Below are 72,089 nucleotides of genomic sequence, written 5' to 3' on the forward strand. Positions count from 1 at the left end.
TCTCTCTCTCTCTCTCTCTCTCCTTTTTCTCTCAATGTCCTATTGGTTTGCTACAATGTGCGAGTCAGAGATAGAGAAGGCAGCTTCATCTCGCTCAGCACACACTGGTTCTCCTTTTCTTCTTATTTACTCAACTCCTGTTTAATATATCTGTGTGTGTATATGTATGTGACTTGGATTTAACCCTATATGTATGAATGTAAGCTAGCTTTAATTTTGTGTGTATGTGTATGTAACTTAGATTCAACTCTCTCTCTCTCTCTCTCTCTCTCTCTCTCTCTCTCTCTCTGTGTGTGTGTGTGTGTGTGTTTATGTAACTATTGTTAAAAAATCATGTTTTAAGCAACAACCACATGGCTCTCCTTCATCTTAGCTGGTGACCTCATCATGATGTAGACAGTCATGTGGCTGGCAGCCATCTATTACTAAGGTTTATTAAGGTTAAAGACCTCTCTATTCATTTTATCTTCTTTTGTATTTGCTTTAACTCTAGTTTATAATATACTCTACATGAAAATAGAAATTTAAAATTATAAAGCTCTATTCAGATTAACAAATGCTAACTTAGAGATTTACACCTATGTCTTTGCCAATTGTTCAACACCGAGCTTCTAGAGAATTTAAATAAATGATGGTATATGTTTAATAAATAAGATATTTGGTAAACAAGTTATATATTCTATAATAGAGTTTCTGGTCCCCCCAAAGGATCCTTTTCTCAGAGTTGGGCCACACCCCAACTCAAATGTCCCCTATTTTCTGTTCCCGTTTGGCACTGATGACCTTTCCCCTGTCACTTTTCCTTGCCTTCTCAGGGGACAGCTTTACCAGTTTGGTAAAACTTGTTCTGTTTTTACCCATGAAGGGCTATTTTGGTATCTTTATTCAAAATCATATTGGTAAGGCTAAACCTGACAGAAATGGAATGTAAGTCCTAGTCTTATGAAAGCTGCTAGCATATTGAAGACTGTTAGGGAACACAAGTTGATAGTCAGTCATTCATACCTAGTAGACAGACAATCCCCAAATGCGCAGAGATCTGCAGAATATGGCATCTAAAAATGTTTAATTAAAAAGCTTTTTGTGATAGAGAGACATGCCAGCTCCTGGCAGCACCCTTATTTCCTCCAAAGAAGATGTATGGGCACAGAAGAACCTTCACCTGGAGCTTGCTCTAGAATGGCAACTCCAGACACTGAGCAAAACTGCCTTTTGCCTTGACTGCTGCCAGGGCCTTCTTCAGACCATGGACAACAGGACTTTGGGGAATCCATTGCCTTACTTTTGCTTAGATAAGGTAGGCTGGTCCTCCCTACAGCTTCCTACCCCACAACTGTTGGGTATTCTGAGGCCTGGCAGCCAAAGACTGACAGGTTGCCCTGAGACCTCTGCCCACAATGACCATGGAGGACGGGGGTGGCTGTCTAGGTAGCCAGCAAGTAAGTCTCTGTCACCTTAAATCACCAACTCAGGTAAAAAATGTATCCTCTTCAGAGCTCTGATGCTGTTCCAAGGCTTCAGCTGCCTTCTCAGTTCTCTGTGTAAAATCCACAGGCCTCATTCTCTTAGAGCTAATACTAAGTCTAGACATGGTTCACCTTACTACCAGACTCAAAAAAGAGATATGACCGCTCTCAGTGGGTCAGCCACCTGTGTCCCCTGGTAAATTAGATTAAAAAAAAAAGGTGCTTTAAGGTTTGTTTATGTAAAGATGGGAAAGCTGTCTTTCTTCTGCTCATTTACTTATCCTTCTCAGCTCTGACGATGTTTGATGACCAGGGACCTTTAGATACTAATAGATTTGCCATTTAACTGCTCTCCCTCTACTCCCCCAACATTAGAGAGTATATGGAAACCTCCCAGCCTTTGGCTATGATACCAAGATATAAATCTGGTCCAGTTGTTTCACAGACACTTGCAGGTTCCTATACAGGTCCACCCCTCCTGCCAGACTCATGCCAAGATAAATCCACAGGGGGCCCTCCAGATACACCATTCCCTGTACCAGCTCCAACGATGTCAACCAGGTGAGCACTGACAGGTTGACTTCCCCCACATGCCTGCTCATAAAAAGGCTCTGTATCTCTTAATCCTTATTGACACCTTTACAGGATGGATGCATTTCTAACCTCCAGGGAAACAGCAGATGTGATGGCTCAGGTACTCCTGAAGAACACATTATCCCTCAGTTTGGCATGCCATCTCCCCAAGCTCCTGGGACTTCACTGCCGGTACCACCTCTCCAGGCTCAAGCAGACACCTACCCAGCAACTGGAACCTGGTTTTCCAAGATGTCCCAATGAAGGGCCTATCTGCTCTCATGACTCACTCATTCATCTTTGACTCTTCTGTACAACCAGGGCACTTCTCGGTTCCATTCTTTCCAGCAGTTATCACTCTTCCTGTGACTAGCCCCACTCATGGGACTGATGATAACAATCTATTTTTTCTCCTAGTAACCTGCCTTTTCAGCTCCCTCAAGAAACAGATGCCTGAGGTCTCCACAATGACAGCTAAGTGAATGCTCCTTCACTCACACTTCCCACTGTGTGTGACCCTGACTCCCAACTTCCCCCTCCCCACTTTGTCCCAGATCAGCAGGAAGCAGTCTCAAGAATTTGGCACCTCTCATGCTCATCCCACTTGCCATCCATAACTCATCCTTTTTGTAATGACCAAAAGGGAGGAATGGTAGCATTCAGACCCACCCCTTGGGGACCTGGTCAATATGCAGGCAATAGCTGGCCTGCTCAAGGCCCTGACAACATCATAAGCTCATTGTTACATGGTCTCTCTGAGCATGTGTGAAGTTCCCTCATAAAATGTGGGGCCCTGCCCACCTCTCTCTTCTTCTTTCCTCAGGCCCCACTGTGGGAGCCCGTTCTCGGGTTCCTCTTGGCTTTACCCAGCAGGTCGGCATAGAGGATGATTAGGACCACGGGCCTGAGTGCAGGTGTCTGAGATGGTCTGCACTTGGCTGTGCTGGGGGAGGAGGTCTTTTGCTCCACCCCTTGGCGTCTCTATAGAAACCCTGGGGCAGAGACAGTTGGGGCCCCTTGGAATAGGTTCCAGGCCCTCTCGAGGCTATCCTTTATTTTCTATCTGTTCATCTCCATGATATTCTCTGCAATAAATCCTTCTATCTAATATTTCCTGCTGCTCGCACTCAAGAAAACTCTGGGGAACTGTGGGGGTGGTTGGGTAAACGCCCCACAGAATGGTGCCATGAACAGGGACTAAAGAAAAAAGAAAAAAAAAAGGGACTAAAAAAAGGGGGGACTAAAGACAAATGAACAGGGACTAAAGATAAAGGAAAATAATAGTTTTATTACAGAGTTTTTGGTGAAAATGCTGAGTTCAGCCCTGCCAGTGGATGAGGCATGCCGGTGTTATGGAAAATATATATTTTTTATATATATTGAGAGGCAGGGGGATTTATCCTCGAGAGAAAAGGAAAGCGGACTGGAAGGATGTCCGATGCTGCAGCGAAATTCTCTTCTGTCGAAATTTTCTATCTTGTATCCCTTTCTCAATTTCTATCTGTGAAAAATAAGTATAGTAATATAGTGTAGGAAAAACTTAGAAGTGTAAGATTGTGTAGGAAAAAATAAGTAAGGCAACTAGACAGAAAAACTCTTCAATTTTCTAACTTTGGGGGCTCTGAATGCAAACTGGGGAAAAAAAAAATCTTTCTTTGGGCTCTTCGAGTAGTAAAAAAGCTCTTTTGAGCTTATGGGGAAGAGAAAGTTTCCTATGGAAGCTTTTGTCCTGGGGACAGCTGAAATGCTAAGTCCAAGCAGCAGGAGAAAGTGATTTCTTCCTGAGGCAAAATTGGGGTTGTAAAAAGCCAAAGTTTAAAGTTCAGAAGTTTTGGGGAAAGTTGGTCTTTCTCTCTTGGGGGGAAAGTCTTTCTCAAACTAAAAGCTTTTCTTGGAAAATTTGGGAAAAAAATCTCTAAAAAGCCTTCATCTTTCTCAAAAGCTCTCTTAAATTTAAAAACTAAAGCCCTTAACTTTCTCAAAAGGACAAAAATTAAAATCGCCTGGAGATATTAGTATGGGGACCACCTGTGATCAGCTCTAAGGGAAAACAACAAACCTCTTAAGACAGCAAAACCTCTAAGTTCTTTCAAGCTTTAAAAAATCCTCCCTGCAATGCAGGAGGCAGGGACAAGTTCCTAAAAACCTCTTCTAAGCTCTGTCTCTTCAAGCTAGTAAAAGACAGTGGGTCAGAGTACCCTGAGGGAAACGCTTGGGAGAGTGTGGGTAAAGAGCTACAGAGAGCCCAAAAGGGCAGGAAACTTTACTGGGAAAAGCAAAAAAGCCAAGCTTTTCAGTTATAGCACAGCTGAGGCATCAAGGGGTTTGTTTCTGAGTGAACGTCTTTGAAAAGGTGCTCCTAATCGTCCTAATGCAAAGATCCCCTGAAGCAATGCAAACTGTTAGCATTGTATCCTCGCTTCTGACCAAAAACCCAGAGGCGACTGGCTAGTGTCTCTGAGTTGGGTTGCATTTCAGGGATACTAGGGTTCCTGCAGTTGTAAACTTCCTGGAGCACAGAGCTGAGGCAGGAAGGTGCAGGACCCAGGGGAAGATTGCTAATGAACAACCAAAGCTAAAGCCAGTGGGAACAGCACAGTTGTGTGCTTTCCTACAAGTCCACAGCTTGTAGGAAAAGGATAGGTCCACAGCTGCAAAAAGAAATCTGAGAAAAAAGCTTTCCTATCAGAGAAAGGACCTTTCTGGGAAAACAGTAAAGCTGAACTGTGTCTGAAGCAGTTGTGCTGCTGAGTCAGAACGCTGTCTGGGGAAAGAGCCCAGCCAGGGCAGAACAGAACTATCCAGGAGTAAAGCTTTCTTTTTTGTCAGAGAAAGCACCTCTTTGAGAAAAGCTTTGTTTCCACTGACTCCCTGAGAGGGGGAGTGTAGCCCTGAGGGGTGATTGCCTCTGGCATAAGCTCTGTCCTTGAGCACCCAGACAAGCAAATGCAACCCACTGGGGGACTGGGCCAGGTGAAGGCCTGATGAGGCAAAAAACCTATCCTAATGGGAGTTTAGAAAAGGCAAAAACCTCCCTTGTTAGATTTTCAGTCTGTACGCAAACCACACAGACCCCGAAAACAAACGGACAAAAAGCCCTACCTTCAGTAGCAGGGAAAGCCGCCACTGTAGTGTCGGAAACTGTTTCTGGGGTAGAGGGGATAAACTGAGACCAAACTGGGAACTGTCTGGGAGAAAGACTCTGAAGAAACAGAAGGGACATAATCCTCCCCAGAAAATGCATGACCTGTGAAAGCTGCTAAGAGTTTGAGGCAGATTGTGGGGGGGAAAGCCCCTACCTCCAAAGGCAGCTAGCAGAGGAACAGAGCAGCCTGAGATACCTGAAGCTCTGTATCTGGGGGGAAAGGAACAAGCAAAACGAGATAGATCAGTGGGAGAAAGTCTCTTCTGAAGGAGCTATGGAAAAGCTGTTGTAAATGATCACTGACTGGCTGAGGCAAACACAAGCCCCAAGGAAAGTTGCTATCAGAAATTGCCCACCTCAATGCGCGCTAACGAGGCAGGTGCAGTTCTGATTTGGGGGCCCGTGTCAAATGAAGGAGAGACACCTGTTAAAGCCAGCTGAGGAGAGACCAGAAACCTCCTAATGTCCCATAATTGAAAATGTAAAATGCTTGTTCAAATCTCCTGTTGCAAAAGCAAAAAACTTTGTTCAAACCTCCCAGGCAAGAATTTGTAAGCAAGTCTGGTAAAAAAGAATTTAGAAGTTGACTCTCAAACCCAAAAAGATCTATGGAAAATGAAGTCCAAAAGCTAGCTTGCAATAAGGGACTGATATAAGGGACTGATATAAGGGACTGATATAAGGGACTGATATTACTATGGACTGATATAAGGGAAATGCATTCTGGGAAAGGTAGTTTTTCCACTAAAGATGGCAACATTGCCCTGAAGCACGTTTGTCAGCTTGAAAATACGTTCATGGTAAATTTAAAATACAGCTTTTAAAAGAATAAAGAGGAAAATCGTCTAAGAGTTTAAGTGTCAGTTCCAATGAAAAATTGAAAGGATATGGAACTAGGTGCTTTGCGGTTTGTGGCTCCTTTGGTAAAATGCCTTATTTACCCTAATAGCTGTGCAAAGTTTTTACGGTAGTTGGAAGACAAAAAGCTACCTTTAAGAGCAAACAAGCCACTTTAAAATCCTTAAGAAAGCAAGAGAAAGCAGTTTATACACTGAACGTTGTCTTAGATATGAAGAAACTTATGTGAAATTAAAAATTCTTTACGTCTTGAACAAACAGCCTGCAATGAGTGATTCCTTTGCAAATCTAATTAAGGGGATAAGAAACAGGCATTCAAAAAGAAATGACTGCTTTATAGATGGAAAACAAATTTCAGAAAATCTAGCTGTTTTACAAAAGAGTTGCTTCACCTGAAAGTTCCTTATAAAAAAAATCAATGCTAAATATTACAGCTGCTAATAACATCAGGAGTTAAAGCTAATGAAGTGAAAATACTAAATACAGTTCGGAGCTGTGCCGCTTGTGGCTTTACTAGCTCCTTTAGAAAAATGCTTTAAGAAAAATCACCTAATAGCTGTGCAGTATTTGGCGAAGAGCTTTACAGCAGCTAAATACGGTAATTTCACCCTCAGTGTGAAGTGAAATTTTTCGGTAGAACAAACCAAAAATACTGCTGTAATAGAAACGTTTGTCTGAATTGAAGCATTTAGGGGGACTATTATGAATTTGAGTGAAGGGACAGCCTCTAGTTAAAAACTGTCTATCGCTGACAATGCATCTCTGCCGGTTCCGGAACGGCTGAGAGAACTGGCAACTTTGGGGTGTGGCATCATCCTGGGAAGGTTATAGTCCCCTAGCAACAACTATCACAATTCTATAACAACACTCACTAAATCCCAGTGCTTTCTAACAAAGCTGACTATAAACTCCAAACTTTAGAAATGATGTATGTACTTCCTGTCTAGTTAAGAGAATCTAATAGTAATGATAATTAAGAGTAAGAAATAGAAAAAGATGAAAATAAGATATGTGAGTTTGTAGAAATTATTCTCTTGTTAGATTTGTGTTAAGAAATCTTTAGGTGTTTGCTAAGTTAAATATATGCTAATGGTAGCCCTACATAAGTTTGTAAAATAGATCTATAGATCCTTTAAAAATATATAGAAGCTTGCAAGAAGTATCTAATGTAGTCTTAAGACATGTAGTAATAAGCTTGTAATAAATAAAGATGCTAGTTGTAAATGTAAATTTAAATAAGAACATAAGAAATACATAAGAAGTAATAAGAAATATATTTGCTAAAGTAGTCCTATAGTTTCCTTAAGGAGTATAAATAAGTAGATATTAATGCGTTATATGTGAGTTTGTAAAAAAATGTAAATGTTGAATGTGAGTCTAAATGCTTTGCAAGGCAAAATACGTTATATGTGAGTTTGTAAAGTGTAAGTGTTAAGTGTGAATCTATTCTTAATGTATGTGGTTGAAAGAACCTGAGACACAGAAGATAGTGTCATAGTAGACTGCAAAGCAGGCAGTCTGAGTGGTTTTCAAAAGCTCCAGAAGCCGCTAAGAAGCTAAGAATGGCGGACGCCAGAACCAGCACAAGGCATCCGCAGCTGAGATCCGTGGAAAATCGACAAAACACAGAAAAACCTGAGCTAACATCAAAAACGGTGCGGTTTAGAATACTACTGTACCTAAAAAGGTCCTGGCTTGAGAATAAGTTCAGAGACACTTGTTTGAACAAAAATTGTTAACTACAAAAAGTTTTGGTTGAAAAACATCTCTTCATATTTGGAAGGGAAAGCCTGATACTAGAATTTATTTCTTGTTTGAACTTTTTGAACTTAAAATGAGATAAAAGTACAAAAAGATTTTGGTTATGGATTTCTCATATTTGGAAGGCTAGTACCAGAATTTATCATTTGAATTTTGGGACTTAAGAAATGAAATGAACAATAGAGATTTCATGCAATGGGACAATTTTGAGTTTACTTATAGTAATGACCTAGGAACTGTTTTCCGGAATTGGGTTAAAAATGGAACTGTTTAAATGAAGAAATTTATTATTTCTACCTAGAATCAAGATGCAGTTTTGTGTATGCATATATGCTTTATTAATTGGTGATTCATGAATTGTTTTGTGGAACTGTCTATGTAAAAATGGAATTACTTATGGAACTGGTTTTGTGTTACAAATGGAACTGTTTAAACAGAAGTTTGGGTTTTATAATTAGGCTTGAGATTTTGCTTAAATTATAAAGAAAAGGGGGAGAGTTAATATTCCTTAGTCTAATTTCAAAAGTTGTTTGAGTGGATTAATGTCGTGTTTTTGTATATTAAGAGACTACTTTTAAAGTATAAAGAGTTTTATTAAGAAACTGCTTTTGGATGTTTTGCTGAAAGTTTTCAAAGTGTTCATAGTTAGATTGAAAATATTGCTTTTCAATATGGGTTTGTAGGAATTGTATAAGTTTGGGTTCTTCTAATTAGGTTTTAGATTTTGTTTAAAAAATTATAAAGAAAAGGAGGAGTTATGAGGTTGAATTATGTTTGCAGAAATTATATTTACCCTATTGATATTAATGCACCCTGGTTTTGTGGAGTTAAGGAATATTTAAGTTTGATATGAATACATCGAAGTGTTTTCTATGTTCTGTTAGCAAGAAAATTCAAATGATTGAGTTAAAGTTGTAAGACGGAGAAAATTGTTAACTATATTTAGCACCATATATGCTAATTCAAATGGTTCTGTTAAGAGTTTGCTTTGAGTTGTAAGATTGAGAGAATTGTGACTGTGTATAGCAATATTTATGTTAACCTGTTAATGGTAATGATGAAGCTAAGGGATTCTTTAAGTTTGTAGTCACCTTAAGAGTTTTTGGCTTAGCAAGGGCTTGAGGCAGCTAAGACTGCTGTAGTCACCTTGGACCTAATTCAAAAGAGAAATGCCATCTATATCATCCTCTACTCCATATTGGGAGGTGTAACAGCTTGGAGATTGCTGTAAGCCATTAATAGTTATTTTTTTTATATATATTAAGAAAGGGGGACCTGTGGGAGCCCGTTCTCGGGTTCCTCGTGGCTTTACCCAGCAGGTTGGCATAGAGGATGATTAGGACCACGGGCCTGAGTGCAGGTGTCTGAGATGGTCTGCACTTGGCTGTGCTGGGGGAGGAGGTCTTTTGCTCCACCCCTTGGCGTCTCTATAAAAACCCTGGGGCAGAGACAGTTGGGGCCCCTTGGAATAGGTTCCAGGCCCTCTCGAGGCTATCCTTTATTTTCTATCTGTTCATCTCCGCGATATTCTCCGCAATAAATCCTTCTATCTAATATTTCCTGCTGCTCGCACTCAAGAAAACTCTGGGGAACTGTGGGGGTGGTGGGTAAACGCCCCACACCCCACCTCCTCTTTTTCTCTCCTCCTCTCCCTCTCTCTATTTCCCTCATTCTCTCTCTCACTCTTCCCAGGAGTGAGCTTTTCACTTCCTCTCCCCTCTCCCTTCCCCCTTCACCACTAATAAAACTCTCCACATGAGCACTGTCTGCATGGTGTGTCTTTCTTCATGACTCCCACCCACCATGACCTCCATACGCCACTTTAAAAACACAACACCACCAGCAAGCGTTAGCTCTGTATTTACACTCTAGATTTTCTATTCTTGATAATGTTTCCTGTCCATGGCAGCCTAGGTCACTTTGGTGTCAGACTCCTGCTACTCATTAAAAAGTGGAATTCTCCTGCAGGTGGGAGAATTATTCTCAGGCAAGGATGAGCTCCCTAATTGCTTATCCAGTGCAACATGTTCAGCCCTGAAACCATATACACACAACTAACAGAAATAGACTCAACCGGTCTTATTCAGATATTTGCGCATACTTATTCACACATATTTAACAAGGAAGAAATTGGAAGGGAAGAATTTGGAAAGGGATTTAGATAGGACAAGGAAGGGGAAAATTGATGTAATATATTTTAATTAAAGTGCATGAAAATAAATTTTAAATAAGAAAGCAGCTAGAGAGACAGCTTAGCAGTTAAAAGCACTGGATATTGTTACAGAGAACAGAGGTTCCATTCCCAGAAACCACCTCCTGGCTAACTAACCATCACCTATAACTCCAGTCCAAGGGGATCTGTTGCCCTCTTCTGGCCTCCACAGGTACTGCACATAGGCAAACAACTATACACAAAAAACAAAAACAAACACAAATAAAGCTTAAAAAAAAATGAAATTCTCTTACAGTGATGTCACAGCCCTGAGACAGACAACAGGCAGGGATAGTTAAGAAGAACTCCTTCTGTTCCTGCATGGAAGCAACTCTGGAGCCAACATGCTCAGAGGCAAAGGCAGCTAGCGTTATTCTGAGGTTAGAACAGCTCAGCGAGATTCTTCATCTAAGAACAGCATCCACAGTGCTGGTAGGTGACTTTTCCTTGACTTATCTGTATTTGTATTTCTTGCTCATTGTGTGTGTGAGAATTGTGGCAATGACACACTTTTTAAAAGTATCGATACATCTTTTAAATGTTGATCATAATGTATGATCTAAAAGATGTCATCTGCCTAAGTGGCTAGACTTGCAGTTTCCTGCCCCCATTTAAATTGTTCAGTGCATATCCTGGGGCTTAAAAGAGACTTAAGGATGACAGCATATGTGGAATGAAAAATCTGTTCTAGATTGGCTCCTCTTTTAGGATTAACCAGAGCTGTATGCACACTGTTACTAAAGAGATTCTTATAACTATCTCATGTGAATTCTCCCTGGGAAAGCATATTAATTCTAGAACAGCTCTACCTCCAGGCTTTTAGAAAAAAATGTTTTTGAGACAAGCTCTCCTACATGAACAATAACAATATACATAAAACTTTACCATTCACATCTTAGCATCCTAATTCTAAATAATCCTGGCTAACATACTAAATATCCTTGGGGTGTTTTAAAGGCAGCACTCCCTCAGCTAAATTCCACTTTGTGTGACTTACTATCTCCTAAGCATTGTTGTCTTAGTTTGGGTTTTTATTGCTGTGAAGAGACACCATGGCCATGGCAAGTCTTATAAAGGAAACATTTAACTGTGGTGGCTCACTTAGAGTTCAGAGGTTCAGTCCATTACGGCGGGAGCATGGTGGCATGCAGGCAGAGGTGGTGCTGGAGCTGAGAGTGCTGTATCCTGCATGCAACAGGAAATCAACGGACACAGTGGGAGGTATCCTGAGTGTACGAAACCTCAAAGCCACCCCCACAGTGACACGCTTCCAACAGAAGGTGTGGCTCAGATTAAGGGTGTGCCCTTCAGCCTCATGGTCTAGATTAAAGTCATGTGTCATCCAGCCTCCTCCAACAAGACCGCACTTCCACCAACAAGGCCATATGCCCTAATCGTGCTACTCCCTATGAGTTTATGGGGGCCAAATACATTCAAACTACTACAATTGGTAAATCCTTTACATAACTCTTCTACATCACAGGCTAGTAGTGGAGTGCTACCCAGTACGTGGGATGCCATGTATATCCTCCTCAAAATTAAGTCCAAATGGATTTCCCCCCCTCGGGAGCTGAGGACTGAACCCAGGGCCTTGCGCTTGCTAGGCAAGCACTCTACCACTGAGATAAATCCCCAACCCCTCCAAATGGATCTTAATGTAAATGTCAAATGTGAAGTGCAGGCCAGGCGGTGATGGCGCACGCCTTTAATCCCAGTACTCGGGAGGCAGAGCCAGGCGGATCTCTTTGAGTTCTAGGCCAGCCTGGGCTACCAAGTGAGTTCCAGGAAAGGCGCAAAGCTACACAGAGAAATCCTGTCTGGACCCCCCTCTCCCCCCCAAAAAAAAAGTGAAGTGCAGAACTTCTAGAAGAAGCTAGCCCTCTCTGAGTTCGGCAACCTGCCTAGGCATTGGTAGGTTTCTCTAAGGCCCTGATGTGTAGAGAAAAAGACAGATCTCTAAAACCAAGAATATGCTTGGGAGAGCTGGTAAAGATCTGGGGCCAGGGCTTTGGGAAGCGGTTGCTTCTGATCCTGAGAAGCCAACTCTTTCTGCACCTGGGGTTGTGGTTATCAGTCCCAACACCGCTGTAGACTTTGTTTATAATTTTTTTTTTTTGTTTTGTTTTGTTTTTCGAGACAGGGTTTCTCTGTGTAGCTTTGCGCCTTTCCTGGAACTCACTCTGTAGTCCAGGCTGGCCTCGAACTCACAGAGATCCGCCTGGCTCTGCCTCCTGAGTGCTGGGATTAAAGGCGTGCGCCACCACCGCCCGGCTATAATGTTCTTGAGATATCCTGTTTTCCTCTTGTACAACATTTTTTGATTAGCCTCTTCCTGAATTTGTGTACTTCCATTTAAAACCAAACCCATTGACTTATATTACAGGGACCTGCTGAATTTGGTGCAATTCTCCAGCCAATCTGGGATAGGTCTGTGCTTGTGGTGGAAGTCAGGGCTGGGACCCTCTACGCTGTGGCCCTTCAGCTCACCCGGTCCTGTCACTCAGCTTCCTGTCACTCAGGCCTCACTAGCCAATCAGGGCCTTCAGCGGACCTGCCAATCAGATGGGCGGGTTCTTCCGGTCACCAGGCTTCTGGCTCAGCTCGTCCATTGAGGAAGCAGGAAGTTTGCTGGTGTGCTGTGCCTTAGGCTCGGTCTCTGGAAGTTATGGGGGAGAGTGCCAGTGAGTTCTGCAGCTACCGCACGGTGAGTAAGGGGGCTGCTGTCCCTAGACGGGGAGGAGAGGCCAGCCATGGCGAGGAGGGGCAGCTGTCCCCAGACTGGAAGGAGCGGTCGGCTGAGCCGCCCGAACCGGTGTGGTGGGTCCTTTCCGGGGCTGGGCCGGAGTCAGTGGGTAAAGTTCGGCGTGTTCCTTCCTGGTCCTGTGTGTCCTGTGTGTCCTGTGTGTCCTGTGTGGTCCTTGCAATTCCCTGGGCTGGGGCGGCAGCCTATGTGTAACGTCACTCTGAGGGCTGCGTCTGGACAGAGCATTGGGAGTGGGACTGCGCTTAGAAATATCCTTGTTGCTGATGTCACTGTCAAATGCTGGTACCTGTAGTGCTTATACTGTCACTATGAAAGGCAGATTTGCCAAACTTGGAGAGCCCTGGTCTCCCTAGTGTCACCCAGAAGTTCTGCACGTTTAACATTGAACATTTAGGTGTAGGATCCATCTGGAGTTAATTTTGTGGAGCTTGTTAATGGTATGTCCTGTGTAGAGTAGCACTCCACTGCTAAACTGTGATGTAGCAGAGTAGATTTGATGGTAATAAAGACACCCCCCCCCAAAAAAAAAGAAAAGATTTACTAATTCTTAGGAGACATTAAGTCACACAAAGTAGAATTTAGCTAAGGGAGGGCTGCCTCCCAAATACCCCAAAGATAAGTAGTATGCAAACCATGCCTATTAGATTAGTATGATAAGATGTAAATATTCACCAGGATTAAGCAGCCATTAAGCTATATTCGCCATAAACAAAGAGACAACTTTGATTTACAACCAGCCAAAAGCCCCAATCAAAGAACAGGTCTCTTGGGTGCTGCTCAGGACATCATTAGAGGGTCATACCAACATTCAACATTTAGTCCTGGTGTGCCATTATATTAATTCTAGAACAGCTGCATCTCCAGCCTTTTTGAAAAGTAGTTTTGAGTCAGGGTCTCCTATGTTGATTGAAGTGGACTTGAACCCTGTCTGTAGCCCAACAGGGGATTGCCCTTGCTATTCTTCTGAATAACCACCCTAAATTCTCAGATTACAGGTCTGTAGCACCAATTTGAGTCACATAGTAGACTGTCCATTGCACTAACAAGAAAACGATTTATATGTTGGAGCATGGCTTCTCCCTTCAGACCAGAAGAGGAGGAACAGTGTACTGTGTGTACTGCAGGGGGAAACAGACTAGACAATAGCCAGATCACAGACTGAAGTTTAAGACAGTGAGCTACAGGGGTCTCCATTATAAAGAAGGGCCTACTGGGGAATGGTGAGTGACTTTCTGTGTAATTTCCCAACATGTATTAATTCCTTCCATGTGAATGAAGACAGACAGAATTGATGGGTGTATAATTTAGGGAGGACAGCTTGAGCTACTGCATATCCACTTTTCAGTTAGGGAACTCTCCTGTGCAGATATGTGCAATCCTGGTTGACACAATTAAGTCAGATCAGAGGTTTGAGACACAGGCCTTTGGCTCTAAATCTGTGTCAGCTTACAGCACTCAGCAGCTAACATTTTACATGGACAAAGTCATACAATCTCTTATTAATGGCATTCTCTCTACCAGGGAATTACCTACTCAGTTTCAAAGTTAGTATAACTGTTCGTCCAATTATTTTTATCATTTTAAAAAGTCAATTTTATTGGTATTAGTTTTTCTAGTTTCATTTTCTTTAAATGCAGTACTGCTCTAATCTCTATTTTTTTCAATTTTCCAATGTTTCCCAGTCACTAAGAATTTCATTCCATTTTTATCTTAAGTGAGATATATATATGTATATATATATAATCTATATTATATATATATCAGTTTAGAGCACTGTTTTTTTTTTCTTTTTATTATTAAGAAATTTTTTTATTCATTTTATATACCAATCACAGATCCTCCTCTTACCTCCTCCCACCTCCTCCAGCCTCCCCCCCCCAACCACAACCCCATTCCCTCCTACAAGAAGGTAAGGCCTCCCATAGGGAGTTAGCAGAGCCTTGTACATTCAGTTGAGGCAGGTCCAAGCCCCTCCCCTTGTCTCAAGGCTATGTGAAGTGTCCCATCATAGGTAGTGAGTAGAGCAGTGGTTCTTAACCTGGGGTGGTGGAGGCATCCTTTTGGGGGATCAAATGACCCAGTTACAAGAGTCGCCTAAGACCATTGGAAAACACAGATATTAATATTAGAGTTTATAGCAGTAGCAAAATTATAGTTATAAAGTAGCAGTGTAAATAATTTTATAATGGGGAGGGTCACCATAACAGGAGGAACTGTATTAAAGGGATAACAGGTTAGGAAGGTTGAGGACCACTGGTTTTTATCAATGTCTCATATAGCTCAGGCTTGCCTCATACTATGTAATTGACAGTTGCTTTGAATACCTAATCCTGTCTCTGCTTCCTAGTGCTGAGAAGACAGTCTTGCAACTGCTTGAAGGCTGGGCCTTGACTGGTCATTGAGAAGGAAAATTAGACCAGTGAATGAGTGTCCTCCAACCTCTGTGGCTTTTATTGGGAACTTACAAATGAAGAGGGACCTGAGTAAGAATGGAGTTCACTGACCAAGTGTAAAGCAGGTGTAGTCACAGCACATAAAGGGATGAGTAAGGAGAAAGGTAAAAGCTTTCCTGCTGTGACAGTAGTTGACATTAGCAATGAGTAGTTAGATAATCAGTATAACATGATCAGTAAATGACCAGGAAATCAAGAATGTGGATAAAGAACTGAACTTATTGTGAAGACAAGTTACTGTAGTTAGTTACACCAGTTCAACCAAAATAGAACTGGGTAAAATGGTGTGGCCCTGCCTAAAATGACTGTATTTTCCAGGTTTAAGATATACGGCCTAAGAGAAAAGGCCTGGGTAATACTTGGTGTCCTCTAATACAAATCCCTAGTCTCTGGATAATATTACCATAAAGCCTGTTTCAACTTTTAAAAATAATTTTTGGGGATTATAATTACATTATTTCCACCATTCCTTTCCTGCCTCCAAGCCCTCCCATAGACTCTACATTATTTTCTAATTTATGGCCTCTTTTTGCTTAAATAATAGCAACTGTTTGAATGTGAGCTGTGTTTGACTAGGACTTCCCAGCTATGAAGCAATGGGTTGGCTGCACTGGACATAGAGTGTGTAATAATATGTGCACACAAAGGACCCTGTGCCTTGGAAAAGGAGCAGAAAGTACTCTGGGAGAATGGAAGATCCTACTAAACTACATTTCTAGAGTAGGGCCTGTCTGCTGGGGTGTAAGGGCAGAGTTGGGAAGGCTAATCCTGTCTGAGTCATTTGATTTCTGCTCACCCAGTAGGGGAGCTGCTGCTGTTGTGAGGCCCAGATGGTTGGCCCTAGCTAATGAGGAACTCTGAGAAGGCTTAGCAATCAGGAGTACCAGTGGGAAGAAGCTTGCATGTTCTTTCCAGGATTCTTCTCTGGTTCTCCTATAGGGAGCTGTAAGGAAGACCACAGCCATGCCATGGTGAATATGGTGACCACTGTCCCCAGACTAGGAAGAGCAGGTTGGCTCTGTTATCAGAGTCCCAGCTGCTGGAACTGGGGTGGACCGTGAGACAGACTGATTCTGTTGCTACATGTGGTGACCTGTGCAGTAGCCTGTAGCTAAGTTTTCCTAGTCATGCCTGGCTCATGGTCAGGACAAATATCTCACCCACCAGTCCCGCAGCCGTTTGGACCCAATTAAACACACACAGGCTAATATTAATTAAAACTACTCAGCCATTAGCTCAGGCTTACTACTGACTAGCTCTTATACTTAAACTCAGCCCATTTCTGGTAATCTATATGTCAACACATGTTCTGTGGCTTTACCTGTGTGCCATTACATTCTGCTCCCTGAATGGTGGGCTGGCGTCTCCTGACTCAGCCTTCCTCTTCTCAGAATTCTTGTCTCCTTATTCCACCTGTACTTCCTGCCTGGCTCCTGGCCAATCAGCTTTTTATTTATCAACCAATCAGAGCAACACATTCACAGCATACAGAACATCCCATAGCACCTCCCCTTTTCTGTGTAATCAAAAAGGAAGGGTTTAGCCAGGCGGTGGTGGCGCACGCCTTTAATCCCAGCACTCGGGAGGCAGAGCCAGGCGGATCTCTGTGAGTTCGAGGCCAGCCTGGACTACCAAGTGAGTTCCAGGAAAGGCGCAAAGCTACACAGAGAAACCCTGTGTTGAAAAACCAAAAAAGGAAGGGTTTAACTTTAACATAGTAAAATTACATATAACAAAACAGTTATCAAGCAAGAATTACAGTTATAATATCTAGTCTATTTATATTTGACAAAATTAAAGATAATATTCTACCTATCTTATATTTATGAGTCTAAAGTTTCATATTTAATTTATCTTTTATCATAACTAAGGAAAATTATAATTATAACTATCTAGTCTTCAATACATCAAAGACCTCAGAAGGATATAATATTACCTAAGTAAACAGGAAGAGCATTGTAAGCAACTTCCAAAAATCTAGAATAACAGAGACACCTGGCTACCCAAAATTCTTCTGCAATGTTAGGGCATCCATTCTTCAGCCAACAGGCCTAGAGTCTCTCTGTTGCTTCTTCCTGAGTCCTGTAGAATGTCTGGCAGTTTCTTCTGCGAAGCAGGAACCTGAAGGACCATCTCACCTTGCAAAGTTCAGTGGTTACCTTTTTATGGGTCCTGCATGTCCAGTCAACACAACATTTTGTCAAGCAGTCCAGGCAAGAACAGTTTCTTGCCCAAATGGCTATTTTTGCCAAGAAGAAGATAAACTCTATATGGAGTGTCTTTGATGCCCATCTTTCTCTCTGAAGTAAATCGGTGCTGCCAGGAGCAGATGTGTCTCATTGTTCAGGAATGTCTAAGTTTTTAAAGCATTTTAAATGCCATATTCTATAGATCTTTGAAATGTTTGAAGATTACCAACCTAATTGAATTATATCTATATATACCTAGAAAATTTAACATGACTATAAGTTTGACTATCATAGAAGACTAATTATTCTGTATTTCTTAATTATCCATTACAATTTAAATGAGCTGCACAAACATAATACACAAACAAGTGTAGAAATATACATACAGTATAACAAAATTAACTTTAAATTTGTATCAATAAACTAAAATTTATACCAATGTACATTTTAAACAAGTGGTTACTCTTTAAAAGTAGGTTCAATAATCTACCTTTTTATCCTATCATATCTATAATATCCTATATTTCCATATCATATCCCCCTTTCTTCTTTTAGAAAGGTATTGACTATGACCATTAACAATTTGTAACCAACAATCTAAACAAAGACAAACATCCATAATCCATTTTTTTGGGATTTGGGCCTAGTTTTTCTAGGCTACTTCCTGCCGATAAAGGGCACTGTATTCTTATGGGGACACAAAGAATTTTAGGATTATGGTCAAGTCCTGACTGAAGTAGTCTGTGAGGCTGTATTCTCTGAGCCAGTTGCCTTGAAGTTGATTTTGGATGTTGGATGATCTGGGCCATGGTGTCATTGGAGACCTTTCAGGGGATCTTGGCTGGTCAAACCTGATGTATCTTAACCTGGAACAAATCCATAGCCTCTTGCTTCCTATGGAAACAAAAGCAGAGCCTCCTTTCCAAAGCAACATATCCTTAGATCCAAATTTTGAAGTCAAGATACCTTTAAAATATACATATTGGTTTAACTGAGAAGCTTTTACAATCAAATGTCTTTTGCAGTTAAAAATCCCAAAGACAATATAATCCAGACTCTCTGTGTGATTTCCATCTTTACATGGCTTATTTTTTATATTACTTTCTCTTTAAAGAATTTATTTTTTAAAACTTTATCTTCTTTTAATATAACTGTCTAAATTCCTTTTTCTCTCTCAAGCCTACATACATTTTTACACATAGTGTAAACTGTTTAGGGTTTATTTAATTTGAATCTGTAATGTGAATTGATTGCTTTAAACTGTAGAATGACTAGGATTGAAATGGCAGCTTTGGCTGCTGGCTCTGTCCACCTCAGCTTTCCAACATGGAGGAACTGTGGAACTACATTTACTGCCAGCTTTAGGGGAACCATGCTCACTGCTGGACTCTGGGAGGCAGTGGGTCTATGCCTCCACCCAGCAACGTGTAGCCCCAAAACCTCTTCTTTTTTTTTCCTTCTTTTTTTTTTTAAATTTTATTTATTATGTATACAGTGTTTTACCCTCATGTATACCTGTATGCCAGAAGAGGGCACCAGATCTCATTACAGATGGTTGAGAGCCACCATGTGGTTGCTGGGAATTGAACTCAGGACCCCTGGAAGAGCAGTCAGTGCTCTTAACTTCTGATCTTAACCTCTGAGCCATCTCTCCAGCCCCTCTTTTTTCTTTAGTACTAGCAAAAGTTGAATCCATCACACAGTGCACTGCATGGCTTGCAGACACCACTGTGTACAGTGGCAGGAATCTGCCATGCTGCACTCAAGCCCATAAGCCGCTGCTAACCAGCCATACTGTAGCTCACGGCTTGCCTGAGAGACACATCTAGGAAGCTGTTTTTAGCTCCGTTTTAGAATCTCTTTTTTAAAAAGCTTTCTCAGGTTTTAGGTCCCATGTTTTGGTGCCATTTGTAGCTGGAAGTTTTTCTGTGTCCCGCCTGGTCTGCAGCTGCTCAGACCCAAGTAAACACACAGAAGCTTATATTAATTAAAACTGCTTGGCCATTAGCTCAGGCTTATTACTGACTAGCTCTTACACTTAAATTCAGCCCATTTCTGTTAATCTATATGTTACCACATGTTCCGTGGCTTCACCTGTGTGCCATACCGTGCTGCTCCCTGAACGCAGGCTGGCATCTCCTGATTCAGCCTTCCTCTTCCCAGAATTCTCATCTGCTTATCCTGCCTGTACTTCCTGCCTGGCTACTGGCCATCAGCTTTTTATTTATCAACCAACCAGAGCAACACATTCACAGCATACGGAACATCCCACAGCAATAGCCCTTGGCTTCCGAGCCTCTCTGAGTGCGGATTCCTTGGGGAGGCTTGGCTCTGTAGCTGTGGCCGTGAGAAACTGTGGTGTTTGTGCACACACAGGCATTGCTTTTGGTTTGCAGTAGGAAGAGAGATTGGAAAGCTGAAGGTATGTTTTCTAGAAGTTTTGAATATTGCACTCCATATTCCTTAGTGTGATAAACTTTACAAATAGTATAGATAGCTGTAGAAAGGAGGTGTTGGGGATCACACTTCAGTAGTACTTGATTGGGGAAATTTAATTTCAGGGCATAAAAGGAGTTTCTGAGCTGCAGAGGTTTTTCAGGTGTGCATGGGTTAGGCAGGTGAATAGGGCAGATTCCACACCTTGTATCATGGTTTATGTGGCAGGAAGCAGACTTTAAATTATTCTTCAACATTGCTTTGTGTATGGTCATCTGCCTGGCTGGGCTTGCCTGAAACCATAGGGGCATCGTCAGGTAGGGGCTACAGAGCCATAGCCTACCTTTCTGAAGACCTCCTTTTTTATAGAGAGTTCCAGAGCATGGGGTCCTCTCTGTTTGGATGAGAAATCAGTAGCTGGAGGGTCAGAAATATAAGAGTTTAGGGGCCACTTTGAGTTATTTTTGTGAAGTCTATTTTTATTTAATTTCTATGCACCTACAATCATAGGTAACATTGGTCAAGTTCACATTTTCCCTGGCTGAGTTTCCTTAAGTCTTTTGATAAAAGCTTGACTATCTTTTTGTGCTTTTGTTTTTGGCTTTTTTTCTCCATCCCCTTATTTTTTCACAAATATTGTACACATTTTTTATTGTTGGAGCTTTGTGGTAAGTACAGAGGTCACACTGTGTCATTGTGTGTACTAATCCTTCACAATCCTATTGAGAACTCTTGAGTTTTTCCACATGGTATGTAGGTTTGGAATCAGCTTTCTTGTTAGATTATTTTGGGAACTTTTTTTGAATTGTATTGAATTTATGCTGCAAATTGAACATATCCAACATCTTTCTTATAATACATCATGTTAATGGTGTTGTTTACAGTAATAAAATGGTAAAAGACAGTATTCTACATAATCATTCATTTAGCAAACTACAGTAAGTGTGGATCTGAAACTGATATGAAATAATGTATAACGCCATAGAAAGAGGACTCCAGTGTAGAGTTTAGTGACACAGATTACATTATTATGTTCACATAAAAGATATTTCACTAAGTCTGATTTAATTGAGAAAACAAAAAGGTAAAAATCAAGCATGCTCCAGAATTGAACAGTGAATCTGAATGTAACATGGACTGTGTAGTAGCATGCAAAATAAACTCTAATAGCAGTAGGTTGGGATTTTCCACAGATATCAACTAAAATTAGTTAAAACCATGTTGCAGTCTTATAGTTGATTTAAAATTGCACATATTTGGTGTGTGTCTGATACATTTGGGCGTATTACCTCTATGCATCAACCCCATTACCACAAACAACACAGTAAACTGTGTTGTCCAGACCTCCTTTTTCTATCTATGTGTTTATGTGTGTCTACAATGTACTGAGTTCTCATAAAATGACAGAATTGCTATGGATCCCAGCAATCTCCTCAGTATATCTTCCATGCACTTAAAATTAGTATTATGAAATATCAGAATTCTCATGTTCATGGCAGTTATGAAAATGACTGCCTAAATATGAAAATAACCTAAATGTTCACTTGTTGAGGACAAGCCGGGTGTCTCAGGAGGCCATTGTGCTAAATGAATGAAGGCAATAGCAGTGGTTAAGGGATTACACACTTATGAAGGACTCGTACAGTCAGTGGTGTATCAGGCATGAAACTGAATGTAATTACAGCTTAGGCAGTGTCAAGCCATTTGTTTCTCTTATCTGGATTTAATCTGACAAATGCACAATCATTTGTCAGTAAGAGTTTCAGACATCTTGTCTATACTACAGGTAACTGTTGTTGTTGGTATTTTGGCTCTTTTGGGGGGCCCACCACCCAGCTCCCAAATAAATTACACACAGATTTATTCTTGATTATGAATGCCTGGCCTTAGCTTGACTGGTTGCTAGCCAGCTTTCCTTAATTTTAAATTATTCCATCTACCTTTTTTCCTCTGGGCCTTTCCTGTTCTACTTCTGTAAATCTTACTCTTACTCCGTGGCTTGCTGTGTAGTTGGGTGGCTGGCTCCTGGAGTCCTCCTCCTTCCTCTCTCATTTCTAGATCTCCCTCCTCCCAGATTTCCCCTTCTATATATTTTCTCTGTCTGCTGTCCCTGCCTATCCTTTCTCCTGCCTTGGTATTGGCCACTGAGTTATTAGACCATCAGGTGTTTCACACAGGAAAAGTATCATAGCTTCACAGAGTTAAACAATGCAACATAAACAAAAGTAACGCACCTTAAAATATTCTACTAAAGGTAGCAATAGAAAAATGAAGGGCAGAAAGAACACAGAATCTATCTGAAGCAATCATCTTCAAAGGACTTTTCTGACAGGTCTTTCATAAAAGTCTTTCACTTGCTTTTTTAGAGTTACTCCAACATATTTTATATTATTTGAGGCTGTTGTGAAGGATTTTGTTTCCCTGATTTCTTTCTCAGTTTGCTTGTCATTTGTGTATAGAGGGCTACTGATTTTTTTGAATTAATCTTGTATCTAGCTACTTCACTAAAGGTGTTTTTCAGATGTAAAAGTTCCCTGGTAAATTCTTTTGGGGTCACTTATGTAAACTATCATATCATCTGCAAATCATGATACTTTGACTTCTTCCTTTCTAAATTATATCCCCTTGATCTCCTTCAGTTGTATTTTTGCTCTAGTTAGAACTTCAGTTACTATATTGAATAGATATGGAGAGACTGAACTGCCTTGTCTTGTTGCTGATTTTAGTAGAACTGGTTTGAGTTTCTCTCTATTTAATTTGATGTTGTCTATAGGCTATTGTTGTTCTTTTACTCTTTTTTGGGGGGCCTACCACCCAGCTCCCAAATAAATCACACGTGGAGGCTTATTCTTGTTTTTAAATTTTATTTTATTAAATTTTCTGTTCATTTTACATACCAACCCCAGATTTCCCTCTTCTCCCTCCTCCTGCCCCACAGCCTTCCCTACCAACCCACCCCCCATTCCCATCTCCTCCAAGGTAAGGTCTTCCATGGGAAGTCAGCAGAGTCTAGTACATTCAGTTGAGGCAGGTCCAAGCCCCTCCTCCCTGCACCAAGGCTTTGCAAGGTGTCCCACCATAGGCACTGGGCTCCAAAAAGCCAGCTCATGCACCAGGGATGGATCCTGATCCCACTGCCTGGGGGCCCCCTGTCACGGACTGGCCCACCGGGAGTACCACGACTGTAGGAGAACCAGGGCTTGGGTAGTCAGGAAGGCAAGGATTTGGCGACTGACAGACAGACAACACACTCAGAAGTGGTTTGAATCTGTTGTAATTTTACTTCTGTAAATCAGTAGTTTATATACAAAAAAGAAAACTATCAAGTCATACAAGGAGCAACAAGAGCTTGGCAATAATTCAATTACATCATCTTTAAAAAACACCAAGCACACAATTATTAATTGGCGCTAGACATATCCCTTCACCCACAAGAACTTTATGACCCAAAGAACAGTCTGTGTTTTTTAAACTTAGTACAGTTCCTAGACTTGTGAAGGCTTCTTTGTGGTTGAAGCTGTGTCTTTCATCTTTATCTCAGCCGTTCGCTAGTTTATTATTTTTACTTTTCTGGTTCTCATGACCCACTTAGCCAATTTGGATGTTGCATATCCTCCCTAAGTCTTTCTTTACTTCTTTTATCACATATCTCTTTAATATAAAACCTTTTTACCTGTTGAAATATGGACTCTTGTACTTTTACTCCTGTAAGGGAAAGGAGTTCTGTTGTAGTCCTTAAGTTTTCCATATTGAACTTTCTCAACGGAGGGGCCCACCATCTGCCTCCTATGAGATAACATTTTTTGCCATAAATCACTTTAGTTGGGATTCCTAAAGGATTCCTAGTGGGTGAGTGTTCATTCCCTAGAAGTGCCTGAACTATTATACTTTCTATTATCTAGTGGCTTGGGGTCTTAAAGAAATAGCTCATTCTACTATATCTAAATAAGGTCCATGTCCAGCTTCCTTTTTCTTCCATAGTTCACAACCCAAACATTCATTAGTTTTGGCTGTGTTTTATAGATTAATTAAAACATTATCAGAAAAGCAGTTATACACAACCCATAGCCCAAGGAGCTCATGATCCATGAAGCACGTCTCCTTCAAGAAGGAGGCATAACACGGGCACTCTGCCAGGGACCTCCAGGGAGCTTAGTCCCGTGGGACACGTATCTCCCGTCTGCTATTATTGACATAATTGTTTATGCCATACAGACGACACTGGAGTTGGTGTGGCATTTCCCGGTTTTTTGTTTAAGACACAGCTCCAACAGATCACGCCTCACTGTGTGTAGGGAACATAGGATAATTTTAAAAAGACAAGGAAATAATGGCACAACCAAAAGAAAAATAAGAATCAATATCCCAATGAATGTAAAGTATTGTGTCTAATCTAGAGGATTAAGAGAGTGGACATCTGACTCAAGATCACGAGCTAAGGCATCCAAAGAGCCAGTCTCTAAATGAGCTTTGCTCATAGCTGTGATATCTTTTTTGTAAAGCTTTTATGTCATGAGTGGTATCTGAATCTTTTTAGACTCTTTGTAGATGATTTTTTTACCTTTTTTTTAACTTTGACTAGCGTTATAAGGCAGAGGAGTGACACAGATATATTGATATGTAGCATGACACCTCCTAGTCTTTAATTTATTTTGAATATTAGCCAAATCTTGTCCAAGAGCCATTATCACTTTTTTTAATATATTAATCTTTGTTTTTAATTTTTTATCTATAAGAGACTGTTTTGACAAAGCCAAGGTAACATTTTTATTTAATTTATTAACAAAATGAGTAGTATGAATTTCTTGTATTAAGGTGGTGGTAGCTATAGCAAAGGTGGTAATAATAACTATTAAGGCAGATACGCCTAAAATTAATGCAGCAACAGTTCTCATAGTAGTAATGAGTATAGTGTAATAAATCTTTCAGTCTATTGGGAACATTAGTAATTATTTTTTGATAGCATATATCAAATAGGCACCTCAGCCGTATATCCCAGGTTAGGAAATCAATATTCCAGTCTTTTGTAAATAAATGAATGATAAGGGGCGATGTAATCATCTTACTACTTTTTGTTGAAATTTGGGGCATAGTTGGGGACCCAAAAGGCTGGAATGTTGACCAAGTCCAGGAAGAGTAGACTTTTATTTGTTGTCCAGGTGATGTAGGACCCATCTGAGGCTAGGGATGTTTGAGTAGTCTGTAACCTTTAAGTGATTAGAAATCTGTTGGAACAAATATATATTAATGGGCAGAACATGAAGTTAAGAAATTTTAAAGAGGAAATTTTTTTCTTAGGTGTACATTTGGAAATTTTAAGTGCATAGTTTTGGCAGATAAGAAAGGGGAGTTTCAATATTCAGAGAGAGAAGAAAGATGTGTCTCTCAAGGAAATAGGCAGTTGGGGAAACAAACCATATATTGATAGTACTTTTTTGAAGTTTGTCTTTGCCTGTGGGCATTGGTGGGTTTAGATCTCTTGAAGCTTGTAAGAACCTTTTTAAAGAGATAAAAATTCCAAATGGTATTTTGTTAGAGCAAAATTATAAAACTTTGGAGTCTCAATATAACAGAATAGCAAAAGAGAGAAATCTGAAACATGTTTTTTTTTTTATATATATCTTAAGTCATTTTTTAAAAATCCTTATTTAAGTCTTTTTATCCTTATCCCTTTATAACTTGTTTTTACATTACATACTTTTTTAAACTTTTTTTTAATATTTTTATATTTTAAACCTTTATATCTTAGACCCTACATAAACTTTATTTATACTCAAACCTCACAACTTATTTAAACTTTAAAGTTAGACTTTAAAGTTCTATATTTTTATACCTCAAACTACTTACTCAGACCCAAAATATCACGTACTCAAACTCTCATGACATGTTTAAACCTTTAAATTTTTACATCTTAAACTGTTTCTGTAAACCAAAAAATCATTTATTTAAACTTTTATCTTAACCAACAATAATTTGAAAACAATTTTTTAAAATGATGACAAATATTTGTAACCCATGGAATTCAAATGACCAAAACCCATGTAAATTTTTATATTTCCTGTGGAAACAAAAGCATAATTTTTTTAGTATCTTGAACTGGTAATTTAACTTTTTTTTTTTTTTTTCTTAAAGCAATATCAGGACAGAGAAGGGTTAACAAGAGAAGTTGCTGGCTGGCAGAAGAGACCTTGAAGTCTCTCTCTCTTTTTTTTTTTTGAATATGTTGTATTATATCTATAATGAATCTTTTTTATTTAGACTCATTATGGCCCATACCTTTTATAAAGTTCTGTTTTATATCTATAAAGAGGTTTTTTTTTAACTCTTTATGGCCCATGACTTATTTATAATTATTTTTTATCTCATTTTAGTTTTTCATCTACTTTTTATCAAGGGGGCTCTTAAAACCCTTTTTCTCCTGTTAAAGGAGTTCCATCTTTGTGGAACTTGGATTTGTATACATTCCTCCAGTGTCTTCCTTTTTGACACTGTGAACATAATCCAGGAGCCATATTTTTACGGTCCTAGTTGTCTTGCTCTGTACATGTCTTTTGTATGTGGCCTGTTTGCCCACACTTGAAACAGGTGGGTTCTGGGGATTGATTATTGTTGCCCCCATATATTTTCTTTACATAGGCGCTAAATCTCTGTCCTTTCGTAGCTGCAGCATATGCCATACCTTGGACAACTGCTGGTGAGGCATCCATGCAAGCCTTAATATAATAAACAGCCTTTCCTGTTTTGACTCATGTTGCCCCATGTTACCTTAAGATTACTTGCCCTTAACTGATGAGCCTTTATCGGCGGAACTGCAGCTTCCTGGCAAGAGCCGATCCTAAACCTTGAAAGAAAGAAAAAGAAGAGGGAAAGAATTACCTGTCCCAAGTCCCTTTTCGAGGCGCCACCTGCCACGGACTGGCCCACCGGGAGTACCACGACTGTAGGAGAACCAGGGCTTGGGTAGTCAGGAAGGCAAGGATTTGGCGACTGACAGACAGACAACACACTCAGAAGTGGTTTGAATCTGTTGTAATTTTACTTCTGCAAATCAGTAGTTTATATACAAAAAAGAAAACTATCAAGTCATACAAGGAACAACAAGAGCTTGGCAATAATTCAATTACATCATCTTTAAAAAACACCAAGCACACAATTATTAATTGGCGCTAGACATATCCCTTCACCCACAAGAACTTTATGACCCAAAGAACAGTCTGTGTTTTTTAAACTTAGTACAGTTCCTAGACTTGTGAAGGCTTCTTTGTGGTTGAAGCTGTGTCTTTCATCTTTATCTCAGCCGCTCGCTAGTTTATTATTTATTTTTACTTTTTTGGTTCTCATGACCCACTTAGCCAATTTGGATGTTGCAGATCCTCCCTAAGTCTTTCTTTACTTCTTTTATCACATATCTCTTTAATATAAAACCTTTTTACCTGTTGAAATATGGATTCTTGTACTTTTACTCTTGTAAGGGGAAGGGGTTCTGTTGTAGTCCTTAAGTTTCCCATGCTGAACTTTCTCAATGGAGGGGCCCATCATCTGCCTCCTATGAGATAACATTTTTTGCCATAAATCACTTTAGTTGGGATTCCTAAAGGATTCCTAATGGGTAAGTGTTCATTCCCTAGAAATGCCTGAACTATTATACTTTCTAATATCTAGTGGCTTGGGGTCTTAAAGAAATAGCTCATTCTACTATATCTAAATAAGGTCCATGTCCAGCTTCCCCTTTCCTCCATAGTTCAGTTTTGGCTGTGTTTTATAGATTAATTAAAACATTATCAAAAAAACAGTTATATACAACCCATAGCCCAAGGAACTCATGATCCGTAAAACATGTCTCCTTCAAGGAGGCATAACACGGGCACTCTGCCAGGAACCTCCAGGGAGCTTAGTCTCGTGGGACACGTATCTCCCGTCCGCTATTATTGACATAATTGTTCATGTCACACGGACGACACTGGAGTTAATGTGGCAGCCCCCTAAATGGTTCAGACTAAACAACTGTCTTGCCTATCCAGAGGACCTAGTCCAGTACCATGGGGGCTCCACAGCTATTGGTCCACAGTTCATGCGTTTCCACGGAGGCTTATTCTTAATTACCTGGCCTTAGCTTGGCTTAGTTTCTAGCCAGCTTTTCTTATATTAAATTAATCCATCTATCTTTTGCCTCTGGGCTTTTCCCATGTTCTTCTGTAAATCTTACTCTTACTCTGTGGCTTGCTGTGTAGCTGGGTGCCTGGCTCCTGGAGTTGTCTTCCTTCTCTGGCTCCTTCTCCTTTCACTCCTCCATCTCTTTTTTCTTCCTCCTAGATTTCTCCTTCTGTATATTCTCTTTGACTGCTGGCCCTGCCTGTCTCTCTCTCCTGCCTTGCTATTGGCCACTCAGTTATTTATTAGACCAGTCAGGTATTTTAGATAGGCAAAGTAACACAGGTTCACAGAATTAACCAAATGCAACATAAACAAAAGTAACACACCTTAAAATAATATTCTACAACATTTTGCCCTTTTTATCTAAATAAAAATGAAAGAGTTTTAACTTAAACATAGTAATACTATATACAATAACAATTATCAAGTAAAGATTATATTCACAATATTCTGTCCATTTTTAATTAGCATATTCAGAGAAAATAATACATTATCCTATCTTAGTGAATCCAAAATTTTACAACTAATTTACTTTCTTTTTTTTTTTTTTTTTTTTTTTTAATTTTTATTTTGCAATACAATTCAGTTCTACATATCAGCCACAGATTCCCTTGTTCTCCCCCCTCCCGCCCCCCTCACCTTCCCCCCAGCCCGCCCCCCATTCCAATCTCCTCCAGGGCAAAGCCTTCCCCACAGACTGAGATCAACCTGGTGGACTCAGTCCAGGTAGGTCCAGTCCCCTCCTCCCATGCTGAGCCAAGGGACCCTGCATAGGCCCCAGGTTTCAAACAGCCAACTCATGCAATGAGCACAGGACCCGGTCCCACTGCCTGGATGCCTCCCAAACAGATCAGGCCAATCAACTGTCTCACCCACTCAGAGGGCCTGATCCAGTTGGTGACCCCTCAGTCATTGGTTCATATTTCATGTGTTTCCGTTTGTTTGGCTATTTGTCTCTGTGCTTTATCCGACCTTGGTCTCAACAATTCTCTCTCATATAAACCCTCCTCATTCTCGCTAATTGGACTCCCAGAGATCCACCTGGGGCCTAGTCATGGATCTCTGCCTCCAGATCCATCAGTAGTTGGATGAGGTTTCTAGCACGACAATTAGGGTGTTTGGCCATCCCATCACCAGAGTAGGTCAGTTCGGATTGTCTCTCGACCATTGCCAGCAGTCTGTTGTGGGGGTATCTTTGTGGATTTCTGTGGGCCTCTCTAGCACTTTGTTTCTTCCTATTCTCATGTGGTCTTCATTTACCATGGTCTCCTATTCCTTGTTCTCCCTCTCTGTTTTTGATCCAGCTGGGATCTCCCACTCACCCAAGCTCTCTTTCCCTCGACCCTCGCCCTTCACTACCCCCACTCCTGTCCAGGCTGTTCATGTAGATCTCATTCCATTTCTCTGTCGTTGGGCGATCCCTGTGTCTTTCTTGGGGTCCTGTTTTCCAGGTAGCCTGCCTGGTGATGTGAGTAGCAGTCCAGTCATCCTTGTTCCACATCTAGTATCCTGTTATGAGTGAGTACATACCATGTTTGTCTTTCTGAGTCTGGGATACCTCACTCAGGATGATTTTTTCTAGATCCATCCATTTGTCTGCAAACCTCATGATGTCATTGTTTTTCTCTGCTGAGTAGTATTCCATTGTGTATATGTACCACATTTTGTTTATCCATTCTTCAGTTGAAGGGCATCTAGGTTGTTTCCATGTTCTGGCTATTACAAACAACGCTGATATGAACATAGCTGAACAAGTGCTCTTGTGGTGTGGTTGAGCATTCCTTGGGTATATGCCCAAGAGTGGTATAGCTGGATCTTGGGGGAGATGGATTCCCAATTTTCTAAGAAATCGCCATATTGATTTCCAAAGTGGTTGTACAAGCTTGCATTCCCACCAGCAGTGGAGGAGAGTTCCCCTAGCTCCACATCCTCTCCAGCATAAGGTGTCTTCAGTGTTTTTGATCTTAGCCATTCTGACAGGCGTAAGGTGGTATCTCAGAGTTGTTTTGATTTGCATTTCCCTGATGATTAGGGATGTTGAGCAATTCCTTAAATGTCTTTCAGCCATTTGAGTTTCCTCTGTTGAGAATTCTCTGTTTAGTTCTATAGCCCATTTCTTAATTGGACTGTTGGGCATTTTGATGTCTAATTTCTTGAGTTCCTTATATATTCTGGATATCAGTCCTCTGTCAGATGTGGGATTGGTGAAGATCTTTTCCCATTCTGTAGGCTGTCGCTTTGCTTTGTTGACCGTATCCTTTGCCCTACAAAAGCTTCTCAGTTTCAAGAGGTCCCATTGATTGATTGTTTCTCTCAGTGTCTGTGCTACTGGTGTTCTATTTAGAAAGTGGTCTCCTATGCCAATGTGTTCAAGACTACTTCCTACTTTCTCTTCTAGCAGGTTCAGAGTAGCTGGATTTATGTTGAGGTCCTTGATCCACTTGGACTTAAGTTTTGTGCACGGTGATAGATATGGATCTATTTGCAGCCTTCTACATGTTGATATCCAGTTTTGCCAGCACCATTTGTTGAAGATGCTTTCTTTTTTCCATTGTGCACTTTTGGCTTCTTTGTCAAAAATTATTTGTTCATAGGTGTGCGGATTAATATCAGGGTCTTCAATTCGATTCCATTGGTCCACATGTCGGTTTTTATGCCAGTACCAAGCTGTTTTTATTACTGTAGCTCTATAGTACAGCTTGAAGTCAGGGATCGTGATGCTTCCAGAGGTTGTTTTATTGTACAGGATTCTTTTGGCTATCCTGGGTTTTTTGTTTTTCCATATGAAGTTGAGTATTATTCTTTCCAGGTCTGTGAAGAATTGTGTTGGTATTTTGATGGGGATTGCATTGAATCTGTAGATTGCTTTTGGTAAGATTGCCATTTTTACTATGTTAGTTCTGCCTATCCATGAGCATGGGAGATCTTTCCATTTTCTGACATCTTCTTCAATTTCTTTTTTCAGGGACTTAAAGTTCTTGTCATATAGGTCCTTCACTTGCTTGGTTAGTATTACCCCAAGGTATTTTATGTCATTTGTGGCTATAGTAAAGGGTGATGTATCTCTGATTTCCTTCTCCGCTTTTTTGTCCATTGTATATAGGAGGGCTACTGATTTTTTGGAGTTGATCTTGTATCCTGCTATGTTGCTGAAGGTGTTTATAAGCTGTATCAGTTCCTTGGTGGAATCTTTGGGGTTGCTCAAGTATACTATCATGTCATCTGCAAATAGGGAAAGCTTGACTTCTTCCTTTCCAATTTGTATCCCCTTAATCTCCTTATGTTGTCTTATTGCTCTGGCTAGAACTTCAAGTACTATATTGAATAAGTATGGGGAGAGCGGACAGCCTTGCCTCGTTCCTGATTTTAGTGGAATTGCTTTGAGTTTCTCTCCATTTAATTTGATGTTGGCTGTTGGCTTGCTGTAAATTGCCTTTATTATGTTTAGGTATGTTCCCTGTATTCCTGATCGCTCCAAGACCTTTATCATGAAGGGGTGTTGGATTTTGTCAAATGCCTTTTCAGCATCTAGTGAGATGATCATGTGGTTTTTTTCTTTGAGTTTGTTTATATGGTGTATCACATTGACAGACTTTCGTATGTTGAACCATCCTTGCATCCCTGGAATGAATCCTACTTGATCATGGTGGATAATTGTTTTGATGTGGTCTTGGAGTCTGTTTGCCAGTATTTTATTGAGTATTTTTGCATCAATGTTCATGAGGGAGATCGGTCTGTAGTTCTCTTTCTTTGTTGTATCCTTGTTTGGTTTGGGAATCAGGGTAATTGTAGCCTCATAGAAGGAGTTTGGTAATGTTCCTTCTGTTTCTATTGTATGGAACAATTTAGAGAGTATTGGTATTAACTCTTCTTTGAAGATCTGGTAGAATTCTGCACTGAAACCATCTGGTCCTGGGCTTTTTTTGGTTGGGAGACTTTTAATGACTGTTTCTATTTCGTTAGGGGTTATTGGACTATTTAAATAGTTTATCTGGTCTTGATTTAATTTAGGTATGTGGTACCTATCCAGAAAATTATCCATTTCTTTTAGGTTTTCCAGTTTTGTGGAATAGAGGTTTTTGAAGTATGACCTGATGATTCTCTGGATTTCCTCAATGTCTGTTGTTATGTCCCCCTTTTCATTTCTGATTTTGTTGATTTGGATGCTCTCTCTCTGTCTTTTGGTTAGTTTGGATAAGGGCTTGTCTATCTTGTTGATTTTCTCAAAGAACCAACTCTTTGTTTCATTAATTTTTTGTATTGTTCTCTTTGTTTCTATTTTATTGATTTCAGCTCTCACTTTGATAATTTCCTGGCATCTATTTTTCCTGGGAGACTTTGCTTCTTCCTGTTCTAGAACTTTCAGGTGTGCTGTTAAGTCACTAGTGTGAGATTTCTCCAGCTTATTTATGTGGGCGTTTAGTGCTATGAATTTCCCTCTTAGTACTGCTTTCATAGTGTCCCATAGGTTTGGATATGTGGTGTCTTCATTTTCGTTGATCTCTAGGAAGTCTTTAATTTCTTTCTTTATTTCTTCCTTAACCCATTGGTGATTCAGGTGGGTATTGTTCAGTTTCCATGAGATTGTAGGTTTTCTGTAGTTTTTGTTGTTGTTGAAATCCAACTTTAGACCATGGTGGTCTGATAGAACACAGGAGGTTATTCTAATTGTTTTGTATCTGTTTAGATTTGCTTTGTGACCAAGTATGTGGTCGATTTTAGAGAAGGTTCCATGGGGTGCTGAGAAGAAGGTATATTCTTTTTTGTTAGGATGGAATGTTCTGTAGATGTCGATTAAGTCCATTTGAGTCATGACATCAATTAAGTCCTTTATTTCTCTGTTAAGTTTCGATTTGGGGGATCTGTCCAGTGGTGAAAGTGGGGTGTTGAGGTCTCCCACTATTAATGTGTGGGGTTTTATATGTGATTTAAGCTTTAATAATGTTTCTTTTACATATGTGGGTGCCCTTGTGTTTGGGGCATAAATGTTCAGAATTGAGACTTCATCTTGGTGGATCTTTCCTGTGATGAGTATGTAATGCCCTTCTTGATCTCTTTTGATTGATTTTAGTTTGAAGTCTATTTTGCTGGATATCAGGATGGCTACACCCGCTTGTTTCTTAAGACCGTTTGATTGGAAAGTCTTTTCCCAGCCTTTTATTTTTAGGTAGTGTCTATCTTTGAATTTGAGATGTGTTTCTTGTATGCAGCAGAAAGATGGGTCCTGCTTTCGTATCCATTCTGTAAGCCTATGTCTTTTTATAGGTGAATTAAGTCCATTGATATTGAGGGATATTAATGTCCAGTGATTGTTCATTCCTGTTATTTTTTGGTGGTGATGTGTGTGTACTTTTCTTCGTTGGGGTCTACTGCTGTGGCTTTATCTATTGCCTGTGTTTTCGAGGTTGTATCTGACTTCCTTAGGTTGGAATTTTCCTTCTAGTGCTTTCTGTAGGCCTGGGTTTGTGGATAAATATTGTTTAAATCTGGCTTTGTCATGGAATGTCTTGTTCACTCCATCTATGACGATTGAAAGTTTTGCTGGGTATATTAGTCTAGGCTGACATCCATGGTCTCTTAATGTCTGCATTACATCTGTCCAGGACCTTCTGGCTTTCAAAGTCTCCATTGAGAAATCGGGTGTTATTCTGATAGGTTTGCCTTTATATGTCACTTGGCCTTTTTCCTTTGCTGCTCTTAATATTCTTTCTTTATTCTGTACGTTTAATTGTTTAATTATTATGTGGCGAGGGGACTTTTTTTGGGGGTCTAGTCTGTTTGGTGTTCTATAGGCTTCCTGTATCTTCATAGGCATTTCCTTCTTTAAGTTGGGAAAGTTTTCTTCTATGATCTTGTTGAATATATTTTCTGTGCCCTTGAGTTGGTATTCTTCTCCTTCTTCTACCCCTATTATTCGTAGGTTTGGTCTTTTCATGGTGTCCCAAATTTCTTGGACATTTTGGTTCATGACTTTGTTGACTTTAGTGTTTTCTTTGACTGATGAATCCATTTCTTCTATTGTATCTTCAACGCTAGAGATCCTCTCTTCCATCTCTTGCATTCTGTTGATTATACTTGCATCTGAAGTTCCCAATCGTTTTCTCAGATTTTCTATTTCCAGCATTCCCTCTGTTTGTGTCTTCTTCATTTTTTCTATTTCCCTTTTCAGGTCTTGGACTGTTTCCTTCATTTGTTTCATTGATTTTTCTTGATTTTATTTCAGTATTTTATTGTTCTCTTCCAGGACTTTATTGATTTCTTCTAATTTGTTTGCCCTTTCCTCTAGTTGTTTACAGCGTTCTTCACATTTTTTTGTCTTTTCCTCTACACGAGCCTCTAGCTTCTTCATGATGACATTCATAAGGCTATTTTCTTCTGCTTCTTCCAATTTCTGATGTTCAGGTCTAGGTGTTGGAGGAGGGCTAGGGCCTGGTGATGGTGTATTACTATTCATTTTGTTGTATGTGTTTCTGCCTTGACGTCTGCCCATCTCCTTGTGGTTCGTTCCTGGCCTTATTCGCACACTTGGTTCAGAGCTGACAGATTCAGGAAGTCTCTCTCTCTTGTCCAGATGGGAGCTCTCTTGTCCAAATTGGAAGTCCGGGACAGGATGGAAGCTCTTGTTCAGAAGGGAAGTCCGGGGGAGGATGGGTGCTCTTCTCTCTCTCTCTCTCTCTCTCTCTCTCTCTCTCTCTCTCTCTCCTCCAGATGGGAAATCCACGGCAAGATGGGAGCTGGGGGCCAGCCTCTAAGTCTCAAGAAGAGGCTTGGGGCTCAGGCGGATGGGCGTGGGGGCAGGGCGTGGAGACTGCAGGGTCTGCCAGGGGTCTTGGAGAAGGAGATCCTTCCCGGTGGGGCTAGAAGGGCACCTGCCCAGGGACCAGAACCTGGGGCCAAGTTGGGCAGGTCTTCCCTGGAGTTGCTGGTGCCCAGGGATGGGGTCCGGGGCAAGCTAGGGCACTCACCTGTGCTTCAGAAGGGAAGTCCTGGGCAAGATGGGAGCTGGGGGGCCTGGCCTCTAAGTCTCAGGAAGAGGCTTGGGGCTCAGGCAGATGGGCGTGGGGGCAGGGCGTGGAGACTGCAGGGTCTGCCAGGGGTCTTGGAGAAGGGGATCCTTCCCAGTGGGGCTAGAAGGGCACCTGCCCGGGGAGCAGAACCTGGGCCCAAGTTGGGCAGGTCTTCCCCGGAGTGGCTGGTGCCCAGGGATAGGGTCGGGGGCAAGCTAGGGCACTCACCTGTGCTTCAGAAGGGAAGTCCTGGGCAAGATGGGAGCTGGGGGCCAGCCTCTAAGTCTCAGGAAGAGGCTTGGGGCTCAGGCAGATGGGCGTGGGGGCAGGGCGTGGAGACTGTAGGGTCTGCCAAGGGTCTTGGAGAAGGGGATCCTTCCCGGTTGTGGTAGAAGGGCACCTGCCCGGGGACCAGAACCTGGGGCCAAGTTGGGCAGGTCTTCCCCGGAGTGGCTGGTGCCCAGGGATGGGGTCGGGGGCAAGCTAGGGCACTCACCTGTGCTTCAGAAGGGAAGTCCTGGGCAAGATGGGAGCTGGGGTCCGGCCTCTAAGTCTCAGGAAGAGGCTTGGGGCTCAGGCAGATGGGCGTGGGGGCAGGGCGTGGAGACTGCAGGGTCTGCCAGGGGTCTTGGAGAAGGGGATCCTTCCCGGTTGTGGTAGAAGGGCACCTGCCCGGGGACCAGAACCTGGGCCCAAGTTGGGCAGGTCTTCCCCGGAGTGGCTGGTGCCCAGGGATGGGGTCGGGGGCAAGCTAGGGCACTCACCTGTGCTTCAGAAGGGAAGTCCTGGGCAAGATGGGAGCTGGGGGCCGGCCTCTAAGTCTCAGGAAGAGACTTGGGGCTCAGGCAGATGGGCGTGGGGGCAGGGCGTGGAGACTGCAGGGTCTGCCAAGGGTCTTGGAGAAGGGGATCCTTCCCGGTTGTGGTAGAAGGGCACCTGCCCGGGGACCAGAACCTGGGGCCAAGTTGGGCAGGTCTTCCCCGGAGTGGCTGGTGCCCAGGGATGGGGTCGGGGGCAAGCTAGGGCACTCACCTGTGCTTCAGAAGGGAAGTCCGGGGGAAGATGGGAGCTGGGGGCCGGCCTCTAAGTCTCAGGAAGAGGCTTGGGGCTCAGGCAGATGGGCGTGGGGGCAGGGCGTGGAGACTGCAGGGTCTGCCAGGGGTCTTGGAGAAGGGGATCCTTCCCGGTTGTGGTAGAAGGGCACCTGCCCGGGGACCAGAACCTGGGCCCAAGTTGGGCAGGTCTTCCCCGGAGTGGCTGGTGCCCAGGGATGGGGTCGGGGGCAAGCTAGGGCACTCACCTGTGCTTCAGAAGGGAAGTCCTGGGCAAGATGGGAGCTGGGGGCCGGCCTCTAAGTCTCAGGAAGAGGCTTGGGGCTCAGGCAGATGGGCGTGGGGGCAGGGCGTGGAGACTGCAGGGTCTGCCAGGGGTCTTGGAGAAGGGGATCCTTCCCGGTTGTGGTAGAAGGGCACCTGCCCGGGGACCAGAACCTGGGCCCAAGTTGGGCAGGTCTTCCCCGGAGTGGCTGGTGCCCAGGGATGGGGTCGGGGGCAAGCTAGGGCACTCACCTGTGCTTCAGAAGGGAAGTCCTGGGCAAGATGGGAGCTGGGGGCCGGCCTCTAAGTCTCAGGAAGAGGCTTGGGGCTCAGGCAGATGGGCGTGGGGGCAGGGCGTGGAGACTGCAGGGTCTGCCAAGGGTCTTGGAGAAGGGGATCCTTCCCGGTTGTGGTAGAAGGGCACCTGCCCGGGGACCAGAACCTGGGGCCAAGTTGGGCAGGTCTTCCCCGGAGTGGCTGGTGCCCAGGGATGGGGTCGGGGGCAAGCTAGGGCACTCACCTGTGCTTCAGAAGGGAAGTCCGGGGGAAGATGGGAGCTGGGGGCCGGCCTCTAAGTCTCAGGAAGAGGCTTGGGGCTCAGGCAGATGGGCGTGGGGGCAGGGCGTGGAGACTGCAGGGTCTGCCAGGGGTCTTGGAGAAGGGGATCCTTCCCGGTTGTGGTAGAAGGGCACCTGCCCGGGGACCAGAACCTGGGCCCAAGTTGGGCAGGTCTTCCCCGGAGTGGCTGGTGCCCAGGGATGGGGTCGGGGGCAAGCTAGGGCACTCACCTGTGCTTCAGAAGGGAAGTCCGGGGGAAGATGGGCCTAATTTACTTTCTATCATAACTAAGGAAAACTGCAACTGTAACTATTTAGTCTTCAATTCCATCAAAGACCCAGAAGGATGTAATATTATCTAACAAAAAGGCATTTGGCTGCCTGGACAGTCACCAAAGTTTCTCTGCAATGTTGGGGCATCCATCTTCAGCCTACAGGCCTAGAGTATCTGGCAGACTTTACTATGAAGCAGGGACATTGGACTGTCCTACCTTGTTTAGGCAAAGTTCGTCAGTCACTTTCTTCTGTGTCCTTCAGACTCTTCTATGAAGTAGGAATTTTGAAGGACTGTCCTGCCTTGTTTTTGGCCAAGTTCAGCAGTCACTTTCCTCTGTCCTGCATGTCCAACCTGCATAGCACACTGTCACCAGTCAAAGGCAAGAAAAATTTCTTTGCCCAGTAGCTAACCTTGACACAATGAAAGCAAACTCCATAAGGAGTTTCTTCAATGCCCATCACCTTCTCTGAAGTAAATTGGTGTTGCCAAGAGCAGATGTGTCTCATTGTCATGAAAAACCTTAGGTTAACAAAACATTTTAAATAACATATTCTGTAGGACTTTGAAAGGTTTGAAGACCATCTATCTATCTGAAATATTTCTCTATATGATCTGGAAAGCATACCTAACATATCTAGAATTTTGATTGTTATAAACGACTAACCACTAACCTGTGTTCCTGGTTATCTTATGTAGTTTATAATAATAGCTTTCAAAAACTAGAAATTTATCCTATATTTGTAAATAAACTGCATAGGTACAATACGTTAAACTAGAATAGAAACATACATGCTATGTTGTAACAAAAACAACCTTAAATTTTTATCAATATACAAAAGCCATTTAAACAAGAGTAGAAACATATATACAGTGTAACAAAAATAACTTTAAATTTGTATCAATATTTTATATTCTCCTAAATGATAACAAACATCCATAACCCACCAAATAACCAAAGACAACCCCCTTTCCCAATTCTTGGGAATGTGAATGTAGTTTTCTCCATACTGCTTTCTGCTCTCTGTGGATGAAGCATTTTTAGGGTTCCAGAGAGAAAATTTTGAGATAATGACCAAGTCTTGGGAAGACCAGCAGTAACCTTTGCTGATAGATATCACCTGTCAAGTTTCAGGAGGTCTAGCCTGATCAAACATGATCCATATTAACACTGAAGGAATCCACAGCCTCTTATTTCCTGTGGGAACAAAACTTCCAAGTATTTTTGATTTTCATTTGACAAATTTTTTTAATACTTTTTTTTTTAAAAGTTAAGGCATTCCTAAGGTATAAAAACAGGTTTATTTCATCAGTTCCTCTTTCTTAGCATCCATGGTTTGCTTTTCAACAATCAAAAAATTCAAAATCAAAACAATAACATACAAATCCAGACTACCTGTGTATTTCCCATCTTACCTGGCTTTTTTCTTTACTCTCTTTAAAGATTTTATTTGATAAACTTTTCATTTTTTTTCTATCACTATAATATTTTCCTTTTCCTAAGCCTATGCACATTGTTAAACACACTGTAACCTGTTTAGAGGTTTTTTCCATCTGGATTTCTTTTACTGCATATCTCTAGTCTTTTTTGACCATACAAGCAAACCTTAGACTGATAAGGTACACATGGATCCTCTGCATGCAGCTCTCTCCTGGCTTGTCCCACATCTTGGGTCATGAAAGCCAAACCTAAAGTTCACTGCTCAGTCAGAGGTTTGTGACTGAAAACTGCATTTAACTGTCCTAGCTGTGGAAGCCAGTACCTGTGTTGCCACAGGCAGTTTTTACTTAGCTTGACATTTTTACTTAGCTCTCTCTTTTTATTTAGTGCTGCCAGCTGAACAGCAGCACCTCTTAAAGGAGCCCTCTTTTTTCTTTTTTACTTTTAAGCTTTCTCAGGCCCTATGGAAATACACCCCATGTTGGGCACCAATTTTTTTTTTTTACTCTTTTTGGGGGGCCCACCACCCAGCTCCCAGATAAATCACATACGGAGGCTTATTCTTAATTATGAATGCCTGGCCTTAGCTTGGCTTAGTTTCTAGCCAGCTTTTCTTAACTTTAAATTAACCCATCTATCTTTTGCCCTTGGGCTTTTCCCATGCTCTTACTTCTGTAAATCTTACTCTTACTCTGTGGCTTGCTGTGTAGCTGGGTGCCTGGCTCCTGGATTCCTCTTCCTTCTCTGGCTCCTTCTCCTTTCACTCCTCTATCTCTTTTTTTTTTTCCTTTCAGGTTTCTCCTATATATTTTCTCTACCTGCCATCTCTGGCCCCCCCCCCTCTCTCCTGCCTTGCTATTGTCCATTCAGTTCTTTATTAGACCATCAGGTGTTTTAGACAGGCAAAGTAACACAGATTCACAGAGTTAAACAAATGCAGCATAAACAAAAGTAATACACCTTAAAATAATATTCTACAACAGTAGGCTTGCTGTAAATTGCCTTTATTATGTTTAGGTATGTCCCTTGTATCCCTAACCTCAACCAAAATTTTTATCATGAAAGGATGTTGCATTTAGTCAAAGACCTTTTCAGTGTCTAATGAGATGATCCTGTGCATTTTTCAGTTTATTTATGTGGTGGATTACATTTCCTGATTTTCATATGTTGAACCATCCCTGCATCTCTGGGATAAAGCCTACTTGAACATTTTTGATGATCTTTTTAATGTGTTTTTGGATTTTATTTGCAAATATTTTATTGATTTTTTTTTGTGTCAATGTTCGTGAGAAAAATGGGTCTGTAATTCTCTTTATTTGTTGCGTCTTTATGTGCTTTGCGTATCTTGGTAACTGTAGCTTCATAAAATGAATTGGGTAATGTTCCTTCTGTTTCTATTTTGTGGAATAATTTGTGGAGTATTATCATTGACTATTCTTTGAAAGTATGGTAGAATTCTGCACTAAAACTGTCTGGGCCTTGGCTTTTTTGGTTGGGAGACTTGTAATGATTGCTTATATTTCACTAGGTGTTACAGATCTATTTAAATTGTTTGTCTGATCCTGATTGAACTTTGGTAAGTAGTACCTTTTGAGAAAATTATCCATTTCTTTTAGATTTTCCAATTTAATGGAGTGCAGGTTTTTAAACTATGTCCTTATGGTTCTCTAAATTTCCTCAGTGTCTGTTGTTAGGTCCCCATTTTTAGTTCTGATTTTATTAATTAGGATATTCTCCCAGTATTTTAGTTAGTTTGGGTAAGGGTTTGTCTGTCTTGTTGATTTTCTCAAAGAACCAGCTCTGTGTTTCATTGATTCTTTGTAGTGTTCTCTGTTTTTCTATTTTATTGATGTTAGCCCTCAATTGGATAGTTTCTTGCTGTCTACTTGCTGTTATGCTTACTTTGTAGTGGAAAATTTAGTAGAGCCATTGTTTGTACCTGATGTAAACCCTGGAGTAATGGCTCACCTAGGTTTTGTAGTAATGTTTTGAAAATAATCAGTGATGTTATCTGAGATTTATGGAGTTTTTCCTGTAGGAGCCTCAGAGCTTTTGCATGTCTTCAGTCACAAGACATTCTTCACAAACTAGGAAGTCTTGTAATGGCTGGGAATTGCTTTGGTAATGTGATCCTTCAGACAACTCTTAGATCAGATCAATGGTTCTGGTATGTGGAAATTGACTTGGTAAAAAGTACTGTTCATGTAACAATAAAAACACTTCTGCAAAGCTGCTTGGAGTTCTGTCCACTGAGGCTGACCTCTCTGTTCTTTAAGGCTTCATTATATCCTCAAGTGTCTCTCTTTCTTCAGTTGTCCCACATGAAACAATTAACCAACATTACTTCTTTTGTTGTAGAGCTTTTCAGGTGTGCTGTTAAGTTGCTAGCTAGTATGAGATCTCTACCATGTTTTGTTTTGTTTTTTTTTTTAATGTAGGTTCTTAGTGCTATGAACTTTCCTCTTAGCATTATTTGTGTCCCATAAATTTGGGTATGTGTGGTGATACTTTGTGTATGATCTAACAAAGCTTGCCTGAAGATCAGAGGGCAAAGCTAGCCGTGAGTTAACCATAGAGGCCAGGCAGTGGTGGCACACAACTTTAATTCCAGCACTTGGGATCTCATGCCTTTGCTCCCAGTACTTGGGAAGTACACACGCCTTTAATCTCAGCACTAGGGAGGTTGAGACAGGAAGTGATATGGCTAGATGGAGAAAGGAATATAAGTTGGGAAGAGAAAGGAACTCAGTTTTTCAGGCTGAGAATTCAGGAGAGGTAAGAAGTCTTTCTAGTGGCTGGCTACTCTGCTTCTTTGATCTTTCAGCATTTATTCTGGCTCCAGGTTTTTATTATTAAGACCAATTAGAATTCATGCAAAAGGTGGTGTATTTATTATCATTGAATTCTAGAAAGTCTTTAATTTCTTTATTACTGTCTTGACCCTGTAGTCATTCACTAGATAAATGTTCAGTTTCCATGAATTTGTAAGCTTTCTGTTTTTTTCCTCTGTTGTTGTTTATATTTAGTTTTAATCTATGGTGTTCTGACAGGGTGCAGGGGATTATTTCAATTTTCTCGTATCTTTTGAGGCTTGCATTGTGTTTGAGTATGTCAACAATTTTGGGGAAAGTTCCATGAGGTGCTGAGAAGAAGGTTTATTTTTTATGTTTAGATGGAATGTTCTGTAAATATCAGTTGGGTTCATTTGGTTTATAAAGTCAGTTAGCTCGAGCATTTCTCTTGTTTAGTTTTTATCTGGAAGGCCTGTCCATTGTTGAGAGTGAAGTACTGAAGTCTCTCACTATCAGTGTGTGAGGCTGTGTGATTTAAGACGTGGAAGTATTTCTTTTACAAAGTTGTTAACCTTGTGCTTGTGGCATAGATGTTAAAAATCTAAATGTTATCTTGCTGGATTTTTCCTTTGATGAATATGTAGTGTTCTTTCCTATATCTTTTGATCAATTTTTGTTTGAATTCTATTTTGTTTGATATTAAAATGGCTACACCTGCTTACTTTTTAGGTCTATTTGCTTGGAATATCTTTTCTCCACCCTTAACCTTGTGATAATGTCTATCTTTTATGTTGAAGTGTGTTTCTTAGGTGCAGTAGAAAGATGAACCTTCTTTTTCATCCATTCTGTTAATCTGTGTCTTTTATTGGGGAATTGAGGCAATTGATAACTGAGTGATATTAATAAACAATGATTGTTAATTCCTCTTATTTTGTTGTTGCTGCTGTTGTTGTTGGTGTGTGTATGTGTTTGTGTTTGTGTGCTTCCCTTTTGCTTTTGCTGATGTGACATATTTATTTCCTTTGTTTTCGTATGTGGAGTTAATCTCCTTGGTTTGGAATTTTCCTTCTAGCACCTTCTGCGGCATTGCATTTGTAGATAGATATTGTATAAATTTGGCTTTATCATTGAATATCTTATTATCTCCATTTATGGTGAATGTAAATTTTTTCTGGGTATAGTAATCTGGGCTGGGATCTATGGTTTCTTAATCTGCAGCACATGTGTCCAAAGCCCTTCTGACTTTCAGAGTCTCCATTGAGAAGTCAGGTATAATTCTCATAGGTCTGCCTTTGTATGTTACTTGGTATTTTTCCTTTGCAGCTTTTAATATTCTTTCTTTGTTTTGTATGTTTAGTGTTTTCATTATTATGTGGCAAGGAGACTTTCTTTTCTATTCCAATCTATTTGGTCTTTTGTATGCTTCTTGTACCAGCTTGATAGGCACCTCCTTTGGGTTAGGAAAATTTTTATCTATGATTTTGTTGAAAATATTTTCTGGACCTTTAAGCTGGTATTCTTCTCCTTGCTTGATCTTTTCATAGTTTGCCAGAATTCTTGGATATTTTGTGTCAGGAATTTTTTAGATTTAATGTTTTCTTTGACTCATATACCCATTTATTCTACCATATCTTCAGCACCTGAGATTCTGGGATCATTTATATACTTTTTTTTTAATTTAGTTTTTGTTGTTGTTAATCTGTGAAAGACTTTCAGTTTATTGGATAAAAAGTACTATGTGGGCTGAGCAGGTCACTCAGCAAGTATTATTTTTGGGGTTGACCCAAGTTCAGATACCAACATCCAAGTCAGGAAGCTCTTAACCACCTGCTACCCCAAATCCAGGGGATCTGACATTCTCTTCTCTGGTGTGTCACCTATACACACATTCTTTCTCACATACACAAACATACACATAAAGATGAGGGTAGATTTTTTTTTTCAAAAGTGCTTGTGACTTATAAAGTAATTAGAGCAAAACAAGTTGCTTTAGATGTATAATACAAATCATACATTATTTCTTTAAAAATCTATGATCTTGCATTTGCTTTTTAAAAATTTACATTTCCATAGTCAGTTGCAGACTTACATCCAATTTTCAATCATTGGAAACAAAATAGTGTCTAAGTAATACTAATAGATATACTTTTCTTTATCATAAGGGAATGAGATACTTTAAGTAAGCAAAACTATTTTCTACAATGTCAAAACATCAGAGGGCTTCAAGTGAATCGCTCTAATTTTGGTGGAACAGCCCTTCTTGCCAAACCCATTTTCTATTTTTGGAAAATAAAAAAAAGCAGAGTGTACAAGATGAGTGCTGGCCAGTGATTTCTTTGATTTTGATCTTTGGTTAAAATCTTGTAGTTCTTGTTTAAGGGACTGTGTTAAATTTGTATCAAGTTTTGTGTCCCCCTTTATTGGTGGTGCCACCTATGTTATGTGATTTTATTAATTATAGTCTAATTATTTTGTTGTTTCTCTGAGAAATGATAGACCACCTATTTTTATATTCTAAAAATTTACTATATTATATTATGAGTTCCTTGAGTTTTTACTTGTTTGGGGACTTTCTATGGGGAAATAGTTTTAGTTTTTTCTTCTTAATGCTAAAGGTTCTCTCCTCATTTCTTGACACATCCATCTTTTCCAGGTGTTACAATCATCAGTGTTGGGTTTTTTTCAACTTTAAGTATTGATATGGTTAACACATTGGTTTTGGATTTTTTTTTTTAATTTATTATGTATACAGTGTTCTGCTTGCATGCCAGAAGAGGGCACCAGATCTCATTACAGATGGTTGTGAGCCACCATGTGGTTGCTGAGAATTGAACTCAAGGCCTCTGGAAGAACTGAGCCATCTCTCCAGCCCCTGGTTTTGGATTTTTTAAACTTTCTTACATATTATTGTCTCTGTGTTCTGTTTAGGTTCATTTGTCAACATCTCAGAACCTACAGTTAGTTTTCTGAGTGAGCCTCAATTGAGCATGTGCCCCTATAAGAAGCCTGGTTGCTATGTCTGTGAGAGATTGTGTTGATTGATGATTGATGAGGGAGTGTGATGATATCCCTAAGCAAGTGGGCCTGGGCTTGATAAGAGAACTAGCTGATCATGATACAGTGACCAAGCAAGAGAGAAAGCCAGGAAACAATATTTGTCCATGGTTTTGTCTTCATTTTCTAGCTTAAGTTTCTATCCTAAGCTCCCAAAATGATGGACTATGATCTGGCAGAATCAGCCAAATAAACCCTCTTACTACCTGAGGTGCTTTTGATTAGAGGATTTAATCACAGAAGCAGAGAAGTAAAAGATGGCACAACAAAAGAGATTTTGTTGCTGGGCAGAACCTAGGGATATTGCTTTGGAGGGATGCAGAAGATATCAGGACTTTAAATGGCAAAAGCCATAGGAAGCTGTACATGTAGCTTAATTAGCTGTTCTTGTAGGACCAGGAAGATGAGAATGTTGAGAGTAATGGCAGACAGAGGAGGTCAAGGTCATTGGATTTCAGTGGAAATAGACTATGAATAATTAAGCTAGAGGTCACTGTGTGATAAGTTGGCCCCAAATCTTTCTTCTTTCTGCTCATGCACTGAGAAATTGAGTGGCAGAACTAAAAAAATAATGGATTGATTTCTTAGATGGAATACTGAATCTGTTGGAATATAATTATTGATGACTCATTCAGGACTACAGTGAAAAAAAGCAACAAGTGAGATAGAAATAAATGAAAAATCTGTGAGTTTTAGAGAAAAATGATTCTAGCTTAAGATGGCAGTCAAGTGCTGAAACAGAGGTAGGAATTTTCAAGGAGATAGTTACCATTAAAAAGGAGGCCTGTGCTCTACAGTGGAAGCCTGAGTAGGTGCTCTAAAGGTAACACTCCATCCTGCTAAGACTTTAGTTAATGGTAGGAGTAGGCAAAGTGATTCTTAGTCCCAGGAAGCAACTTCATACAGACCCTGCTGCAACTCTGGTCCAACTGTGGTAAGATCCATCACAACTTAGAAGACAAATTTTCAGGGGAATCACCCATGTTGTACCGGTTCTGGAAACAAGAAAGAATCATAATTTCAGATTATGGATTCTTAGTCTGTGGTTTCAGTTCAGCACTGTTGCAGGCATATGTGTAGTAGAGTCAGAGCCTCAGTAGGAGACTGAGAGTTCATTGCATGAATCTGTGAAGATGAAGCCTGGGTTGCATTTTGAGACTACAAGATGTTGAGATACCTAAGTTTGATACACCTGTTGAGAGCCACATATAGGGAGTGAAAGTTACCTAAGAGAGAGATGCATGAGAAGTTGCAGGGCTAGAGCTCTCTAAGCCCTTTGAAACTGAAGCCCCATGTGTCTGACACAAAGATACAGGATTTGGTGTTTGCCCTGCTGGGTTTCAGTCTTGCCTTGGTCCAATATTCCCTCACTGTGTCTCCATTCCTCTCTTTTGGAAAGGGGAATGAATCTTCTATGCCATTGTATGTAGGAAAGATGTAACTTGTCTTCTGATTTTACAAGATGTCACAGTCAAGAAATTTCCTTGAGTCTCAGAAGAAACTTTGCAAATTTGAACTGTGTAGGGACTGTTCAGACTGTGAGGATCTTTGTCTTTAGACTAAATGGATTTTCATCATGGGATGACCATGACCTTACAGTGACCTAGGTCAGAGTGTAGTTGATTGGCTGAAAAACCTACTACATAGGATGTTGCATTTGAACACTTGTCTCTCTTTGGTGGCTTTCTTTGTGACAGTATCCTTAAGCAAGTGGGTCTGGGCTTGATAAGAGAACTTGCTGATCAAGAGACAGTGACTAAGCAAGACAGAAACCTTAGAACCTTTATGCTTATGGAACCTTTATTGAGAGGAGGCTTTTTGGATAAAATTCCTGATTGGGGATGGGCTTTGCATGTATATAGCCTCAACCTATTTCCTGTTCTTTGTGTCTACTGTGTTGTGGTTGAAACTAATAAACTATCTTCCTTTTCATACTGTTACATTTTCACTACTATTATAGACTGTATTCTTAAATCACAAAGGGTACATTACAAGCAATTGCTGTTCAATGCTAAACTATTTTGCTGGCCTGCTGTTTTTATTTTTTTTTTTAAATTTTTTGAGAAGGTTTATCTATGTAGCCTTGGATGTCCTGAAAGGAGGTGTGTAGACGAGGCTGGCCTCCAACTTAGGGATCTACCTGACTCTAGTTCCCAAGTGCTAGGATTAAAGGTGGACCAGCATGCCTTGCTCTTTTTGTCCTTATACTATTGGCATAGCCTGGAATGTAGGTTTTTGTAAATGTCAAACATATGGTGTTGTGCTGATCTTCAGCCACATCTTGAATTTTGAAATTTGGCAGAGGTTATCATTCTATTTCCCAGGATAGCGTGTATTCATGACATTAATGCTACCTGAGTCTTGTGAGTTGTTGGATTGTAGTTGTGTGAGTTATTGGATTGCAGTTGTGTGGCATTCTTCCTGTCTGTTGTATATGTTTTGACATTTGTTTGAATAAATATGAGTATTTTGCCTGTAAGCATCAACATGCACTACATGTGTGCATTGTCCTCACAGTAGTCAGAAGACAGCCTCAGAACTCTTGAACTTTGAGTAATGGATAATTGTGAGCCCTCATGTAAGTACTGGCAATTGAGCCTACCCATTTGCAAGATCAGCAAGCAATCTTAACTGCTGAGCCATCTCTCTTGCCCTACACTGTTTATTTATGATCAACGTTTATATTGCTAATGTTTTCATCTGTCCACTTGTAACTGTTTAGACATGCATTCCCTTTTTAATAAGATTTTATTAATGCTACAGTTAAACTGGAGCACTTTAGATTTCTGGAAAATGAAGACAGAACTGGAGTGAAGGCATACATCTTTTAGGAACTTCAGTAAAAATCTTTGAGTTCTTCCTATGTTTTTCTTTGATTAATTGATTTTTGTGGGGGAGACAGGGTCTTTATATCTACCTCTGGCTGTCCTCGGACTCATTGCCTAGACTAGGCTGGCATCCAACTCAATGAAATACATCTGTTTCTGCCTTCTGAGTGCTGGGATTATAGGCATGAGCCAATGCACCAATTTTTTTTTTTTTTTTAGTTAGTAATTGTTCATACAATGTCTCTGGTGTTTACTCAGTACTGTTGATCTGTTTGCTTATCTCTCTCTTTTAAAGTCTGTTAATTATCATATTTCTTGCAAGGTGTGCAGAAATGACAAGAGGTGAACCTCTTATTCAGTTTCCTTCTGAAATGACCAGAAATATATGAATATATTGTCAAAGAAGTATATATTTACAACACTGTTATGATCATGCTTTCTGTTACACACATGTATGGGATATTTTAGAATGCAGTGACCTATGATGATGTACATATTGACTTCACTTGGGAAGAGTGGGCTTTGCTGGATCTTTCCCAGAAGAATCTGTACAAAGATGTGATGCTGGAAACCTACAGGAACCTCACTACTATAGGTAAGATTGAATTTTCCTTCTCTTTTTAAAATAAAGGGATAACTGTTTCTTGGTTGTTAATGCTCTTCTATAATTTTGATTGAGAAAGAGGAAGAATGAGTTGAATAAATCAGTCAGGGTTCATTGAAGATAATAGCTTAAATTTTATATAATTTCCAATAATATATCATATATTTTCTTGTACTATATTTTAGGCTACAATTGGAAAGACCATAATATTGAAGAATATTATCAAAGTTCTAGAAGACATGGAAGGTAATTTTAATGTGCAAGTGGATACAAATGTGCCTCTGAGTAAATTTTAATGTGTCTGGAAGTTTTAAGTTTACAACAGTGTAAATAAGCACAGCCTTAAGTGTATTGATGGTTATTAAATTCTCACAAAATCATGTACCTCAATGTCATGGAGCTGATTTGTGTTTGCCTGTCATTCTTATAAGAAAGAAGACGAAGAAACAGTGCCTTAACACATATCACCATTTGAATCATAGCTCCATGGGAGCTATGCTGTAGAACTTCCAATCTGTTTAATTTCATACCATTCAGATATTGCTAAAGGTATACACAATTGCTAAAGGTATATGTCCAAAATCTTCTAATAACTAAATAGTTCATAGTAAAGCTGGTATTACTCATATACTTGTAGCAACTATGCTAAGTTTAGTGAGAGGGGAAGTTTATGAGAGTCAAGAAAGTTGTAGAGAAACCTTAATCCCTATATTACATGTCCGCGAGGAATAGAAAGTGAAACTGTGAACGCAATGTGGAAACCCCTTATTTGTTATTCTTTTACTAGGTATATTATATGTCACTCTGGATATAAGCCATGTGAGCATAGAGATATGGAAAGAAGTAATCTTTTTCCCAGAGTAATTGGAAGTTATATAGTAGTCTCTACTTTTAGTAGACTTATTGAATGTGATACAAGTTTACAATTAGTTTTTTAATTCCATTAAGAATACATCAATAAACACACACTGCAGAAAATCCCTATGAATATTAGAAATGTGGAAATTCTTTGGTTTGTCTTGGTTCACTTTGCAAATGTATGATTCATAGTGTAGGAATATTTACAGATGCAATCGATGTGGCAAAGCTCTGAGTTTTTTCAGTTCTCTTTAAATATGTGAAAAAAAATATAAAAATGAATAAAAATGTGAGCCTTGTAATAAAGGCTCTTACCATCACTGGTCTCTTCAAAGATGGAAAACAATGCTTAATGAGGGGGAACACCATGAGTGTAAACACAGTGATAAAACCTTAAGATCTGACTCCTCTTTACAATTAGACCAAATTGTAAAGTTAATTCATTCAGGTAAAAAAAAAAAAATTCATGAGTGTCATGTATGTGGTAAAGCTTTTACATGTACCAATTATCTTCGCAGGTCTGAAAGAAGTCTTACTGGAGAGAAACCCTGTGAATATACTCAATGTGCCGATGCATTTCCATATCACAGTCATTTTCAAAGACATGAAAGAATTTCTGCTCGAAGAAAACGCAATGAATGTAATCAGTGTGGAAAAATCTTTGCAAACCACAGTTATCTCCGAATACATAAAAGAACACATACTGGAGAGAAACCCTGTGAGTGTGAGCAATGTGGTAAAGCCTTTGCACATCTTAGCAGCCTCCAAAGACATAAAAGAACACATACTGGAGAGAAACCCTACAGATGTAATCAATGTGACAAAGCCTTTTCACAACCCACTAGTCTCCAAATACATATAAGAACACATACCGGAGAGAAACCCTATGTATGTTATCAATGTGGCAAAGCCTTTTCACAACACAATATTCTACGTGTACATAAAAGAACCCATACTGGAGAGAAACCCTGTAAATGTAATGAATGTGGTGAAGGCTTTGCAAGTCACAGTCATCTTCAAAAGCATGAAAGAACGCATACTAGAGAAAAAACCTACAAATGTAATGAATGTGGTGAAGCCTTTGAACGTCACAATTATCTTCAAAGGCATCAAAGAATTCATACTGGAGAGAAACCCTATGAATGCACTCAATGTGGCAAAGCCTTTGCATATAACAGCTATCTCCGAATACATGAAAGAACACATACTGGAGAGAAACCCTACAATTGTAGTCAATGTGGTAAAGCTTTTGCACGTCACACTAGTCTCCGAATACATAAAAAAATACATAGTGGAGAGAAACCTTATAAATGTAATCAATGTGATAAAGCCTTTTCAGAACAGAGTTATCTCCGAATACATGAAAGAACACATACTGGTGAGAAACCCTACCAATGTACTCAATGTTGTAAAGCCTTTGCACATCACAGAAGTCTTCAAATACACAAAAGAACACATACTGGAGGAAACACTTTGAATGCAAGTAATGTGGTTAAGCCTTTGCTTTTAACAGTAGTCTTTGAAGTCATGAAAAGAAATCATACTGAAGAACAAACCTAAAAATGTCATCAGTGTGGTAAAGTCATTGCACTTCATGAGTCTTTATACAAGAGGAGAACTTTGTGTGTAGTCAATCTGTTATAGACTTTGCATACAATAGTAATCTTTGAGAACCTGAAAGAATTCACACCAAATGGAAACCAAGTAAAGAATTCTGTAGGACCATTAGCCAACACACTTACATTCAGTTAAATAAGATTATTCTGAAGAAAAAAATCTGACAAGTGTCAACAATCTGTTCAAGCATGATGATGTACCTCTTTTATTTGCACCTCTAAACTCATGTGGAAAAAGCCCTATGAATTTAAATGATAATTAAATTTAGATTTCACACTTCAATTACATGAAATAATCCATACAGGTGTAAAACTTCATGGGTGTAGTGGTTCTATCCCCTCCGAGTCTTCCACTCTTTCCATTTTTGGCAACTACATACAGCTGTCTGACAGCACCCTGTAGGCCCCCATTTCATGGACTACACTTGGACCCTAAAGCTCCTCACTCTCCACACTCTCACCCCTGTCACCTTTCTAAAGATATTTTAAACAGACATTTTATATCCATTTGGCTAACCACTAATGATACAATGGACCCCATGAAATTCTAATTTCCCAGGAATCTCATTCTGGGCAAAGATTGAGTCTAGGGGGGGCGGGGAGACAAGAAAAAACTTTTCTACTGAAGAAACATGTACTCCTTATGTGAATACCTTACACAGAAGAAAGCTGAGAATGAGGGAGGGATTTAGGGATGGAAAAAAATTCATTATATGGCTTAGTTAGATTACTTAGTTATGCATACCTCTTGCCATCTATCTAAACCTATTTGTACTCCAGGGATTGATTATTTACCTTATATCTTCATTACTGTTACATTAGTCATACTGAATAAAGATGTTTTCAATTTTTTTCCTTTTCCTATTGTTTATTTTTATTTTAAGGGAATAGTCTCACTATGAATGTTTGGCTGGTCTGAAACTCACTCTATAGACTAGACTGTCTTAGAACATCAGAGAGATCTGCCCATCTTGCTTTTAGAGTTCCTGCATTATAGTGGACATGTCACAACTGGACAACTTGGTTCTTTTAATTGGCCTAATAAAGATGAGTGGCTGAACCTGGCTGTTTAGGGTAGCCATGACACAGACTCTGGTCCTAACTCCAGTAATAGGAGGCTCCCATCAAATGCAGGCCTCCTGCTTTAAAGTCCACTGTCTTCTAAGTATGAGCAATATTATTTTTCTTTATCATTGAGTCTGTTATAACTCATCAAAGGACTAGTTCAGAGTTCTGTCCTTATTCTTCAAATGGTGAAACCTAGGCTCACAGAAATAAGTAACACCTCACTAAATGAAGTTGAAGCCACTTAAGCCAGGCATGGTGGCACTAGCCTGTAACCATAGTACTTAGAAAGTGGAGGCAGGAATTTTAGGATTTAGAAGTCATCCAAGGTGAGAATGGTCAGTGGGGATAGTGAGAGGCCCAGAGAACCTAGGGAGACTGTGATTGGCCAATGTCCCTAGTCTTCCCTGCGGTATGAGAACTTTAGGGCCATGAGACCAGCAAGTATTAGCTGAGGTATTTACCACCCAAAATTTTCTGTTCTTGATAATGTTTCCTGTCCAAGGCAGCCTAGGTCACTTCAGGGTTGGAATGCTGTTGCTCATTAAAGAGTAGAAGTCTGCAGGTGGGAGAATTAGCCTTAGGAAGAGATGAGATATGATAATAGCATATCCAGTGCAATGTGTTCAGCTGTGAAACCACACACACACACAACTTACAGAAACGGATTCAGTCCGTTTTCTTCATGTATTTGTGCGTACTTATTCACACATACTTAACAAGAAAGAAATTGGAAGAAAAGAATTTGGGAAGGGATAGAGAGAGGACAAGGGAGGGGAAGAGTGATACAATATTTTAATTAAAATATGAAAATAAACTTTAAGTTAAAGGGTGGCTAGAGAGATAAGAGTTAAGACATTGTTACAAACAATACGGGTTCCAATCCCAGAAACCTCCTGGTAGCTAGCAACCTGCTGTAATTCCACTCCCAAGGCATCTGATGCCTTCTTCTGGCCTCTGCAGGCACTTTGCACAGATACATGGAGACAAACACCCATATCCATTACAAAAATAAAGCTTAAAAATGAAATTCTAATGGCTGGAGAAAGAGACTTGGGTTCAATTCCCAGCGCCCACATGGCAACTCACAACTATCTAACTCCAATTTCAGGAAACCCAGCACCCATGGCAAAGCACCAATGCACATAAAATAGAAATGAACAAATAAAAAGGTTTGTTTAAAAAATGGAATTCTTTATGGTGATGTCACAGCCCTGAGGTAATAATCAGTGCTAGGTAAAATGAACTCTTTCTGTTACTACACAGAAGCAGCTGTGGCCTTCCTCTAAGCTAGCGTCCTCAGAAGCAAAAGCAGCTTTATTCTGAAGTTTGAGTAGCTTGGCAGGACTGTTCATCTGAGAGCAGCAGCCACAGTGCTGATAGGGGACTTTTCCTTGGGGATTTCAGAATTTGTGTTCTCTGTCCTTTGTATGTGTGAGAATTGTGACATTGATACATCTTTTCAGTGTATATTTTAGATCATATAATCTAAAAGATGGATTTGCTATGTAAATCTCCATCTGCCTCAGTGGCTAGACTTGCACTCTCCTGTCCCTATTTAACCTGTTCAAAGTATAACCTGGGACCGGAACCTAAAATAGATTTAAGGATGACAGCATGTGTGGAATGCAAAATCTGTTCTAGGCTGGCTTCTCCTTTAGCATTCATTACCCAGAGCTAGATGCACACTGTTATTACAAAGATTTTTATTAGCCTTTTCAGTATTTGGGGTGATTTCTTTCTGGAAAGTATAATAAGTCTAGAACAGCCATACCTCCAGCCTTTTAGAAAAAAAAAATGTTTCCGAGACAAGTTCTCCTATGTTGACTCAGGTAACCTTGATCACACTCTGTTGCTCCACGGGGCAGTGACCCTGCTGTCCTCTTGATCAAACCAACTAAATTCTTAAAGGGCTCAACCATCACTGAGTTTTAAAATTGCCCATTTGAGTCATGTAGTCAACTGTCCATTGCAGTAACAAGAAAATGATTTGCACGTGGAACATAGCTTCTGCCTTTAGACCAGAATAGGAGGAATAGTTTCTTGTGTATACCCCAGGGGGAAACAGGGTGGGTAATTATCTGTTGGAGTCATCATTATGAAGAAGGACTTGATTGTGGCAGGGGGAGTGGTTTTGTAATTTTCCAGTGTAACACGAATCTTAAAAGGTCTTATTAATAAAAACAAACCCAGAGCCAGGTATTGGGGTGAACACTGAAAGATCAGAGAAACAGAATAGGCCACAGCTAACCTCACCTGGCCAACTTCTTAGCTGATCCTGTTTCCTCAAACTGGAAGGAAGCCTCTGAATCCTCATCCAGAATGAATCTGCTGCTAAAATCTGCTGAACTGCTGCTAAAAGTCTAAAAACTTAACCAGCTCTAGTTCCTGGTTTTCATGCCTTATATGCCTTTCTGTTTCCTGCCATCACTTCCTGGGATTAAAGGCATGTTACCATGCATGGCTGTTACCAGTGTGACTTTGAACTCACAGAGATCCAGACGGATCTCTGCCTTCAGAATGCTAGGATTAAAGGCATGTGTCCATCTTCTGGCCTCTATATCTAGTGACTGTTCTGTTCTCTGACCCCAGATAAGTTTATTAGCGTGCACAATATACTGGGGAACACAATATCACCACATTCCAGTTTGTATTAATTCGTGTCATATAAATGAAGGCAGAACAGATTGGTGTACAATTTGGGAAGGTTAGCTTGAGCCAATGAATAATTGAATTTCCAATTAGGGAACTCTCCTATGCACATGTTTGACATATCTCCTTTGCCATCCTGATTGACACAGTTAAGTCAATTGAAAAAATTGAGATACAGGCCATTGGCTGAATCTGTGTCTGTCAGATCTCAGCAGCTAACATTGCACATAGATACAAGGTCATACAATATCTTACGAATGCCATTCCCTCTACCAGGGAATGGCCTTCTCTTTTTAAAAGTCTGTATAGCTTTGTGCCTTTTTCAATTATATTTATCTTTTTAAAAAGGTAATTATTAGTTTCCTTTTTTTTAAATCAAGAGACTTTTCTATTCATTTTACATACCAACCACAGATTCCTCTGTCCTCCCTCCTCCCGGCACCCGGCCTTACCCCTAACCCACCCACCCCCCATTCCCACCTCCTCCAAGGCAAGGTGTCCCATGGGGAGTCAGCAGAGCCTGGTACATTCAGTTGAGGCAGGTCCAAGCCCCTCCTAACTGCACCAGGGTTGTGCAAAGTGTCTCATCATAGACACTAGGCTCCAAAAAACTGGCTCATGCACTAGGGACAGGTCCTAATCCCACTACCTGGGGGCCCCCTATCCAGTTCAAGCTAAACAACTGTCTTGCTTATGCAGAGGGCCTAGTCCAGTACCATGAGGGCTCCTCAGCTATTGGTCCACAGTTCATGTATTTCCACTAGTTTGGCTAGTTGTGTCTGTACTTTTTCCAATCATGGTCTCAATATCCCTTGCTCATAGAATCCCTCCTCTTTCTCATTGATTGGACTACTGGAGCTCTGCCTGGGATCCGGCCATGCATCTCTGCATCTGCTTCCATCAGTCACTGGATGAGGATTCTATGATGACAATTAGGGTATTCAGCCATCTGATCACCAGCGTAGGCCAGCTCAGGTACCCTCTTGACTATTGCCAGTAGACTATGGTGGAGTCATCCTTGTGGATTCCTGGGAACCTCCCTAGCACTCGGCTTCTCCCTATTCCCATGGTGTCTTCATTTATCATGGTATTTCTTTCCTTGCTCTCCCACTCTGTTCCTGTTCCAGCTCAAACCTCCCACTTGCCTAAGCTCTCATACCCCATCCCTTGCCCTCCATTAGCTCCCTTACCCCCAGTTTGCTTATGTAGATCTCATCTATTTCTCCATCACTGAGCAATCCACGTGTCCTTCCTAGGGTCCTCCTTACTAGCTAGCCTCCCTGGAGCTGTGCATTGCAGTCTGCTTATCCTTTGCTTTATATCTAGTATCCAATTATGAGTGAGTACATGCCATATTTGTCCTGCTGAGTCTGGGTTACTTCACTCAGGATATTTTCTAGTTCCATCCATTTGCCTATAAACCTCATGATGTCATTGTTTTTCTCTGCTGAGTAGTACTCCATTGTGTATATATACCACATTTTGTTTATCGATTCTTCAGTTGAGGGGCATCTAGGTTGTTTCCAGGTTCTGGCTATTACAAATAATGCTGCTGTGAACATAGTTGAGCACATGTCCTGGTAGCATGATTGAGCATTCCTTGGGTATATGCCCAAGAGTGGTATAACTGGGTATTAAGGAAGATTGATTCCCAATTTTCTGAGAAATCACCATTCTGATTTCCAAAGTGGCTGTACAAGTTTGCATTCCCACCAACACTGTAGGAGTGTTCCCCTTGTTCCACATCCTCTCCAACATAAGCTGTCTTCAGTGTTTTTGATCTTAGCCATTCTGACACGTGTAAGATGGTATCTCAGAGTTGGTTTGATTTGCATTTCCCTGATGACTAGGGATGTTGAGCAATTCCTTAAATGTCTTTTGGCCATTTGGTATTCTTCTGTTGAGAATTCTCTGTTTAGCTCTATAGCCCATTTTTTATTTGGACTGTTAAGTATTTTGATGTCTAGTATCTTGGGTTCTTTATGTATTCTGGAGATCAGCCCTCTGTCAGAAGTGGGGTTGGTGAAGATCTTTTCCTATTCTGTAAGCTGTCCTTTGTCTTATTGTCTGTGTTCTTTGCCCTACAAAAGCTTCTCAGTTTCAGGAGGTCCCATTTATCAATTGTTTCTCTCAGTGTCTGTGCTACTGGTGTTATATTTAGGAAGTGATCTTCTGTGCCAATGTGAAAGTAGGACTACTTCCTACTTTCTCTTCTATCAGGTTTAGAGTAACTGGAGTTATGTTGAGGTCTTTGATCCACTTGAACTTAAGTTTTGTGCATGGTGACAGATATGGATCTATTTGCAGCCTTCTACATGTTGACATCCAGTTATGCCAGCACCATTTGTTGAAGATGCTTTATTTTTTCCATTGTACAGTTTTGGCTTCTTTGTCAAAAATCAGGTGTTCATAAGTGTGTGGATTGATGTCAGGGTCTTCAATTTGATTCCATTAGTTCACATGTCGGTTTTTATGTCAATACCAAGCTGTTTTTATTACGATAGCTCTATAATAGAGCTTGAAGTCAGGGATCATGATGCCTCCAGAGGTTGCTTTATTGTACAAGATTCTTTTAGCTATCCTGGGTTTTTTGTTCTTCCTTATGAAGTTGAGTATTGTTCTTTCCAGGTCTGTGAAGAATTGTGTTGGGATTTTGATGGGGATTGCATTGAATCTGTAGATTGCTTTTGGTAAGATTGTCATTTTTGCTATGTTAATCTTACCTATCCATGAGCATGGGAGGTCTTTCCATTTTCTGATATCGTCTTCATTTCTTTCTTCAGAGACCCAAAGTTCTTGTCATATAGGTCCTTCACTTGCTTAGTTAGAGTTATCCCAAGGTATTTTATATTATTTGTGGCTATTGTAAAGGGTAATGTTTCTCTGATTTAATTCTTGGCCCATTTATCATTTGTATATAGGAGGGCTAGTGATTTTTTTTGAGTTAATCTTGTACCCTGCCACATTCCTGAAGGAGTTTATCAGCTGTAGAAGTTCCCTGGTAGAATTTTTGGGATCACTTATGTACACTATCATATCGTCTGCAAATAGTGAAAGTTTGACTTCTTCCTTTCCAATTTCTATCCCTTTGATCTCCTTATGTTGTCTTATTGCTTTAGCTAGAATTTCAAGTACTATATTGAAAAAAATATGGGGAGAGTGGACAGCCTTGTCTTGTTCTGATTTTAGTGGAATCACTTTGAGTTTCTCTCCATTTAATTTGATGTTGGCTGTTGTGTAGCTCAAGTTTTCCTGCCTGACCCACAGTCAGGACAAATCTCTCTCACCTGCCAGTCCCACAGCCGCTCAGACCCGACCAAGTAAACACAGAGACTTATATTGCGTACAAACTGTATGGCCATGGCAGGCTTCTTGCTAACTGTTCTTACAGGTTAAATTAATCCATTTCTATAAATCTATACTTTGCCACATGGCTCGTGGCTTACCGGCATCTTCACATGCTCTTTTTCATGGTGGTGGCTGGCAGTGTCTCTCTGACTCAGCCTTCCACTTCCCAGCTTTATTCTCCTCCTTGTCCCTCCTATACTTCCTGCCTAGCCAATGGCCAATCAGTGTTTTATTTATTGATTAATCAGCAACACATTTGCCATACAGAACATCCCACAGCACTGTTGGCCTCCTGTAATTTGCCTTTATTATGTTTAGGTATGTTCTTTGTATTCCCTGATTTCTCTAGGATCATTATCATGAAGGGGCATTGGATTTTGTCAAAGGCTTTTTCAGCATCTAATGAGATGATCATGTGTTTTTTTTTTCCTTTCAGTTTGTTTATATGGTGTATTACATGGACAGATTTTTGTATGTTGAACCATCCTTGCATCCCTGGGATGAAGCCTCCTTGATCATGGTAGATAATTTTTTTTGATGTGTTCTTGGATTTGGTTTGCCAATATTTATTGAGTGTTTTTGCATCAATGTTCATGAGGGAGATTGGTCTGTGATTCTTTTCTTTGTTGCATCTTTGTGTGGTTTGGGTATCAGGGTAACTATAGCCTCATAAAAAGAATTTGGTAATGTTCCTTCTGTTTCTATTGTGTAGAACAATTTGAAGAGTATTGAAAATAGTTCTTCTTTGAAAATCTGGTGGAATTCTGCGCTGAAACCTGGGCTTTTTTTTTGGTTGGGTGACTTTTAATGACCGTTTCTATTTCCTTAGGTGTTATTGGCCTATTTAAATAGTTTATCTGGTCTTGATTTAACTTTGGTATGTGGTACTTCTCCAGAAAATTGTCCAATTCTTTCAGATTTTCTAATTTTGTGGAGTACAGGTTTTTGAAGTATGACCTGCTGATTCTCTGGATTTCCTCATTGTTGTTATGTCTCCTTTTTCATTTCTGATTTTGTTAATTTTGATGTTCTCTCTGTCTTTTGGTTAATTTGGATAAGGGCTTGTCTATCTTATTGATTTTCTCAAAGGACCAATTCTTTGTTTTATTGATTCTTTGTATTGTTCTCTTTGTTTCTATTTCATCGATTTCAGCCCTCAATTTGATTATTTCCTGGCATTGATTCCTCCTGGGTGACTTTGCTTCTTTTTGTTCTAGAGCTTTCAGTTGTGCTATTAAGTCATTAGTGTGAGATTTCTCCATCTTCTTTGTGTGGGTATTTAGTGCTATGAATTTTCTCCTTAGCACTGCCTTCATAGTGTCCCATAAGTTTAGGTATGTTGTACTTTCATTTTCATTGAATTTTAGGAAATCTTTAATTTCTTTATTTCTTCCTTGACCCATTGGTGATTCATTTGGGTGTTGTTCAGTTTCCATGAGATTGTAGGCTTTTGGTAAATTTTGTTGTTGTTGATATCTAACTTTAAGCCATGGTGGTCTGATAAAATGCAGGAGGTTATTCTAATTTTTTTTTGTGTCTGTTGAGATTTGCTTTGTGGCAGAGCATGTGGTCAATTTTAGAGAAGGTTCCATGGGGTGCTGAGAAGAAGGTATATTCTTTTGTGTTAGGGTGGAATGTTTTGTAGATACCTATTAAGTCCATTTGAGTCATAACTTCTGGTAGGTCCCTTATTTCTCTTTTAAGTTTCAGTCTGGCTGATCTATCCAATGGTGAGTGTGGGGTGTTGAACTCTCCCACTACTATAGTGTGAGATTTGATGTGTGATTTAAACTTTAGTAATGTTTCTTTTACAAATGTGGGTGCCCTTGTATTTGGGGCATAAATGTTCAGAATTGAGACTTCATCTTGGTGCATTTTCCCTGTGATAAGTGTGTAATGACCTTCCCAATGTCTTTCAATTGATTTTAGTTTGAAGCCTATTTTGTTGGATATTAGGATAGCTACACCATCTTGCTTCTTAAGTTCATTTGATTGGAAAGTCTTTTCCCAGCCTTTTGCTCTGAGGTAGTGTCTGTCTTTAAAGTTGAGGTGTGCTGCTTATATGCAGCAGAAGGATGGATCCTGTTTTCGTATCCATTCTGTCAGCCTGTGTCTTTTATAGGCAAATTGAGATTATTGATATTAATGGATGTTAATGACCAGTGATTGTTAATTCCTGTTATTTTTTGTTGGTAGTGTTGTGTGCTGTGGGATGGTCTGTATGTCAAATTGCTCTGATTGGTCAATAAATAAAACACTGATTGGCCAGTGGCCAGGCAGGAAGTAGGCGGGATAAGGAGAGAGGAGAATTCTGGGAAGTGGAAGGCTGAGTGAGGGAGACACTGCCAGCCGCCGCCATGACAAACAGCATGTGAAGATGCCAGTAAGCCACGAGCCACGTGGCAAGGTATAGATTTATAGAAATGGATTAATTTAAGATATAAGAACAGTTAGCAAGAAGCCTGGTATGACCATATAGTTCGTAAGCAATATAAGTCTCTGTGTTTACTTGGTTGGGTCTGAGCGGCTGTGGGACTGGCGGGTGAGAGAGATTTGTCCTGACTGTGGGCCAGGTAGGAAAACTCTAGCTACAGTTGTGTGTTTCTCTTCTTGATATTTGTGGTGTGATTATCTATTGCCTGTATTTTCATGGGTGTATCTAACTTCCTTGGGTTCGAATTTTCCTTCTAGTGGTTTCTGTAGGGCTGGATTTGTGGATAGGTATTGTTTAAATCTGGTTTTATCATGGAATATTTTGTTTATTCCATTTATGGCGATTGAGAGTTTTGCTAAATATAATAGTCTGGGTTGGCATCCATGGTATCTTAGTGTCTGCATAACATCTGTCCCGGACCTACTGGCTTTTAGAGTCTCCATTGAAAAGTCAGGTGTTATTCTGATGGTTCTGCCTTTATATGTTACTTGGCCTTTTTCCTTTGCAGCTCTTAATATTTTTTCTTTTTTTCTTTTTTTTTTTTCAAGACAGGGTTTCTCTGTGTATTTGCGCCTTTCCTGGAACTCGCTTTGTAGACCAGGCTGGCCTCGAACTCACAGAGATCCGCCTGCCTCTGCCTCCCAAGTGCTGGGATTAAAGGCGTGCGCCACCACCGCCCGGCTTAATATTTTTTCTTTATTCTGTTTGATTATTTTGTGGCGAAGGGTCTTTTTTTTTTTTTTTTTTTTTGGAATCCAGTCTATTTGGTGTTCTGTAAGCTTCTTATATCTTCATAGGCATTTCCTTCTTTAAATTGGGAAGTTTTCTTTTATAATTTTGTTGAATATATTTTCTGTGCCTTTGAGTTGGTATTCTTCTCATTCTTCTATCCCTATTATTCTTAAGTTTGGTCTTCATGGTCTCCTAAACTTTCTGAATGTTTTGTGTTATGTCTTTAGCGTTGTCTTTGACTGATGAATCTGTTTCCTCTATTGTATCTTTTATGCCAGAGATTCTCCTTTCCATCTCTTGCATTCTGTTGGTTATGCTTGCATCTGTAGTTCCTGTTCATTTACTCAGATTTTCCATTTCCAGCCTTCCTTCAGTTTGTCTTCTTTATTGCCACTATTTCAGTTTTCAAATCTTGGACTTTTTCATTTACCCGTTTAATTGCTTTTTTCTTGGCTTTCTTTAAGGGATTTATTGATTTCTTCCAATTTTTTGTTTGTGTTTTCTTCGAATTCTTTAAGGGTAGTTTTTATTTCCTCTTTAAAGGCCTCTATCATCTTCTTAAAGTCATTTTTAAGGTCTATTTCTTCTGCTTCTTCTGCTTTGAGATGTTCAGGTCCTGCTGATATAGCACCACTAGTTTCTGTTGGTGCCATATTAGTCTTTATGTTGTTGACTGTATGTTTACACTGGCATCTACCCATCTTGTCCTCCATTCCATGCAAGTGCTGTCTCTGTCTGAGGGAGCCTCTTTTGGTCTGGTTGATACTCTTGGTTCAATGGGAGCTCTTGGTCTAATCTGGGCTCTTGGTCCAATCTGTGCTGATGGATTCTGTTCCTAATCAGTGCAGGATGGGCTTGTGACTCTAGTTTTCACTGGTGTTGCAGGGGGCTGTTTTCTTGGCAAGGGAGCAGGGGAAGGAGCAGCTAGCCAGTTCCTGGGGCTCCAGTGGCTTGGGGGAGGGGCACAGGATCTAGTTTCCTTTTAAAAATATGATTTTTTGAAAGTCATCACTGCTCTTATCTCTTTTTTGTTTTTATTCTCCAGTGTTTCCCAGTCATTAAGAATTTTTTTCCATTTTTCTCAAATGCTGTTGATAATTTTTGTATAGAGCAGTGCCTCTTATAGCTCAGGCTTGCTTCATGCTATGTAATTGAGAATTGTTTGAACACCTAATCCTATCTCTGCTCTCTGGTGATGGCAAGACAGTCCTACTACTCCTTTCAGACTGGGCCTAGACTGGTCAATGAGAAGGAAAAATAGATCAGTTAATGAGTGTCATCCAATCCCTCTGACTTTTATTGGAAACTTACAAATGAAGAGGGAACAGTATAAGAATTGAGTTTACTGACCAACTTTTATGTAGGCGTAGTCACAGCACAGAAAGGGAGGGGCAAGAAGGAAGGTGAATGCTTTCCTGCTTTGAGAGTAGTTGACATTAGCATTGAGTAGTGAGGTAATCAATTATAGATGATCAATAAGTGTCCTGAATGGCCATTTCTTGCACCCACAGACCAGGCAGCAAAGAATGGATAAATGTGATTTCCCTGCAGCCTTTCCAGCAGGCAGGGAATAAAAAATGAAGAGAAAAGAATGCAGCTTGGCTCAGCCCAATTTTATTGTAACCAGAGCTGGACCGGGACTTCTAGAGTCTGACCCAGATCATTTTACTTTAGCTGTATTTAAGCATAGCACAATTTTAAAAAATGTATTCAAATAACAACTCACTCTCTAGTGCACAACAATTTAAGACATGTTTACATTGATATTCCTTACAAAGTACATCTGGCTTCTGTCATAAGAATTAAGTATTGTTGATTCTGAGATAGTGTCCAAGAATTAGGGTCTCGGAAACTTGACTGAGGTAAACATAATGTCTGTGGGTGTTAGGATTGGCCTGGCCCTAAGATAACATAGAAGTCACTTAGGCTGTTGTAAAGCACAAGTGACCTCACTCATAAGAGTAGGTTTTATGGTCTATAAGCAATGCTCAAGATTTAGGGAAAAAGGTCATGGGTAAATAAAAACATAACTTCCAGGAGACAAGGGCAGAGCCTGTCTCTTCACACACCAAAGGATCACCAAGGTTGTAAAATGACATCATTCCTAGAGTTCCAGGAAGAGCAGCTATGTATGTTTAACTTTCTGGCTTCTCTAGTGCTTATCTGTGTACACAAGGCTCTTTGCTCTCTGTAAAGACCTGAACTTATTGTGAGGCCAAATTACTGTAGTTATGCTAGTTCCACCAAAATAGAAAAACAGGATAAAATGGCATGGCCCTGTCTTACAGGAGTATGTTTTCCAGGTTTAATATGTATAGTCTGAGAGAAAAGACATGAGTAATTTCTGATGTTCTCTAATACAAATCCCTAGTCTCTGGAACACATGGCCTGTTTAAACTTTTAAAAATGTTTTGGGACTAAAATTACATAATCTCTACTATCTCTTTCCTGCATCCAAGCACTCCCATAGACTCCTCATTCTAATCCATGTCCTTTTTTGCTTTAACAACAGTTCAACAGTAACAAAAGTTATTATTTGAAAGTGACCTATGTTTGGCTGCAGGATCTCCCTGCTATGAAGCAAAGGGTTGGCTACACCCAACATTGTGTGTGTAATGGAATGTGCACAAAAAGGACCCTGTACTTTAGAAGAGGAACAGGAAGTGCTCTGGGAGACTAGAAGAATTTCTACTAAAATGTAAATTCTCCAGACTTTGGCCCTGTCTGGCCATGGATAGAAGGGCAGAACTGAGAAGGCCTGTGCTGTCTGAGTCATTTTTATATCTTTTCACCCAGTGGTGGAGCTGCTACATTCCTGAGGTCCAAGTGGGTAGCCCAAGGTAATGAGGAACTCTGGGAAGGAGGGCATATGAGTGGGTGGTAGCTTGTGGGTCCTTTCTAGAAATCTCCTCTGATGCAGTGAGGAAGACCAGAAGTCATGTCATAGTGAGTATGGGGCCACTGTCCCCAGAACAGGAACATCAGGTTGGCTGAGCTATGAGAGTCCAAGCTGCTGGGATTGGGATGGGCCATGAGCCAGACTGTGGCTCTCTTAGCCTGTGTGGTGACCTGTGCAGTGGCCCTTGGCCTCTTAGTCTCCCTGAGTGTGGTTGACTGGAGAGGGAGAAGTTCTGCAGCCCTGGACTTAGAAAGCTGTGGTGCATGTAATATCACTGTCCAGTGTGCACACACAGACATTGTTTTGGTGTGCAGTGGGAAGATAGATTGGAAAACTGAAGGTCTGGTTTCTAAAAGTCCTGAACATTGGATTCCATATTCAGGTTGTGTGATAAATTTTACAAATGGTTTAGAAACAGGAGGTGATGGGGATCATCTTTCAGCAATACTTGACTAGAATGCTTTTAATTTTCCTCTACCATCAGCTACAATGGCATGATTCAGGGAAATTCAATTCCAGGGGACAAAACGAATTTCAGAACTGCAGAGGCTTTTCAGGTTGTATGGGTTTCAACAGGTGGATAGGGCAGATTCCACATCTTGTACCATAATCCATGTGACCAGAAGCAGACATTAAATTATTCTTCAACATTGTTTTATGTGTAGGGATCAGTGGGGCTGGGTTTGCCTGAAACCAGAAGGGAGCATGAGGGAGGGGCTAAAGAGCCATAGACAACCTTTGTGATGACCTCCATTTCCAGAGATAGCTCTTGAGCATGGGGCCTCTCTGTTTGGAAGAAAGATCAGTAGTAGCTGGAAAATCAGAAATATAACAGGTTAATGGCTACTTTGAGTCATTTTTGTAAAGTCTTTATTTGATTTCTCTGTATCCACATTTGTAGGTAACATGGGTCAAGTGCACATTTTTTTTTTCTGGCTGAGTTTCCTTAGGTCTTTTGAGGAAAACTTGAGTATATTTTTGTGCTTGTGTTCTTGGATTTTTCTCTCCATCCCTTTATTCTTTCACAAATAGTGTGTGGGAATATTCCTTTATAGTGTGTGAATATATGTTACTGTAATTGGGTTAATGAAGAAGCTGAGTGGCCAATAGCTTGAGTGAATAAGACTAGATGGGAAAAACCAGACTAAGGACACTGGGAAGAAGAAGGGCAGTGTCCAGAGGAGCTGCAAGCAAGACATGAAAAGGAAACAGGAGGTGCAAGATGAAAGAGAGGTAACGTCATGTGGCAGAATGTAGATTAATGTAAATGGGTTGTTGTAAGAGTTAGCTAGTAACAAGCCTGAGCTATTGGCCAAGACTTTACAATTAATATTAAGCCTCCATGTCAGTTATTTGGGACCTGGGGGGTGGGAAAGAAAAGTCTGCCTACATATGACATTTCAATGTGGGGGCTAGAATTTTCACATAAGACCTAACAAAGCTTAAAAAAAAGATTCTAAGCACACAAAAAGGGAGCCAAATGAGGCTTCTTGACAATTGGCTTTTCTTGGGTACTAATACTCGATACTAATGACAGACAGAGGCATGGCTCCTTTATGAGGTGGATTTCTTGGCTGCTAGTAAGCACAGCTCTTATAGGAGGCCCTGCTACCAGACAATTTAATAGGGTTCATGAGCAGTGGTTGGCACGTTACTAAGTGGCAGCATGGACCCAACAACTTCCCAGAGGTGAGATGGTAAAAATGGTTCCTGCCTATACCTCTGCTATGAAGCTAAGCTCTCAGGGAACTAAAGGTGGGAGGATCCAGCTGCTAATGCCATGCACTAAGCTGAACCATGCTGGCAACTGTCAGTTTAAGATTCATCTCATATGATCAAAAACCAAGGTGTTGGTTTGGGGTTATGCTTTTTTTTCCAAAGGAAATGAGAGGCTGTGGATTTATTCCATGTTAAAGATGATCAAGTTTGATCAAGGAAGACCCCCTGAAAATCCTAACTATAGACATAAAGAAATAAACCTAAAAAAACTACAAAATGTAACATATATTTTACCTGCTCAAACATAAAACAAAATATCTTTAACTGACTGTACACACCACATATTCCATACTTGTAATGTATGTTATCTTGAAAAGTTTACATGTTTTTAGAACAAGGAGTCCAATGAAAATGGATGTCCCAGGTGATCCACCATCTCAGAATGCCTCTGTTATAGTCTCCTCAGAGTTCTGTATCCAAAACAGCTTCAAGGCTGCTGGCTGAGATGATCCTGCCTCACAAACTATTCCAGCCAAGATCTAGCAGTTATCCTGATTTTCTCAAGGTTCCTCCCAAAATACCAGTGCCCACAAACAACAGGAAGTAGTCTGGAGAATGACACCTACATTCCCAAAAGATGGGTTATGGGTGTTTATTATCATTTAAGGGGGTTGGTTACAAGTTGTTATTGGTAATGGTCGGGGAAAAAACTGAACAAAGGAGTTTAGATTCAGGAATCTTGTTCTGAAAAGAAAAAGGGGGATATAGAAATGATAGGATAAGAGGGTAGATTATTGAATCTATTTTTAAACTAAAAAAGCAACTACTATTCTTAAATTTTTACATTGGTATGGATTTTGGTTTATTAATACAAATTTAAAGTTATTTTTGCTATACTATATGTATGTTTCTACTCTTGTTTAGGATATTGTGCTTTTACAACTCATTTGAAAATGTAATGTATAATTAAAAAATACAGGTTAGTATTTAGTCATCTGTAACCAAACTTATAGTCATATTAGGTATGTTTTCAAGGTTAAACAGATATATTTTAATAGATAGATGGTCTTCAAACACTTCAAAGACCTACAGAGTCTGGCATTTAAAATGTTTTAATAATGTAAGACTTTTCTTGACAGTGAGACATCTCTGCTCCTGAAAGCATCAATTTGCTTCAGAGAAGATAATGGACATTGAAGAAAATCCATATGAAATTTGCTTATCTTATGGCAAAATCTAGCCATTTGGGCAAAGAAACTGCTCTTGCCTCAATTGCTGACAATATACTGTCCAAACTGGACCAGCAGGACACAAAAAAGCACTGCTGAACTTTGCCAAGACAAAACAGTCTTTCAAAATTCCCTGCTTCTTAGAAATGTCTGTCAGATATGCCAGGCCTGTAGGCCAATGTTAGATGCCCTAATATTATAGAAGAACCTAGGGTGACTGTCTAGGCATCCAGATGTCCTTGTGGTTAGGTAACATTTCACCCTTCTGGGGTCTTTGATGAATTGAAGACTAGATAATCATAGTTAAAGTTTTCCTTAGTTATGACAAAATATAAATTAGGTATAAAACTTTAGACTCACAAAGATAAGATAAATAATAGAATATTTTCCTTAAATTTACCAAATAAAATGGGCTAGATATTGTAATTATAATTCTTACTTAATAACTGTTTTGTTGTATATAATTTTACTGTTAAAGTTAAAACCTTTCTTTTTAATTAGACAAAAAGGGGGGAAATGTGGAATATTTCTTTATACTGTGTGAATATATGTCACTGTGATTGGGTTAATAAAGAAGCTAACTGGCCAGTAGCTGGATAGGACAAGGTTAGGCAGAGGAACCAGACTAAGGACACTGGGAAGAAGTCTGGAGTCAGAGGAGTCACCAATGAGACACAGAAAGGAAACAACAGGTGCAAGATGAAAGAGAGGTAACACCACGTGGCAGAATGTAGATTAATATAAATGGGTTAATTTAAGTTTTAAGAGTTAGCTAATAACAAGCCTGAGCTATTGGCCAAGCATTGATAATTAAGTCTCCATGTCAGTTATTTGGGAACTGGGTAGGGGAAAGAAAAGTCCACCTACAATAGTAAATACATTTTTGTTCGTTGTAGCTTGTGGTGAGTATAGAAGTCACATTGTGTCAATGTGTGTACTATTTATTCATAATCTTATTGAGAATTCTGAGTTTTTCCATATGACATATAGCTTTGGAATCAAGTTTCCTGTTATTAATTGTTGGGAATTTTCTTTGGATTGTATTGAATTATGATGCAAATTGAACATATCCAACATCTTTTGTTTTTAAATACATCATTTTAATGGCATTGCTTACAGTGGTATAAAAGTGTAAAAGATATCGTTCTATAAAATCATTCATTTATCAAACTACAGTAAGTGTGTGAAACTGAAACTGATATGAAATAATGTACAAAGCCACAGAGAGAGCACTATAGCATATTGTAGTGACACAGAATTCATTTAATGTTCACATAAAAGATATCCCACTAAGTATGATTTAATTGAGAAAACAAAAAGAGTGAAAATAAAACATGCTCCAGAACTGAACAATGAATGTGAATGTGACATGGGATTGTGTATTAGCATGCAAAATAAACTCCGATAGCATTAAGCTGGGATTTTCCACAGATATCAAAGTTAGTTAAAACCGTGTTGCATTGTTAAGGCTGATGTGAAATTGCACTTTATCTGTATGTATTCTGATGCATTTGAACATATTACCTCCAAGCACCAACCCCATTACCACAAACAACACAGTAAACCATGTTGTCTAGACATTTTCATTATATCCATGTGTTTATGTGTGTCCACAATGCATAGAGTTCTCATAAAATGACAGAATTGCTATAGATCCCAGCAATCTTCTCAGTATAGTTTCCATATGATTAAAATTAGTTTTGAAAAGCATCAGAGTTCTCATGCTCATTACAGTTATATTCATAGTGGCCTAAATATGAAAATAACCTAGATGTTTACTTGTTGAGGACCAGCTTGGTGTCTCAGCAGGCCAACTGTGCTAAATGAATGAAGACTGTAGCAGTGGTTACAGGATTATTCACTTATAAAGGACTCTTACAGTTGGTGCTGTATCTGTCATGAAGCATCGTGTAATTTCAGCTTAGGCATTGTCAACCCACTCCTTTCTTTCATCTGATTTTAATCTCTAAATCACTCTTATTTGTCACATGGATAAAAAGCTTCAGCCATCTCTGTACTGCAGGTTACAATGGAAAATGAAGGGCTGAAACAATCACCTTCAAAGGGTTTTTCTAACATTTGTTTATTTGGTATGTAGAGAAGAAAAATTAAATACCACAGCTGTCATAGAGAGGAGATGCAAATGCGCTATTATAGTATAGTGTAAAAATGTAGAAAATTACTTTATTTGGATGGTATGAGAGCTTTCTACCAATGAGTTGCACTGCATGAAAAGGTGAGTTATTTGATCAGAAGAAAAGAAAGAGATGAATCACTTGTCTCAGCCTGTAACGTTTTGTAAAATTATAACTTATTGTGATTATGTAAATTTAAACAAAACAAATGAGTCTGTTTCTTTTTTTAAAATTTTATTTATTTTTATGTTATGTGCATTGGTGTTTTGCCATGGGTGTCAGGTCCACTGGAACTGGAATTACAGACAGTTGTGAGCTGCCATGTGGGTGCTAGGAATTGAACCCAGGACCTTTGGAAAAGCAGTCAGTGCTCTTAACCACTGAGCCATCTCTCATGAGTCTGTTTCTTAGCCTCATGTTTACCTTTTCATGCAGTCCAGGTTTCCCTTTTTGTAGCCTGTGGAGTACCTTCCTGTTTCAAGGAGACTAGAACAGGGGTGAAGGCTCCAAGTCTGCACTCTTTTGACCACTCTGAGCTAAGAGATGCTGGCAGCTATGGCTTTACCAGAGGCTTTGTGAGTGTACAAGTGACAACTATAGTGTTTAACAAGTCTACCTACCAGATGATCAATTCTCTGTAGGGGAGTCCCACTTGGCAAAGTCATGAAGTTACTGACTGCAAATGACCAGTTGTTTCTGTCTGTAGTTTTTCACATGTGCCACTGAATTTCTTTCCTAAAAACAGCTATAGGTGTTTTCCCACTGCTTGTGTGTAAACATTCCATCTTTGGGGCACATTTATAGTTGTGGATGGTCAGGAAGATGATTTCTGCTTAATCTGTATGAATAGAAATAATTCCAGAATATTTTTCTTAATTGACACAGGAAACTAACAGTATTCTCAGTCACAAAGACAGCTAATTGTAGACTTCAGAGAAAAATTCAAAACAGACTATGCTGCCCCTGCAAATAAAATACACAAGGGCAAATTCCCAAGTGTCTGTTTGTTGAACCAAAGTCAGGCTGACAATATTAAGCTATAACCCCCTGTAGTAATTCTCTTCCTACATGTACTCCTAACCACTCAAGGTTCAGCCAACTAACTTGTTATTGTTTTTTTTTTTCATTTAAGAAATATTTATTTTATTTATTTATTGTGTGTGTGAGTCAGTTCTCTCCTCCCACCATGTGAGTTCTGAGGTTCAAATTCAAATTATCAGGCTTGGTGGCAAATGCCTTTACCCAATGAGCTGTCTTTTTTTTTTTTTTTTGGCCAAACGACTTTATTTATCAACCAATCAGAGCAACACATGTTCACAATGTACAGAAAGGTATCCCACAGCAGTCATGTGGTTATTTGTGGTCCTTTTTTTTTTTTAAATGCTGAATACCATTTATTGAAGGAGGGAGGAGGTCTTAAATACAGGCTTACAGCACAATGGGAGAATCCCGGAGGGCAGAAGTTCACTACCGATGTTTTACAATCTTGCATCTAAGCTGTTAACGCCCATTATGCAGGATACACAGGCAAGGAACTTCCCTTAAGCATTCAGGAGGGTGGAACCCAGGAGGGAATTAGCAAAGGGAGGATATCAAAGTCAAGGTCAGCAAGCAAGACAGCAGTTACCCAAAATGGGGGTCAGGGCCCTACAGGTCCCATTTTACTAAAAAATGAGCTTCTGACTTAGGTTGCATGGGGAATCAGCAGGTCACCTTACCTGTCATGGAGACGCCTGCCCAGGCCACACAGGCGCTCTGTCTTAGGTTGATGAGTGCCCCCCAGACATTACCCGTCTCTGAACACTCATTATCATACAGGCTCAATCCTGTGTGAGCTGCAGAGTAAATGGCTACCAAAGATCTCAAAGTGGTGCTGGGCTTGCAATCTGTGTGTTCGACACAGAAAAGACCAACAGAAGTCCTAACCCACCCATAGCCAGTAGGCTAAAGGCAACTGAGCCATTCCCTTCCTTAACGAGCCTTAACTTGTTATTGTTAAGTCCTGAATTTCAATGTCATTTTCTGTCTGAGAAAAGAGCTACATGCATGGCCAAGTGTTACTCATTGGCTGGTCAATGTGACCATCCTGGCCTGAGAGAAACCATATGATTCCTTACATGTATCAGTTTGGCTCTGTCTCTGATTGTTTACTCAAGAAATGCTTTGTAACCCTGAAAATGTAGCATATAATTGTTCAGAGTTGGGCTGTTGGAAGAGGAGAGGAGGAGAATGTGTGTTAGTGTGTGTGCGCAGCTATGTAGAGGAGCTGTGAAAAAGAGCTGGTTGAAAGAGCTGCTGCTATGAAGGAGCGAGGATGTGAAGGAACTGTGAAAAAAGAGCTGTGCAGTGAGTGAGTGAGTGTGTATGTGTGGGGTATGTGTTGAGTGAGGAATATAGCTGAATAGGCAGAGAAAAAAGTGTGAAAGATGAAGAAGTGTGAGAGTGAGTGAGTAAAAAAGTGAGTGAATTATGTAGAAGTGTGTGTGTGTGTGTGTTGAGGGGTGGGTATGGGTGTGCAGAAGGAGTTGAGGAGAGAGGATATATACCTGGGCAAGAGAGAGAGAGAGCAGAAAGATTTTTTTGTTTTGTTTTTCTTTATTAAGAAATTTTCTACTCACTCTGCATACCACCCACAGATCCCACCTCCTCCCTCCTCCCACCCCCAGCCCTCTTTCCCAACCCACTCCACATAGCCACATCTCCCAAATCAAGGTCTCCCATGGGGAGTCAGTAGAGCCCAGCACACTGAGCTTAGGCAGGTCCAGGCCCCTTCCCACTGCACCAAGGCTGCACAAGGTGTCACACCACAGGCATTGGATTAACAAAAGCCTGCCCATGCACCAGGGATGGATCCCAATCCCCCTGCCTGGGTGCTCCCCCAAACAGTTTGAGCCAAATAACCATCTTCCATATCCAGAGGGCCTAATCCAGTCCTATGGGGGCTCCACAGCCACTAGTCTACAGTTCATGGGCTTCCTCTAGTGTGGCCAGTCATCTTTGCATGTCTTCCCATCATGATCTTGATGTCCCTCGCCTGCAGAATCCCTCCTCTCTCTCATTGATTGGATTCCTGTAGCTCAGCCTGGTGCCTGGCCCTAGATCTCGAGCAGAAAGATTTTAAAAGAAGATTTTTTTCAAGATGAAGTAAAAGAGAAAGTTACCATCAGAAAGTGTGTGTGTTTATTTTCCCCTCGGATAGAAAAAAGTCCAGTCCTCTATGTATTTGTGGATTTTTTTTTTGTATACCCTGGAGGTAGCCTTGGAGCAGGTTCTCCAAAGGCTGTCAATAAATCTACATTCAGTGAACTGTATGGAAGTTGTCTTCGGAAATGGGTCTCCACTATCAGTTTTCAGAGAGCAGCCTTCTGTCCTAGCATCAGGATAGGTTGTTTAGGAGTCTCCATGAGACCTCTTTGGCCAACAATTCAACCAAATGTAACCCACTGCTACCACTGGAAGCCCTGCCTGTCTACAGAAGATGCTCAGTTTAGACTCCTTATCTTCCATTACTAGGAGTC

At 40.3% G+C, this 72,089-nt stretch overlaps 1 protein-coding gene across 1 annotated transcript; it reads left to right on the forward strand.

Moving 5' to 3' along the window:
- The first annotated feature begins 12,513 nt into the window (after window positions 1–12,513).
- Window positions 12,514–50,828, forward strand: LOC131894500 (zinc finger protein 431-like). Its single transcript, XM_059244774.1, has 4 exons — window positions 12,514–12,719; window positions 47,749–47,875; window positions 48,070–48,130; window positions 49,261–50,828. The coding sequence occupies exons 1-4, from the start codon at window positions 12,681–12,683 to the stop codon at window positions 50,300–50,302; spliced, it is 1,269 nt and encodes a 422-aa protein (XP_059100757.1). The 5' UTR covers window positions 12,514–12,680; the 3' UTR covers window positions 50,303–50,828.
- The last annotated feature ends 21,261 nt before the right edge of the window (window positions 50,829–72,089 follow it).

The sequence above is a fragment of the Peromyscus eremicus genome, chromosome 17 (genome assembly GCF_949786415.1).
Source record: "Peromyscus eremicus chromosome 17, PerEre_H2_v1, whole genome shotgun sequence".
NCBI lineage: Eukaryota > Metazoa > Chordata > Mammalia > Rodentia > Cricetidae > Peromyscus > Peromyscus eremicus.

Bases quoted from the DNA above. Each gene is read 5' to 3' on its own strand.
- LOC131894500 (XM_059244774.1), top strand. From the start codon at position 12,681: ATGGGGGAGAGTGCCAGTGAGTTCTGCAGCTACCGCACG. The intron at 12,720-47,748 runs GTGAGTAAGGGG...GGGATATTTTAG, and splicing joins AGTTCTGCAGCTACCGCACG to AATGCAGTGACCTATGATGA. The intron at 48,131-49,260 runs GTAATTTTAATG...TTATCTTCGCAG, and splicing joins AGTTCTAGAAGACATGGAAG to GTCTGAAAGAAGTCTTACTG.